Source organism: Patella vulgata, chromosome 1, assembly GCF_932274485.2.
Source record: "Patella vulgata chromosome 1, xgPatVulg1.2, whole genome shotgun sequence".
In the NCBI taxonomy this organism is placed as follows: Eukaryota; Metazoa; Mollusca; class Gastropoda; family Patellidae; genus Patella; species Patella vulgata.
The window spans coordinates 14,527,345-14,588,292 of record NC_065879.2 but is presented as its reverse complement, the minus strand read 5'-3'; the positions used below and the strand labels follow the sequence as shown (position 1 = coordinate 14,588,292).

Genomic DNA, 60,948 nt, shown 5'->3' with positions numbered 1-60,948 from the left:
ATCACAAGTAAATACAACTTACTGTATGACGTCATCATCTATACAATCTAATATTACCTCCACATTAATAGAAGCACCAACAACATCCATGTCTGATAGTACGTCAACATCATTAGAAAACACACTATCTTATGACTTGACACCAGCACCCTTAGATGACTTATCCACAACATCTCTTGACATATCAACAGATATATTTCATTCGTCGACAGAACTTCACGAATTGTCTTCAGCTTTAGATGTAACAACAATGGTTGTTTCTGAATATTTAACAGTCGTGTCGTGTTTGACATCATCTACCTCAGACTTTTCTTCTTCATCAAATCAGCCTGACGTTAATTCAACGCAGCTTCACGTCACAGCAACTCTATCTGACGCCACTTCAACCCAGTTTCACGTCACGACAATTCTACCTGATGTCACTGAAGCGCCACCTAACGCCACACTGCCGGATAATTGTAATTGTAGATGTGACAAGCAAGGTGATTGGAACATAAGTCAGGATGTACTGAAAGATCGTATGAAAAATGTAACAAAAGCCTTGGTTGTCAAAACTGCTACATTATCGTCTTATGTTCGTAAACATATTAGTATCGAAGATCCGCGACCATCGGCTACCTATGTTGGATCCACTGTCATGTTTGTACTTACTACGTCTTTTGTTGTCATTTTATTACCAGATATTATTAATGCTGTTTACTTTTTAAAGAAGTCAGCAGTCATGGCACCACTTTTTAAATAATAATTGATGTACAGTGTATTTGTGCCCGTTTACTACAGAAATACACATTTTAATGCGCTTTCTGATTTGCTTATGATCTTGGAAACGACTGGGTCAATGACGCAGCCATATTGACAACCAGAGTAGTAGCATTGATAAGCATAGTGTATCGCATCAATGTGTACGTTTGCATTTAGGGACTTAATTGTTCTTTACGGTTATTTCTTTCTTTTTTTTAAAAAAAGCAGAAACCTTGGCTCACATTCTGTGGATGTAAAATGGTTTATTTGTTTCAAAAGAGATAAATGCTACAATCCAATAATTACAAGTTCATAGACATGGTTATCCACAGAGTGCTGCAGCGCTCATTTTAGGTATATTATATATGACATGGTCAATATGAACATTGACTTAATAAAACGTTAATTTTTTCTAAATGTAAAATAAACGTCTTCGTTTCTGTTTCGTTTCTTTTCATTTTTATTCAAATTGCAAATGTATATATTTCACTAACAAAACATGTTCAACAAATATGATAATTAATCCTTTGTAGCCCAATGTTCATATTCAAATAACTACAGCAATATGTATATGACATTATTTATGAATAGTCCCAAGACGGAAGGTACCTTAAAATGTTATTAAACCCAATATTGAAATCAGTTTGTGTCGATATATATATATTTCCCTATAAACAATAGTATGAATTGAACAACTATATCATTAAAAATTAATCACTGTCTAATATTTTCAATCGCAGGGGCATCATCAGGACATAACATAACAATATTAACAATTACGATAACGTAATACTAAGCAACGTCGTCATAGCAACGTTATGTATAGTAATGCGGGAAGAAGTTAATAGTTGGACACGACTGGTCAATTACCTTTTGCATTGAGTTTTGCTCCGAACATTTTAATGAAACGAAGCTCTTTGGTTTCAAGCAAAATCGTGTCTTCAAACAAAATTTGCTCCGAACATTTTAATGAAACGAAGCTCTTTGGTTTCAAGCAAAATCGTGTCTTCAAACAAAATCATAATATATTTAAGGTTTTTCACTTTTATAAATAACTGTGGTAGATGTGATCTAATTATGTCCATACCCCGTTCTTGAGAAGGAGTATGTGTTGTAACTAAAGTCAAAATTTCATCTTGTTTGCCTAAAACTTTAGGTTTTCTTAAAACCTCCTGATCTATTTTTAAGGCTTGTTTAATGTCATTTATTATTAAACCACTAGATTAGTTTTCATTTCGAAGGAATTGTGTCAATTCTGGTTATCTTGGGGTTTTTTTTTCTTATCAGATTATACGATTGTATAAATTCTCCTAGCAAGATTTAACGGGATGTTTCGTTTTGTATGAGAAGGGTGACATGAATTGAAATCTAAATAATGGTGTGTGCCAGTAGTTTTATAATATAGATCCGTTGTAATGTTACCATTTTCAGATAATATTATTGCTACATCTAAAAAGTTAATTGATGTAACCCTTTTTTTTCTATTATAAAATTTAAACTTTCATTTAGTGAGTTTAGCATGAGATATAACTCATTAAAACATTACCCTTAACAAATATGAATAAACAATCATCTAAGAAACGTTTCCATGAATGTTCAATGTGTTTACAATAATTCTCTTTGCTAATCATCCGTTGGTTGGTGCTTGTGGCGTTGCGTTCGCTACCCCCTAAGGTGATATTGCGGACAAGATAATCACCCTGTTATCAAGGCAGCAACCTCACCTTTATTACTAATGTCGTTCTACCTGCAGGGTCAAGTCTTCATTGTTCTCGATAATAATTGTGAATTAATAAGTTTGACGCAGTATTTTATGAATGATTGCATATAGAAAAGGGTTAAGTCATTACGGTCAGCCACGACAGTCAGTGTCTGTATGTGAGACAATCTATATTGTTAAATAACATATTACCAAGCATAATTTACATGGACACATTTTTATTAAATAAATATTTAGGCAACGTGAAAAAATGACTTGCCTGTTAATATGGAACTCATGGTTAGAAAAAATGTAACACAATCTTCAATATTTACAACAGAGTAACCAATATACAGATCTTTATGTTACATAGAATAAAATTCTTAACTCTTTTGCATTGATGAAATACAAAACATAAATACAAAAACAAAAAAACAGTTTTATTAAAGATGGGTTCCCGCGTTCAAACTGTGTGATTTTATGGTATATATGGACTAAAAACATAATCAAACGAATTAATTTGTCATAACTTTGCTTCAAATCCTTCTCAAACATTGTAATTGCGAAGGAATGTCCTGCTATAATAATTCGATCCAACCAGGCCATGTTTACGTCACGTGACTACCTCTCTTGGAAGTCAAGTTGAGAATTCATTGCATACATAAGATGATGTTGTCTTTAATCGCTTACTCTTTATTACAAATATCGAATCCTAATTAAATTCTCGGATTATCCAATACCCGCGTCTTTCTCCGTCATTTTTTGTCTCAGAAAGTGTTGTAAGTCTAACTCTTCATAAAGTTTATCAACTTGTACATCAAGCGTTCAATGTTCGCGTGTGACCTTTGACATCCCGCGTGCAGAAAGTCCTAATCGTCGGGTTGTTGATTAGGGGAACCCTTAAATTTATGTCCTGTATACGCTCCATGAGTGTTTTTCGGGGAATCCAGTATTTTTCTAGTAAGATCTCTACTTTCCATATATACCAAAATTACCATACTTTTATTGAAAATAACCACCCGATAAATACTTTTCTGGTAACCCATATTTAAGGACCCGCTCAATTCGTTGTGAAACATGGGGCGTTAAATCAACTAATCAATGAAGGGAAGCACTCTTTTATTTCGCTCATGTTCTATGCTCCATCTTCATTATCCAATTGGTTTTTGAAAAGAAGGATGTTGAAGACCATTTCTGTGTATCTGGACAAAATGTCACCTTCTACGAAAAGGTTAATAAATATTGTCAATTTAATAATTAATGTAAGTTTAATAATTAATGTTGTAGGCTTAAATGGCGCAATAAATATATTGTTACATACAGCAATACATTTGACAACCAGCGGCTGCTAGGCAGGATACGCCCACATTTTGCAAGAGATGGATAGAGAACAAACTAAACAAAAAGCGATTTTTCGTACAATCAGGGGCCATAATTCAGGAAATTACGGTCAGATATGAGCGAATATGGAGAGGAACCAAGATCTTTGGGTTATAAACTTACATTGCAAGTTTCATCAAAATCAAAAGAAAACTGTGACCTCTAGAGAGTCCACAACATTGATATACCATATTTTTTTTACGCTATTTGAGTACGAGGGACGCCTATTTTATCTGTCAGTTTGGGTCTGATTTCTACGAAATTCGAACTCAGACGTCCTTAGGGTGTAACGGTGATATACTAAAACGATTTTTTAAATCGGATAAAAATTATGACCTCTATAGGGTCCTCAAGCCCGATACGCGCGAATATCGAAAGGAACCGAGATCTTTGGGTTATAAACTTACATATCAAGTTTCATCAAAATAGGATTAACATTGTGACCTCTATTATGGTCCACAAGCTAAAAACGTGATTTTTCGTACAAACAAGGGCCATAATCCATGAAGTTTCGATCCGATACATGCCAATATCGAAAGCAGCCGAGATCTTTTGGAGATAAACCTATATTTCAAGTTTCGTCAAAATCGGATATGAATTGTGACCTGTAGTGTCCACAAACAATTGTGGACGGACGGACTGGCGTCCACATGAAAATGTGGGCGTATAAAAATCTTGTATACATAACTACACTGTAGTTCTAACAAATAAAAAATATTGTTCCAAGTTACTTAGATATTTGCTGTTCTAAAACAAGAAAAACGTATTATATTTTGAGCATTAAGATGAGAGTTCAAACAGTAATAACATTGTTTTGTTGATTTATTTAAAGAATTTATTAATGATGTTGCTGATGAACCACTCGTGGGTGAATATCTCATGATCTGTGTCAGAACTTAAGAAATGGAGCCGTCCTGTATCATTTAATTTCTTTAATCCCAACCAATCCTGAAATACACAAAAAGAGGCTACTTTTGAATTAGGATTATTTCATTGATCAGGCGGGGATCACGTGACTAAGTGGGTAAGACGCTGGCTCGCTAGCCTGGAGGTCGGGTGTTCGATCCCTGCATTGGCCGAAAAAGTTCATCCAGATTTTCCGGCGTGGTTCCCCTTGTCAGTGATGCAGGATGAAGGGCCTGACAAGGACAGCTGTCTAGTCGTTCGGATGGGACGAAAAACCGAGGTCCCGTGTACACATTGGCGTCCACGTAAAAGATCCCTTGGCAGTTGGAATTCGATATAAGAGTAGGCGATAGTGCCGCTGCCCGGGCAAAATTTCCCTCATCGCACACTGTATGGCGTATGCCCGTCTTTATTAGCCCAGGTTAGGAGCAGAACAGTAGGACGTTAAACCCCATTTCATTTCATTGATCAGGCAAAGCTAGGTTGTCAGGCAATGAAAAGTATGTATTCCCACAGCAGCTAAATTGCCTGGACAGTCAACGAGGGTTGCCACAAAACAAGACACTAAAAACTGGTCAAGAGTAACAACCTTTTGAGTAATTATCATAAATAATTAAAATTTGGTGGCCTTTAGACCTTCCCAATACAGGCATTTATTATACAAAACATGTACCAATAATCAGATGGTAAATTTTAATAGCTATTCGGTTTTTTTTAAATTTGAAGTCAGTCTGATGTTAACTTAAGACTCCGCAACATTTTTCAAATAATCAACGGTCATATCTCTGGCAACAATATCGAAATTTGTTGAAAATCAGAAGGATTATGTGTCTCATAAGCATAAATACAGTGTATAAATTACAGGCAATCGGTGATAACTTTAACTTCCATATCGTCCACAAGATTTTATTTTTCAAAGTGAACAAGGGCTATAACTCTGGCAGTATTGATCGGAAATCATTTGAAATCAATTAGCCTATTCGACTTGTGAACTTTAATACTGTGATTAAATTGAAAGAAATTTGGATAATATATATAGCCTCGACATAAACCGACGGATGGGGTAACTATTTAGTTATGTATCCCTGAAACAGTTTGTTACTTTTAATGCCGAAATGTTGAATAAAATAATGTTTGTTTGGGGGGGGGGGGGTTGTATTCTGTAAATCTTACATTTTAATGTGGACGTATAAAACAGGTTTAATAGTTTTTAAAAAATTACGATGTGATCAAACAACCCACCTGTTTATATAAAGGTGTTTCAAATACAGTTAACATTTTCTTAGTTTGACCTGGTTCATAGAATCCAAACCACTGAAAATAAGTTGCATATAAAAACGTATGCTATTCAGAAAATCAAGACATAAGTATATCCTATTGTTCAAACACGTTAAATTTGCCATGGACAATAGCATGCTCACATAGCAAATTGATATAGAACCAGTGGACACAGGGTTGTTGGTGGGGTGGGGTCTCAGCATCGTCGTCACGTTCACACTTAGCCGAGAACTGGGCAGTAGATAAGAATCGAAACATTTTGTATGTTATAATGACTGCCCATTCGTTCATGCCTGGAATCTTACGTTCACTTCCACCAAGTGTGATATCGCAGACAAGTGTTTCCCGAGAAACTTGCCAGAGGAAGCCACAAAATAGGCTTGATTCAGCTTTTTATGACTGTCCATTGATTTGGGATGTTATATACTATTTGGTTATGTGACATATATGACCAGTTTCTTCCTGCTGTCGGCTGATATCAGCAGATTAAAATGTCCGACAATGGAGAAACCATGAGGTAATCATGTAGATTAAGTTTTTAACCACTGTTATTGGATTGATAAATAGTCCTACCAACAACTTTTTTCGGGATTGGATTGATGAATAGTCCAACAAAGCATTAAGCCAGTCAATCAAGGCAGATTAAGTAGTTAATCAAGGTAAGTGACTGTATAACACGATAAATAGGTTGATCACTTAATGACCTAATCAATCCAGCATATTATCTACGATAATCGAGATGGATAGTAGCTATACACTAAGTACAGTCAACATATTTCGGAATATTGAATAATATTCACCATATTATGATCTTCGATGGCATATTCCTGGTCGGACTTTTGGAAAATCACGTAGAACATGTCTGGAATATACGGGCAAAGTCGCATCCATGGTTCAGTACAATCCATTTCACGTTCATTATGATCTGAAGTCAATGGCACTCTAAGCAATGCTACTGATCAAACATTTACAGTTATTCAATTATGATGATAATTTACATTCAATACCAGATGTAAAATATTTTATTTCTCACCTCGCTCTCTCTAGGTTCAACAGTGGTATCTTGAAGAAATTTAACCAACACCAAATTTTTCAGTTTCAGTAAATTTTCTTTATACACAGGATTCTTGGTCTAAAATGAAAACAAATATAAAATATAACATTAAGTACATCTTAAAATTAGAAAGTTATACGCCCGAAGCACCGAATTAGTAAAATATACACCCATAGTACTGAACATTTTGCTATGGTAAATACTGATTTTATATGCTGGTGATCCTGGTGTAAATGTCCTCTGTCCTTAACCCTTGATCCACTCTGTTTCATCCCCCGAATATCAGACCGAGAGGGTGCTGATGGGCAGCGAGTATTGTACACCAACCAATATATGCCCAAACAAGATCTATAAATGGACATTGGAGCTTGTTTTTGAAACAGGAACTGAACCCAAACACTACTCATTATATTCTTCGTGGGAGCAAAGCTTTTAGAAAACAGCCGAAGCCCAAATTTCCACCAATTCAAGTACAATCGACATGAAACCCGAAGCCTAAAGTTCCGCCAATTCAAGCACGATCGACATGAAACTTGGCATGCTTGTTATTTGGACAATTGCAAATAGATAGACAGACTTCATTTTCATATGAAATCGATGACGTCATACTCGGTTTCTGGTCCTTAGAATCTGTGTACTTGTTTCCAGTTAAATAGCCTTAACATTTTTTAATAAAATGAAATTATCAATTAAAAAAGAAAAAAAAAGAGCATACTCTCTCCTGGTTGATGTCAGCCAGAAAAACACTTTTATTTCGATATTCATCTAGATTCAGTGGATCCTGCCAATATTCAGCTGGTACTAAACTATCAAAATAAGATATATACAAGACTTAATATTATATCATTGTTTCTTTTATTTACATTATTCAATTTGTTTATTTTTCATAGAAAATAGATTATTGTTTAAAGATTATTGATGTAACATAATAATGTATTAGGGAAAATATAGACTAAAGAAAAAGGGACCTGTACAACCATTTATTATTACTGACAGTCTTAAGTCTATATCGTATGTGTTTAATCGACTGAATGTTTAAATTGATCTGTCTTGCTGACTCTTCTTTCCCTTTTCAGGTATTTATCTGGGAAGAGTCATCTACAACAAGGAAAACTTTTAATGAACTACAGGCTATGATTTTAAATCGTTGAAGTGGTGAACTGTTTTTAAAGACTTGGAATGGTTAACGAACTGGAAATAATCGCACGGGCAGTTTTTAATATGTAAATAATCCACGGGTCCAGCTACGTATTTTTACCGCGAGAATTTCGCTTTTCCACATAAAGCAAGCGGATTCTTTTTCCCCACGTTTTTTTGTCTATCCGCACTGATTATACCAAACATCAGTCAGTCGGACCACCTGTTTTAACTTGTTTTTATTATGAAAAGGGAAACGATGACCCGCCTTCTCTTCTCGTGTGCGAACTTTCAACACCATGTTGTAAAGTGACATTTTGATATACAAGAGCTTATTTTTTTTCCTCTATGTTTTACCCATTTTCCTTTTTTAAATATTACGCCTTGATATGCAAATAACTTAATTAAATAAACCTGTCCATAATATTATATCATAATGTATTGGACGTTAGATTTGTAATAAACAACAACATGAACAGGCCCGCAAGGTCAGTATCTTGCAGTAAATTATTTTAAGCATAATAACTTTTCCAGAGCTTCGATGGCTGTAAGATCATTTCATCAGGTCGTCTTTGGATACATTTACACGAGAAAATGTAATAGTCGGGATTAAAAAGAAGGTTACTGTATTATAATAAATGTTTTATTAACTTACTGATCTTGTACAAAGCTGGAAATAAAAAGCAAAACCCATTATAACATAACGTTTTGTTGAAATAAAACAAAAAAAAACGGAAATCGTCACTCCTACAACTGTTTAGTTGCTATGATACCTTGATTGAATTTGGAATTTAGTAAATGAATCGGCCGAACCGTGAAAACCTCATTGTGTTCATAATATGTTAAATGGAATTAGATCTGATTTGATCAAACTATTGATTAAGACAACTGTTCTCTTTTAAGACTCTTTACCTACCTTACATACGCATCATAGCTGAGAAGTTTTCTAACAATATCACATAGCGTGTTATTGTCACCTGGACATTTGGGAAAACCATACACACCTGATAATAAAATAAATAGCATATCAAATAATACTATTTGTTGAAGAAATGTTTAAAGGGGAATTGCTTAATTTGGTGAACTTTAGGGATTTTGGGAGCCACGGTGGCTCAGTGGTGAAGACGTTGGCTCGCCAACCTGGAGGTCCCGTATTCGATCGGGATTTTCTGGCGTGGTTCCTCCTTGTCAGTAGTGCACGACCGATGGCCTGGCAAAGGAAACGCTTAGTCATTCGGATGGGACGAAAAAACGAGGTCCCGTGTTCACATTGGCTTACACGTTAAAGATCCATTGAGTCAACTGGCGTGGTTTCGATTACCCGGTTGTACGTGACAAGAAGTAGGGTCGCCTGTCCAACCTCGTGGGTTTTCTCCGGGTACTCCGGTTTCCTCCTACTGCTAAAGACCCCTACGCGCAAGCGAATTATTGAAATAAAGCTGAACCATATGTTAGTCCCGAAATGACCTAGTTCGTCTCTCATTAGCCAGTCGGAGCAGAACAGTAGGGCGTTAAACCTCATTTCATTTCATTTCCTTTCTTTGGAGATTTTAATTTTGAGTAGGCCTACAGGTACTAAAGTACAATAATCATAATAATAGATATCTGTACAGTTAGTTTCATAATATCCCCCCTTGCAAAGAGAGAGGGGAAGAGAAATGGGGTTTAACGTCCAATCGACACAAACTAGGTCATTTCGGGACTAACATATCGTTCAATTTTATTTCAATAATTCGCTTGCGCGTAGGGGTCTTTAGTCGTGGGAGGAAACCGGAGGACCCGGAGAAAACCCGCGAGGTTGGACAGGCGACCTAACTCTTTGTCACGTACAACCGCGGAATCGAAACCACGCCAGTTGACTCAATGACAGACCTTATGAAACAGCACGTGCTAACCGTTCGCCCCCCCCCCCCCACCACCCCGGTTGCAAAAGTTATGGGCAAAATATTAATCAGTATAAAGTCGACACCAAGGGCTTCTGAAATGAAATGACATGGGGTTTAACGTCCTACTGTTCTGCTCCGACTGGGATAATGACGGGTATAGGGAAATTTATTTCGCCCGGACAGCGGCGCTACGGCCTACTCTTATATCGAATTCCAACTGCCAGGGGATCTTTTACGTGCACGCCAATGTGTACATGGGGCCTCGGTATTTCGTCCCATCTGCACGACTAGACAGCTGTCCTTGTCAGGCCCTCCGTCCTTCACCACTGACAAGGGGAAACCACGCCGGTAAATCCCGATGAACTAATGGCTTCAATCAATCGCATAATGACGAAAAAACTATAAATGCAATGTATAGACTTTCTATATTTGGGGCAATGATAGCTAATAGTGTCAGATTTTTCTTCCAAGGTAAACTTCGTGTATAATTTGGCAATACATTCCTTTAAATACCTGTATTGTTACAGCTGATCAATTTCAATGCAGTTGATATTAGATCTTGTTCAATGACCATAAAATGGTGAAGGGGGATATGACTTCGCACTCTGATGATCCAGATCTATGAGGAGTGGAGGCCTGGGGGTATGCATAAAGGGCAAAACAAAATTTAGAACTTTATTTTTACCAGATTGTACACATTACACATATATTTGAAACCATGTCCTACTTGAAGTATTCTATTTATGAAGTACAATGTTAGAGTTCTTACCTTGATGCTGGCCGCCAACAGAAACGAAATTGAAGATGCGTGGTGTCGGACATCTCTGGACCACAGCTCGCCTAATCAAAGAAATGTAATTATTCATTTATATCATTTTTTTTAAAAAATGATTTTAACCCATTCTTTAAAAAAAAAAATAAAGATACAAAAATTTAAACACATTATGCAAGAGCTAAATCTGCTTATTGCAGGTCTTTCTTTAGACCTGAAATGTTATTTAAATTATTAATTAGACATTGATTAACTTATCAAGGCAATAATCAACCCTCGATGCCATCGCTAGCCTGCGATATTTACTGGATTTAAATACATTTTGTGATTGATGATTTAACGTCAAAGTGGATAATCGAAAATTTATTTTTTATCGTACTGACTTTAGTAATGATGATCGAGGTTTGGCCTAAATTGCAATCGTTAATATCTGACTGAAGGTTTCAGCATATTCTCTTCCCGTTATCTATTCTTAACTATTATAGCAAGAACTGTCAGCCAGCTCTTTATCTAATTTCCCTTAATGGCCCTTTAAGTAATTATAGTTTCATCAATCTTATATAATTGAAAAATGAAATGAAATGGGGTTTAACGTCCTACTGTTCTTCTCCTATGCTGGGCTAATGAAGACGGGCATACGCCATACAGTGTGCTATGAGGGAAATTTTGCCCGGGCAGCGGCACTATCGCCTACTCTTATATCGAATTCCAACTGCCAAGTGATCTTTTACGTGCACTCTAATGTATACACGGGACCTCGCTTTTTCGTGTCATCCGAAGGACTAGACAGCTGTCCTTGTCAGGCCCTCCGTCCTGCATCACTGACAAGGGGGAACCACGCCGGAAAATTTGGATGAACTTTCTCGGCCAATGCAGGGATCGAACACCCGACCTCCAGGCTAGCGAGCCAGCGTCTTACCCACTTAGCCACGAGATCCCCCTAATATAATTGAAGATTCTAAATGTCAACTTTTTCTTTGTTTCCATCATCAACCCATAAAACACCATCAACATACATAATGAAAAAGAACGGAAACAGATGAAGATTTGAATATGTATTTATAACACTGTCACTGATTAAAACTTACATAAACTGTCCGCCCTGAGAGAACCCAAGTGCGTTGTAACCATTTTGTAATTTAGAATCATTACTAATTAATTTACAAGCCATGGTAACCTGATCGTTGACGTTCATTAAATATCCATTATTCACATCCTAAAATACAATAATGATTATATTAAACAATCGGGGGTCACGGTGGCTAAGTAGGTAAGACGCTGGCTCGCTAGCCTGGGGTCGGGTGTTCGATCCCTGCATTGGCTGAGAAAGTTCATCCAGATTTTCCGACGTGGTTCCCCCTTGTCAGTGATGCATGACGGAGGGTCTGACAAGGACAGCTGTCCAGTCGTTCACATGGGATGAAAACTTGAAGTCCCGTGTACACATTGGCGTGCACGTAAAAGATCCCTTGACTGTTGGAATTCGATATAAAAGTATGCCGTAATGCTGCTGTCCGGGCAAAATTTCCCTCATAGCACACTGTATGGCGTATACCCGTCTTCATTAGCCCAGTTCGGAGTAGAACAGTAGGGCGTTAAACCCCATTTCATTTCACTATTAAGAAATCTGTGAACTCAAACATTCTCATCTAACATGTTGTTTCATGTCAGAAATTTCAAATTTTTCAGACTAATGGTATTAGCATAGTATAATTCAGTGTACGGACAAATGATACCCTTTTTCTTTCTCAGTAAATATACTTACTGAATATTCTACGTTTATTGAAAGATATAAACTAGGTCCTAAACTACAGAATTTCTTTTTCATATTTACAAAGGAATTTGTTTATATCTCATACAGAATATATCAACATCATTTGTAACAGAGTGCCTTTTGTTAAAGGAGCTTAGTCGCTAATATTTGGGACCCAGAAATTGACACAAATGGGTTGCAACGCATACAATAATGAAATATGAATGTATATAAATTGATTTACATTCAATCGTTTCTGTTTTTACTGTAACTTCTAATCAGTTAGGTTCGGCGAAATACGCCAGTATTCTCAATCGAATTTCAATCTTTAGCGACTGGTTATTCCAACATACGCCGATAGTATTTATTGGGCATGCTCTCCAGATAAGAATATAGCGTCACCGTTTGACATGACTTGTGGAATATGCCTCGCCTCGTTTTGCGAGTCCCTTATTACAAATAGCGCTAAAAAGTATTATGGTACACGATTCGTGTACCAATTGAAAATGTTTATTTTGTCTTAAATAGTGGATATCAGAAGGCCATCTTTTCCCGGTAAGATCACAACATCAATGTTGATTTAAACCAACAAATAAATCGTGTTTTTAATGTCGAGGATTTTGGATGATATTGAGTTAGAGACTTAGCTACTTTAACCAGGCAAATGATCTTAAAATTTCAAAAATATGCCTCGTTTTGCGAGTCCCTTATTACAAATAGCGCTAAAAAGTATTATGGTACACGATTCGTGTACCAATTGAAAATGTTTATTTTGTCTTAAATAGTGGATATCAGAAGGCCATCTTTTCCCGGTAAGATCACAACATCAATGTTGATTTAAACCAACAAATAAATCGTGTTTTTAATGTCGAGGATTTTGGATGATATTGAGTTAGAGACTTAGCTACTTTAACCAGGCAAATGATCTTAAAATTTCAAAAATATGTATTATTACCTCAGTAGTATTATTACCAATTTCAAGAGATTTAACATATATTCCTTGAACTTGTTCCTCTATTAAACTTTTGATTGGTCCAATACTTCGCCCACAGCAACTTTGTCCTGTAAATAAGTAAGCAAGGCGATTAGTCGACTGCAGAAACTGTCTCCTGTATACAAATAAAAGCATACCAAGTTACTAACCCTACCAAATCTACACAGGTACTAAACTTTCGTCACAACTTCAGTCTTCATTTGACCCTACCAAATCTACACAGGTACTAAACTTTCGTCACAATTTCAGTCTTCATTTGACATTAGTTGTAAAGAATTTTGCATTGGAAGGGAACTCAGCTCAGTAGGAGACAAAAGCTAACACGATTACAGCTAGAAATTACAAATACGTGTACAATACTTACACCCCTTTTAGTGAAATGGGTCCCAGAAATGTGTACTTAAACATGTATTATACAAGAACTAAAGCTGCCCATTCCAGGCCTTTCTTTAGGCCTGAAATGTTACCTAAATTATTAAATAGACATTAACTAACTTATCCAGACCATAATCAACTCTCGATGCCGCCATTAGCAGGCGACGTAGAAATGGACAATCGATACTTTGTTTATTATCGTACCAACCTTAGCAATGACGATCGAGGCTAGCCTAAAATATATATCTCGGTTCCGAGTTAAGCAATTTGACTGACAATTTCAGTATATTCTATTTTCATTATCGATTTTGTAACTATTACAGCGACAACTGTAAGCTCATTATCTAATCTTAACTAATTCCCATTTGATTTAATGAGAAAGAAATGGGGTTTAACATCCACTCGACGCAAAGCAGGTCATTTGTGGATTATAATATTTCATCAATTTTATTTCAATAATTAACTTGCGTATATGGGTCGTTAGCGGGCGGGGGGGGGGGGGAGGTCAAAGAAACCCACGAGGTTTATATGGTGTATTATTTTTAAACTGTTATGATTAATATGGTATTATATAACAAATAATTATTTTAATTCAGATTTTTTTTCGTTGATGTTTCATTATCAATTTCATTTCAACAATTAACTTGCGTGTATGGGTCGTTAGCGGGGGGGGGGGGGTCAAAGAAACTCACGGGGTTTAAATGGTGTATTGTTTTTAAAAGTGGACTTGATAACTGTTATGATTAATATGGTATTATATAACAAATAATTATTTTAATTCAGACTATTTTCGTTGATGTTTCATAATCTTCCAGATCTATGTGTCTTGAAATTGTACATTTTTTTTTTAATTTTGAATTTTATATTACATAATTACTTTTGAAACTTATCTGCGCGACACGAACAAGGTAAATATTTATATAAATTCGACAATCATGGTTGACCTAGATAAGCAACCTCATCTCCCAACCCTGCGTATTTTGAGATAAGAGATGGCACTATATAGATTCACCAGGAGAAATACGATGCGTATCAAATAGTACTTCAATAAGCAAAACAGTTATCTTCCAAATAACGATTCATTATTGTTATTTATTATTATATTTCTGTCACATCCAACTACAATTTAAGCATATAATCCTACCTGACACGAGTACAAACCATCTCTTTTAAATAGTCAACAAGGAAAATGGCGGTCGGTATGAAAAAGTATCTCTCGTCAGACCCTAAAAGGTCAGTTATTGGTCGATTCGGCTGAGATTTGGTCTGAGATCCTCGCTAGTCCCCCTTACCACCCCCAGCAAATGTCAAGTCTGTACGACCACGGGAAGTAGTACAAGGTGTACGAAAGTGCATTCGCGCCGCTAGGTTGGTTTCTTTACTTTTAACATGTTACATGCATTAATTTAATATAAAAAAAAATAATTTAGCCAGGTGAAACTAAAGGCATCTAATTGTCGTAAATTGATATATTATCTGTACCAAGGCCATGCCAGATGACAACAGGCACTGGATCTTGTGTTGTAATTTCTACCAAACATAACAAAACGAAGCAGATAGTTATTGTCATCGCTTTGGGCTGAAGTCAGCGGACGATACGCTGAGCGGACGTTTTATGACCTTGACCCTCATCGTCGAAAGCTGCGGTTAACAAAACACAATGTTTAGCCGTTGAAGTGAGCGTAAGGAATGAATAACAAATGTCAGCGCTACTATTTAAACCATTATATCGATACACCGATATGTATCGATACGTTCCAGCGATATTTATATCGATACGTAATATAGCCGTATTGCCGTATCGTTGAAAAAATTCCTCAGTTAAGAAAGACCACGAAAAACACGCGGCGAAAGAAGACGATCTCGGCATGGTTTGCCAATGGAGTGCTTCCGCGCTCCGTATGAATTCCAGGTACCGGTAGATATTAAAATAATAACTGGATCATACATTGATGGATTCACTGACCAGTTGTTAGGTAAATTTAAATCTTCATTGAATATAATTAATTGCCTGATAGAACACCGAATAACAGTCATTTATTAATATATTTTCCTGATAGAATTCCAATGACACGTGACGTATCGTTTCGAATTAGGTCAATAAACCAGTTCTAAATAGCGCTTACCGTTATGATTTTTTTTTATTTTATACACATTCTGACAAAGGCTTAATTTTAAAAATATTGTTTTTATTGAAGGCTATATCATAATCGTACGGAAGTTTTATTTTAAAGCAATTTCAAGTATGGTTGTCACGTGACAATTGTGCCGTACGTGTGTCTATCAATTGACGAATGAATAAAAACTTTTGCCAAGTTACGTGGCTAGTTACCTGATAGACAAAGACTACAAATTGTGTTATGAAGAAATGCCATGGTGCCGTATCAGCTTATTTTGTGTACGTACGGCATTTTTTGATACTGGCAATAGTTGAAAAATGCTAATATTTTAGATCATCGACGACAGTAAATAATTTATTCTGGAATATTACTCGAACTTCAAGATGGTACGTGAATTAAATATGGAAAATTTTCAAAGGGTGTACCTGTCGTTATTTTTGTGGTAATCACATACATTAAAATATGACATTCTCCACAACAAATTACCAAGAGCTATATTTCTTGAAGTCTAGTTATATTAAAGGAAATGGAACTTATAATTAACCCATATCTTACGGGACCTCAATTCTGGCCAGTTTGTTTCAAAATGGATTAAGAACCCTGATGCTTACCCATCTCAAACATATTGAAACAGAATGTAGTTTGAGATTATTTTGGGCATAATTCGTGATGTCATCATATCGCGATACGTATCGCGTATCGGGTTGTCGTATCGTCAATACGTATCGTATCGAAAATGAACTGTATCGACACAGCCCTAGAAGACACACAATAATTTGAATGAAATGAAACAATATTTATCCCCCATTTCTGTGGCACCAAAGATAATTTCTGAAAGTCACTGGAATACACCGCAAAACAGGTGGAATTAATTACCGGTTAAACCGCAAAACCCAATATACTGATCTCCTTTTTTTTCGATTTTCATTTACCAAACATAGTTCATTCAATGTCAGTTATTATGTAGCTCAATGAAATAGCAGAGGGCGTTTGATAAATAACAATTGACAAAAAAGCGTGTGGGTGGAAGGAGGGGGGGGGGCGTAAGTGCTCTTTCGGGACGGATTTCAAACTATTTCGAGGAATATTCTATGGTGCCATGAAATGTATTGGTTGGCTCAGGAAAAAAAAGAAACATTTATGTTTGGTAAATGAAAATCGATAGAAAAAGGAGATCAGTACATTCCGGTGTTTTGCGATTTAACCGGTTATTAATTCCACCTGTTTTGCGGTGTATTCCAGTGACTTTCAGAAATAATCTGTGGTTCCACAGAAATGGGGGATAAAGATTGTTTCATTTCATTCCAATTATTGTGTGTCTTCAATGGTTTAAATAGTAGAGCGGACATTTGTTATTCATTCCGTACGCTCACTTCAACGGCTAAACATTGTGTTTTGTTAACCGCTGCTTTCGACGATGAGGGTCAAGGTCATAAAACGTCTGCTCGGCGTAACGTCCGTTGACTTCAGCCCAACGCTTTGGACCACCGCCATTATTATTATTATTATGGATTTATAAAGCGCCACTTCCACAGTACTGTGCTCCAGTGCGCTTTACAATATAGATATACAAGCAAATATGAATATAGAAAAAAACATAAATACAAAAAGGATATACAGGTAAGTTACAACATACAATAGGAAAGGCACGTACATTTAAAATTCTTAAAACATCAGCATATAGACATGTGTATACAATATTAAAAATTTATTAAAATAAAAGTTAGATAATTAGTAAAACAAAGGAAAGACAAAAAACAAAAATAATTATCACAGCTATAATTTATATTTTAACATCGTTTGGTGTAAATACAATAAAATTATTCAAATGCTTCATTAAAAAGATGTAGCACCATGGGCCTTCTGTCTGACGTGGAGAGCGGGAGTTGCTAAACCGATCTCCACATCCTACGTACGACCGATGCATCTTTTCTTACTACATATCTTAGTAGCCTTGTGATCGTCTAGAATTTGTCTCTAGCCGTCTTTGCTTTAGCTCCACGTTGTATATTTACTTCTTACTATTTCCTAAGACCGATCTCCACATCCTACGTACGACCCATGCATCTTTTCTTACTACATATCTTAGTAGCCTTGTGATCGTCTAGAATTTGGCTCTAGCCGTCTTTGCTTTTGCTTCACGTTGTACATTTACTTCTTACTATTTCTTAAGACGTTTTTCTTTTCAGTAGTTATAACAATGCAATAGTTCATTTTTACGTTTTATATGTCATAGCTGCTTACACATTGATACAAGCATAGTATAGATTACAAACACTAGCCAAATTAGCTGACGAGCCTGCTGATAGAAACTGTTACATCTTTCCCCTTCTGGAATCAAGCTGCTATCTAGGAACTCAGATGATAAACTCTCCAGAATCAAATGAAAGTTTGTCTTAAAACTTTACCATGATTTCGTTTATAGGACTCATGGATATCACGCACAGAGTAAGCTAGTCGTGACACTGAACCTGTGCAATTACTGATTATGATTGGTTACTTTAGCCAAATGATGCAATTAGTAAATTTCCAAGCACGTGTAATCTCGTGGTATTTTATTGACATATACAACCAGCTATGTTTTGGTTCTGTAACTCTTTTTATGTGTTAACCTGTCACTTATTCACTAAGTTGATTTATGTAAATACTACATATATGTGAATCTAATAACTTGCCAAAGATATTAATTAATACAATATAATGCTATCATTAATTATCAGAACAAAAAGTCTAGCAATATTAATACAAAGATGCGTTTTGAGACGTGTTTTAAATGTTGAAAAGGACGGTGAATTACGGACACTCAGTGGTAAACTGTTCCACAAGTAAGGATCCTGGAAGGCAAACGATCGTTCAACATAGTTCACAAGTCGAACAGGTCTTTTAATTAAGAGATTACCAGAGGATGACCCTAAAATACGATTAGTAGTATGTAATTCTAATGGGTTGCTCAAATAAGAAGGTGCCATGGGATTAAGACATTTATAAGTTAAAACAAGCCCACAGTGAGGCTGCCATCTCCCGCCGAAATCCCGAAATAAATAAATGACACATATTAATTAATCGCATTTTTATTTTTTTCAAAAGTATCGAGCAATCAAACTATACACTAAGTTTCATCATTCCCTATCAGATAGAATCAAGATTATCGTGTCCCAAACCATCGACCAATGAAATTGATTAGCTCTGCTTAGCTTCAGCTCGAAATGTTAATCATTGAACACAGTCAAGACATTCACTTAATGAACATCTACATCAAGGTTAAACATTCTACCTCAATTAAAAGCAGAGATGTTATGTTCCAAAGTCTTGACCAATCAAATTGCTTATCGTTTCTGAACCTAAGCAGAAAATTCTCACCATCGACCTTAGTCAAGGTAATGGACGCCTACACCAAGTTTGAACATTCTACCTCAATTAGAAGGAAGGTTATTGCAGACTTGAAAATTTGAAGGGTCCGCGGAACTTAAATCTAAAAGCCTGAATCTGACCCAAAAATTGCGAATTTGCATACATTGAGTTGAGTCATTCTTCCATTGTGGGAAAAAACAAATAGTCACATACAGCTCTGGCAATTAGCCAAAAACGTCGACAGCATAAATTGCCATCCGGGCCGATTGACCCCACGGCAAATCGCCTATTGACGACGGCAACTTTTTTTAAATACCGTACTGTATGAAAATATAAGTTTATTGAAATTTAGAGTTTGATTAACGCCGTTCGCCTGTTGACGTTGAATATTGTTGTGTTTGCTTTTTAATTTTTATCGGCAGCGTTGATAAGAACGCCCGAGTGCCCTGGTGCTCATCAACGTTAACAGAAAGCTCCAGCTAAATGTCGAGAATATCGTTGGGCAGTTCATCAGAAAAAAGCCACGCAGACTTTTCTCTGCATTGCACAGTTAAAGTGAAGGTCCCACATAATTTTTGGAAGATAAATCTGTTTAATTTTGTGTGAAAATTCCCTGTAAACCTCTACATTTATGATTAAGCCTGTGCAACAATTGCAAGCTATATTATTTATTTTTATGCGCTGAAAGTAAAAACAGTAAACCAAGTGTATTGACATTCGTCTGTGAAAGTTTGTGCTCTGGAAAACCCCGACCAACTTTCCTATACTTAAATGGACTGGTAACAACCATAATATGGTGCATTAAAATAAATGTAAACAAGCCCGGTCCTGCCATAGACTTGAATGGAAATAATTGCTGCCAGAGTTACGGCTCACTTGATCACTTTGATATATCTTTTGGACGCTCTAGAAGCTAAAGTTAATATATGATTGACTCAATTTATAAATATTGGTTATGCTTATTGATTTTCAACAATTTCCGACAATTAATAAATACTGCCAGAATTATGACCCCTGATTACTTCGAAATATGATGCGGATGCTCTGTAAGCTAAAGAAATTATTAGATTGATACACAGTTGTTTAAGTCTTGATACAATAATAGTCCATGCAAGATAGCAAAAGTGCGGGCAGTTGCTGCAATAGAAATGCCAACAACGGTTTATGGTCGGTTTAGACGTATTTTATCACCAAAAAAAAAGTCCCAGTCCGAAATCCGTGCCCAAATGGGTCAAATTGGCCAAAATCCAAAATGGCCACCGGTTTTGGCTTGTAAATTCCAATTTCCACTCAATTATCACAATATGATCGAGTTTGGTATCAAAATATACGTTTTCGGGGTAACTGAATCCATTTCCATACACATTTTTGTGATAAGTGTTACCGCTGAGTCAATATTAGGGGTTATTCAAGATGGTGGTCAAGTTTGGCGGGAAAATTCGAATTTTACAAAAGGATCAAGTTTGGTGTAAAAATCTGTTTTTGAGGTAGCTAAATCTATTTTTGCACATAGTTTAGTGATTAAGTGATTCCCTGTGTCAATATAGGAGAAATTCCAATTTGGGATTTAGATTTAGATTTCCGATTAGGGATTGGAGATTAATGATACTCCTACCTTAGACCTAATACAATGACTTTCATCCAGTATCAACTAAATTTCATTTGGAGTGTCTCCCAGTTCACTGCGGTAGCGGCATAGGGGTATGTCGACTAGGGCCACTCTCGGGTCACTGCGGAAGCTGGTCGTGCCTTTTGAAACACGTGGCACAAAATGATTCAGATGTTGAGATACACATGGATACAGTATCGTCCGTTTGTCAGATATGCAGTGAACCATTTAATAATGAACAACCCACAGTTATTGGTCAATGTTTTAGGGTTAATGAAGAGGTGTCAAAATTCATTTTTGCGGACCGTTATCTTTTACATGGTTTGTAGGAAAGACTAGAAGACGGTCCATTACAACATATATAATCGGTGACCGCTGTTACAACAGTAAACAGTAGAACTCGCAATGCCTATTTTTTGGACAAGACAGGACAAATGACGACTGGACATTATTCTAATTTTATTTAGTAAATCAACATTGGGGCTTGTGTTCCTAAATAGATAACACTCATTAATTACTTGCACATCTAACTTATTTATAAAACATCTAGCACTGAAATTGATCTTCACTCTGTGCAATCTAAGCAAAAAATCTAATTGCAGAGGCATGCTGGCCAGGTAGTCAACCGCCCACCCTGCCCTCATAAATGCCAAAACAAAAGAAACTGGAAATAATTGATAACGCTCGAATCCGATGAGATTTCCTAACAAGGTTAAGGGGATAGAGCGGGGGTGGCTATGTGCCTTCGCTTCCGAAAATGTGCCATCGAATATTGCGCTCCCTTTTTCTGCTGCCCTTCCTTTGTTCCAACCAACTCCAGAGATACTACAAACCAATCGCACTCAGTGTCCGTTTTTCATTGATGTAAGGGCCCCATACAAGCTCAATCAGAACATGATTTCCACGCATGACTTCCAGAATAGATTTCACAGACGGATTAATATTTCCATAATATTCAGAATCAACTAATTTGTCTTAGTTTTATTTATTTATCTAAATGAATTTAGGAAAATTCCAACACGGGCGACGGGAACGTTTTTGCCGGTTAGCATACTCAGGGTCAATACGCTAACCGTCGCAACGAGCTCTAATGACATTTAATCTGTCACCAGTAACTTCCTTGGCCTGGCGTAAAGTGTATTTTGACCGTCTTCTCGTTCTTGGGGTTGTCAGTCTTGGGGTTCCTTTGTAAGGAATACCAGTCCCTTTTGATGCTTGTTTTTCTTTACTCACAGGTCGTTTAGTTCTTGACTGCAGCTAACTATGTTCATATCTTTGTTACTTTATCATAATCCCTTCACCAAGTGTCAATGTATAGTATTTCATGGCTTACATATACGTCAAATCGGTTCTACCGTGTGCCACAGAACTCAAATTTTCCTACCCCCCTCCTAAACTTTGGTCTGCCTACCCTCGGAGGCCCTTGCACGCCCCTGGCTCATTGTTGAACTTAGTCATGACTTTACACCAAGTTTTATTCTGTCCTAAATTCTCTGCCATTTAAATTGATATTTCCGCTCATTATTGAACGTAAGCCAGGATTCTTAATCGGCTCATTATTGTCGGCCTCCAATACCCGTTATCTTTCCGTCATTTTTGGAATGACGATAGGCAGTTCACTGAATATCTATATGACAAACAGGCGATACTGATCCATCTGTGTCTCAACATTTGAATCATTTTGTGAAATAAATTCGCCACGTGCTTCAATAGGTTAGGCCATCATATTGGCTCAATTTTCGAGGTTGGTGATCGAAATCAAACACGCCCACGATACTGCGTCCACAGTGGGCTAAGAGTGACCCCTTTAGTCATGCCTGCTACACTGCTTCCGTAGTGAGCAGTGGTCGATCAGAGCGTCTAAATGAAATTTAGTTGATGCTTGATGAATGCCATCTGAGGCTGACTCGACCACTCATAACCCCCAAATCTCCAATGGGATTTCCACATATTTTGACCCAGGGGAACCAGTTAATTACCACGATGCAAAAATGAGATCAGCTGCCTCCAAAACATATATTGTGACACCAAATGTGAAAATTTTGTAAAATTCGAATTTTCCCGCCAAACCTGACCGCCATCTGGAATTATTTCCCAATATTGACTCCGCGGTATAACTAATCACCAAAATGTGTATGGAAATGGATCCAGCTACCCTGAAAGGATATATTTTGATACCAAACTCGATCATATTATGATAAGTGGATAAAAACTGGCATTTCCCAGTCAAAACTGGCGGCCATTTTGGATTTTTGCCAATTTGACCCATTTGGGCAAGGATTTCGGACTGGGACTTTTTTTTTGTGATAATATACGGCTAGACCGACCATAAAACGTGGTCGGCATTTCTATTGCAGCAACTGCCCGGAATGGTGCGAAATTGAGTTAAAATGCCTGGACTATAAAGTATGTTACTTTTCAATGATTTTTATACGCTCACGTTAAAATATAGTTGTATATTGTTGTCACCCTTGTCTGTCGCCCACAAGCCATTTAATATACGGCTAAAGTGAATATCTGATTGACTTTATATACACAGTGTAGGTCATGTGACGAAGAAGCCTATTACGGTGGCTGATAAGGGACATGGAAAATAATATAATTTGTTTTTTATAATTTTCACCGAAGTCAATTTTTAATTTTCACCCAAGTCAATTTTAATATAATTTGTTTTTTTTTATAATTTTCACCCAAGTCAATTTTAATATAATTTGTTTTTTATAATTTTCACCCAAGTCAATTTTAATATAATTTGTTTTTTATAATTTTCACCCAAGTAAATATTAATATAATTTGATTCTTATAATTTTCACCCAAGAATTTCCACCCAGCCTCGTTTCCATTGTAATGTATTATGTTTTATCTTAAGCGGTGGACACACTAGCCGAATGATTCAGCCGAATATAGAATTCATTAGCCAATCCCCACTCATATCGAGAAGTCACGTGATAGATTGAAAACATAGACGCCGCCATGTTTAATCATGTGACGTGAAAGGTGATGCAATCGACAAGTTGAATCGGGCGAAACATTCGGCTGGTGTGTCCACCCATTCGGCCGAATAAAATTCGGCGCCGATTGATTCGGCCGAACGATTCGGCTGATGTGTCCACTGCTTTATATGGTTCTCATACTGTAATTAGCAGATTGCAATGTATTATGTTTTACCTTATATTATCGAATAGATATTTTTATACGCCCACATTTTCATATGGACGTATATTGTTGTCACCCCTGTCCGTCCGGACGTCCATCCATAATTTGTTTGTGGACACTATACAGGTCACAATTCTTATCCGATTTTGACGAGACTTGAAATATAGGTTTAACCCCAAAAGATCTAGGTTCCTTTCAATATTGGCATGTATCGGATTGAAACTTTATGAATTATGGCCCCTGATTGTACGAAAAGTCACTTTTTTTAGCGTGTGGACACTCTAGAGGTCACAATTATCATCTGGTTTCTTTCGATATTCGCGCTTATCGGATCTTAACTTTCTGAATTACGACCCTTGATTGTACGAAAAATCTCGTTTTTAGCTTGTGGTCCCTCTAGAGGTCACAATTTGTATCCGATTTAAAAAAAAACCGTTTGAATATATCACCGTTACGCCCTAATGATGATCGAGTTCGAATTGTCTGAAAATCTGATCGAAACTGTCGCAAACTTTGAGAGAGAGAGAGAGAGAGAGAGAGAGTTTAACGTCCACTCGATACCTAGGTCATTAGTGTTTTGGAAATTCTTGGGTGAAAATTATAAAAAATCAAATTATATTAAAATTGACTTGGGTGAAAATAATAAAAAAAACAAATTATATTAAAATTGACTTGGTTGAAAATTAAAATTGACTTGGGTGAAAATTAAAAAAACCAAATTATATTAAAATTGACTTGGGTGAAAATTAAAATTGACTTGGGTGAAAATTATAAAAAACAAATTATATTAAAATTGACTTCGGTGAATATTAAAAAAAAACAAATTATAATATTTTTCATGTCCCTTATCAGCCACCGTAGCCTATAGATTTTCAGCTATGGCCCTTGATCACATTGAAAAATCTTGTTGACGCGCTAGAGGCTAAATTTAATATCTGATTGACTTTATATTTATTCACAGTGTTTAAGGTCATGAGAGGAAGAAGCTTTTTGATTTTGAATGATCTCCAATAATTACCGTCAGGGTTATGTCCCTTGATAACTTTGAAATATCTTGCCAGCTGGATCGGTCGAATATGTCGCTAGCCGAATATAGGTGCAAATTTGTGTTCGGTGTTTTGTGTGACGTCAGCGCATGGAGTTGAGGACAAATTGGAAATGGACGAAAATAATGTAAACATTGGAAACAAGTGGGTATGATATCGTTTTGTGGGAGTATTTATGCAAATCAAAACGACTGGATTGTAGAAAAAACATGAGTGAATCGACAGAGGTTTGATTGCCTGACATTACGAATTGTTGAAAAAAACGAGACGAAGCGAGAGCGGGTAAAACCATGTCTTCAAAAGGCATTGCATTCCTGTTTTTTTTATATTATATATTGTCTGGTACGGTAGGGTATATGCATATATATACGGATAGGTCTGATTCCTGGGATTCAAGAAATAACCTACTCTGTATATAATATACTGGTTTCTAATTATACTGGTTTCTAAATATGCCTTGAGGGTAGCCACAACACGACAATTTTTGTTATGTATTTTTCCCCATCTTGTTCATAAGGTAAATGTAATTTTTCAGATATCTGATGATATTTATACTTATTGTTTCAATAGGTTCTAATTTATACTGGTTTCTAAATATGCCTTGAGGGTAGCCACAACACGACAATTTTTGTTATGTATTTTTCCCCATCTTGTTCATAAGGTAAATGTAATTTTTCAGATATCTGATGATATTTATACTTATTGTTTCAATAGGTTCTAATTTAATACCCCCTTTTGCAGTTAATTTCATGCCTCGTGGGTATTTATTTTTTAAAAAAAATAGTAGTTCTTACTTTTGCAATGTATCCACTAACGCTGACCCTTGATTTTTTGGGTGAGGATAGGGCATCAGGAACTGAGATTAGCTGCGGATCATAAAAATTGTTTACTTTATCCTGGTTAATGGGAAAGAGTTTGGTTTGAAATATCTGAAATAAAATAGTCTATCATTGAGGATTATACATGTGATTTTCTGGATTATTGGCCCTGATTTTACGTAAAATCACTTTTTATTTTAGTTTGTTTTGTTCCTCTCTTGCAAAATGAGGTCGTATCTTACATGGCCACTGCTTGCGAAAACTGGACGAAAATTGTGACCTCTAGACCATTCACAAGCTGTAAACATGATTTTTTGTACACAGGGGTCCTAATCCATAAAATTAGGCTCGAGTACAACGCTAATTTTCAAAGGAACCAAGGTCTTGGAGAGATAAATCTATACTTCAAGTTTCATCACATTCGGATAACAATTGTGATCTGTAGGATAGACAGGTCGATGACATTACATCTACATGGAAATGAGGCCACATATAATATTATAAATTGTTATCGTTGTAGCCTCCACAAGCAAAATCTGAATGGACACATGGATTGGTGTACAGGGCGATGGCACCACACCACGTGTTTATGAAAAGATGGGCATATAGATATCAAAAGAATTTGTAAGGAATTGTTCCCTAGTTGAGCAAGTAATGTCTTACCTCAGTGTGTGGACTGATTCTGTACATATCGACAGAAAAGGAACAGTTCTTGATGATCAGAAATTTATCTTTCATTATTTGCTATGGTATGGTTTGCTGTTTGGGTCATTTACAATAAGTTTATAAACGGAATCTGGGGTTGCAATATGTGTGTAAAGATGGCCCTTGGCTACTTGCAACTCATATAGAATTTTCCCCTTAATTGTTATTACATTCTGAAATGAAATATTTGATATAGAATATGATCATTCTGACCTCAAGTAATTTCAAGCTTTGTCATGTCTTGACACAGACCAATATACCTATCATTTTGAAAAATCATTACAACCTTGATATTTCCTTTAAGACCATTCAGTAGTTCAAAATAACATTTTAATTTACTCTGGGTTTATCTGGTATGCTGTATTGTTTACTTCAAGTTGTAATATGACAGGGAAGCCGTGGTGGCTTGCCAACCTGCAGGTCCAGTGTTCGATCCCTGCATTGGCTAAGATAGTTAATCCAGATTTTTCAGCGTGTTTCTTCCTGGTCAGTTGTGCCGATCAGAGGGCCTAGCAAGGGGCAATGTATAGTTGTTCAGATGGCACAAAAAAAACAAGGTCCCGTGTACACATTCGTGTGAAGGTAAGAGATCATCCCTTTGGAATTCGATATGAGTAGGCCGTAGTGTCAGGCAAAATTTACCTCTTAGAACACTGTATGGTATGGAATATGCCAGTCTTCATTAGCCAATTAAATGTAAAGGTAAAGCAAAATCTTTTTTATATACTCATATAAGTATATATGAATTTGTTTTATACATCCATATTAAAAACAAGATTTACCACTTGTGTAATGGTTTCCAAAAGGACAATTCCATAGTATACTATTACCATTAGAAGAAGGCCTGGTATCAATATAGAGGTGGTCATTATTAGTCTTCATTCTCAATCAAGGATGGTTGTGGGGTATTTATCTTAGTCAGAAACCAATAAAAAAAACTTGAATGCTTATTGAACAATGCTAGTTAAAGTCCTATCTCAAATTGAATTTTAATATCTTTAATTATTTTTTTCAGAAATGAAAGCCTTCTTTAATTAACAGTATATATTAATAAATCATAAAAGCACACAGTGAGCCGTCACAATGTTGAAGCCAAATGCATTTTATCTTCGAGGTTGGAAAACAATCAACCACTCAGATATGTTAAATGGAAAATATTAATAAACTAGCCTAATACTGTAAATACATACTGGTAACATGAGACTAGAGAGAGAGAAATAGGCTGTGATTTAGCCCCGAAAATCGTTTCATCTCGTCCCAGCAAATTCTGGGTGAAAATCTGACGCTTTGTTACATAATTTAACCAGTAGGCCGTCACTGTCGCATACTTTTCTGTTCCGATGCATTGCACAATACGTCTTGCACTTGAATTACGTCTCGAACTATATTTGTCAAGTGTAGCCATAATCGGGTGAAAAAATCAAATTCTAAGCCAATCAGAAACCATAAAAGCAAATATCGTCATAGGTCAATAGCCATAAATAGACCAGTGAATACCTTTTATGAGACGGAACACGTTGGATTGTTTACATTTGTCTGAGAGAATTTCTCTGCAAAAATGCCGGGATTACTGGATAATATCACCTGTTAAATGTTGCATTGACACGGTAAAGACGACTTACCCCTGATCTGTGGCATAAATATGGCCAATAATTAGGAAATAGCACCAATGATTGAATGAATCTTTTATTTTCTGGAAACAAGTATTTCTTCAAAACTATTTCAGTGAAACAATATCCAAAAGAAATATATACTTAATACAGATGAAAACGATTTTGGCATGCTTGACATACTGGTTCCGTCTTATAATTATATATAATGCTAAGAAAAAACAAAAATAATAATACCATGTGATCTGATCGATACAATTAATAATAATTCACCTTCATCAAATTTACTATTTTTTTAAAACGAGAAAACAATAGACTTATTATAAGAGTATAGAGAGAGAGAAATGGGGTTTAACTTCCACTCGACACAAACTAGGTAATTTTGGTTCAATTTTATTCCAATAATTCGCTTGCGTGTAGTGGTCTTTAGCAGTGGGAGGAAACCGGAGGACCCGGAGAAAACCCATGAGGTTGGACAGGCCACCCTTCTCCTTGTCAAGTACAACCGTGGAATCTAAACCACGCCAGTGGACTCAATGACAGACCTTATGATATGCTACCCATTCGGCTACCCAACCCCCTATAAGAGAGTATAAGATTACATTTATTTAAAGAAAGAAATTAAAAAAAATAAACAAATGCAATTATATAAATTTCCTCGTACACAACAATACCATACATCACTAGTCAATGAAATGAAATGAAATGGGGTTTAACGTCCTACTGTTCTGCTCCTATACTGGGCTAATGAAGACGGGCATACGCCATACAGTGTGCTATGAGGGAAATTTTGCCCGGGCAGCGGCACTATCGCCTACTCTTATATCGAATTCCAACTGCCAAGGGATCTTTTACGTGCATTCCAATGTTTACACGGGACCTCGGTTTTTCGTCTCATCCGAAGGACTAGACAGCTGTCCTTGTCAGGCCCTCCGTCCTGCATCACTGACAAGGGGAAACCACGTCGGAATACATCACTAGTATTAATGAACAATGTATATAATAATAATAAGAACATCATCATTTTTTAAAGTGTATTAATACTGGAGAACGGTTTCTGATGTGCTGTTCCGGTTCTTATATTCACAGAATACATGTATTTACACAGAGATCAGGTCTTGTGCCCATATACACTGTACAAAATTGAAAGATATATACCAACCAGTAAATAAAAGTACATATAAGAGAAAAACAAACAGTAATTACCTAAGTAAAATGGTTCTAGTGAAATGAAATGGTCTAATGAAGATGGGCATATACGCCATACAATGTGCTATAAAGCAAATTTTGCCTGGGCACAGCACTATGGCCTACGTTTATATCAAATTACAACTGCCAAGGGATCTTTTTACGTGCACACCAATGTATACACAGGACCTCGACTAGACTGCTGTCCTTGTGCCTTGTCAGCCCTCCGCCTGCACCACTGACAAGGGGAAACCGTCGGAAATGAATTAGAATAAAAAAGTAAAATAAAAACATATAGTAAGCATAAAGTGACAAAATATAATATGAAAATTTATTGATATGTACAGTACATTCAAGTAAAACATATTTAAAATATGTAATATTAAAAAACCGCTTACAAAAATACATGTATACAGGTGTAGGCCTACTCACATAATTTCATCAATATCATCATCACTATTAAATTCAATGTCACTGTCAGCATATGTTTGGCTGTCACTTTTATATTCGAACAATATACACTATGGTGGCCCATGGTCGCAATAGCGTTTTTTTGGTTATTTTTTTGTATTTCATTTAAAATAATAAAAATATTAGTAAAAAAAAAAAGAAACATTGTTTTTGTTTTGTTTTACAAAATAAAAAAAAATAATCTTTTAAAATTTAAAAAAAAAAATCTTTTTAAAAAATTAAAAAAAAAAAAAATCTTTTTAAAATTTAAAAAAATAAATCTTTTTAAAATGAAAAAAAAAAATCTATATATATATATAAAAAAAAATAATAAAATATATTTTAAAAAAATAAAAAAGAAATAATATTAAAAAAAAAATTAAATGAAAAAAAAAAATGAAAAAGAAAAGATAAAAAATAATTCCCGACGTGGCCCATCGTCGCAATAGTGTCTTGAGTATCCAGACCCAGTATACAGCTATCATTAGACTAGAGCGACCAGAAACATTTTGTGGCCCATTGTTGCAGTAGTATCTCGATTATTATGTGTGGGATCTATGAAGAACGTATAAACTCGAACGACAAGAAACGAGTCTGTAGTTATCTCACGTCAACATAATTGTAGATACTTCAATTTTGATTAGCTAAGCACTAAAATAAATCTAATATTATCTATTATCCAATCAAATACTAAAATTTGAATTTTATCTTAGTAAAACAGGCCCCAGACGAAGTCCACGTAGGCTATCATTCTCTATTTTGTCTTTGAAATTGATGTTGTCCGCCATCGCACTTTCGCACCTCTTACCCGTTCCTGTGGTCGTAGCGGGGGACTAGCGATGACCTCAGGGAGAGCAGGGGTTTCACAAAAACTGAAGCTAAAATCACTAACATAGATTTTAAAATCAAAGTGAAATTTTAAATTTATGCGTTTCACGAAGATCGATTGTAACTTAAAATTTAATTTTAATAGATTTTAGTTAAAATTACTTGTGCCTTGATGTGAGGTAACTATAGACTGGTTTCTTGTCGCTCGAGTCTATACCATACGATCTTCATAGATCCCACGTACAAGATAATCTGAACGACAGACCCACGATGTTTGACAGGTCACCCTACTCCTTGTCACGTACAACTGGGGATTCGAAATCACGCCAGTTGACTCAATGACGGGCTTTATGATATGACAGGCTTTATGATACAGTGCCCCCCCCCCGCCGGCTACTTAGTAGTAGTAGGCCTATACTTCGAGGATTAGTTTCAAAGTTGTTAACTACTTTTGAAATTCGACCTCAGGGAGACATAGTGTTTTAAAAACATTACATAAGCCTTGCGCACTAGTAGGCCGAATGGTGTCATTAAAGTCAATGACTTCAAACGTCATTATGATGATTATGTATGTAGGCCTAGTTCTAGTTAGACTGGATAAACTAGTCTAAATGACGCTAGGCTTCTATAGTCTATTAATTATACATTTCTATTGACTTGCATATGTATAAATACATATATCCAAGTCCATAGACGTCATTGGTGGAAAAATTGTGTTTCATGTGTTGATGTCTGTTTACCTTTTTCCTTTCGGAAGGGGAGATAACTACAAACTCGTTTCTTGTCGCTCGAGTTATGCCACATAGGATAATCGAGACACTATAGCAACAATGGGCCACGAGGTATTTCTGGTCACTCGAGTCGAATGATAGCTGTCGTAGGCTGATTTTATACTGAGTCTGGATAATCAAGACACTATTACGACGATGGGCCACGTGCAGAATTCTTTTTTTGATTTTTTCTATTTCACTTTTTTTTTTTTTTAAATTAAAATGTTATTTTTTTTATAGATTTTTTTAATCTTAAATATTTTATTAATTTTTTTTTATAGATTTTTTTTTATTTTAAAAAGAATTTTTTTTTTCTTAAATTTTAAAAAGATTTTTTTTTTCTTTTTAATTTAAAAAGATTTTTTTTTCTTTTTAATTTAAAAAGATTTTTTTTTCTTAAATTTTAAAAAGGTTTTTTTTTTATTTTGTAAAATAAAAATGTTTCTTTTTTTTTTACTTTTATTTTTTATGATTTTAAATGAAATACAAAAAATAACCCCAAAAACGCTATTGCGACCATGGGCCACCATAATACACAAAACCATACAAGAAAGTTTTCACTTGTAACAAGTACATCTATTACTGATCTATCTGTAAAAGAGTTATGCAGCTTGATTTACATTCACATTAAAAATTTTGTTTGGTGCTTGATCTCTAGTCACCCTAACCCTGTCATTTGTTCAATAGAGTTTAACAATAGGGGTTAAAATTTCCACAGCTACAGTCAGACAACCTGGGAGGAATGCGCCAGAATATGCCCCCTTTTTGACTGGTGATGCAAAGGCAGAAATAATTCTTCATACATATTTTTTTCAAAAAGAGTAAGTGCACTTGTACCAATTCATCTATTTCGGTTCTAATTTTCTCCATAACATTGGGGTTGGATGGCCGAATTGTTAGCACGTGCGCACTGTATCACAAAGTCTGTCATTGAGTCAACAGGCGTGGTTTCGAAACCCCGGTTGTACGTGACAAGGAGTAGGGTCGCCTGTCCAACCTCGTGGGTTTTCTCTGGGTCCTCCCCTTTCCTCCCACTGTTAAAGACCCCTACGCGCAAGCGAATTATTGAAATAAAAAAAATAAACCATATGTTAGTCCCAAAATGACCTAGTTTGTGTCGAGTGGACGTTAAACCCCATTTCTCTCTCTCCATAACAACTTGTTGGGTATGAGTACTGCACATTGTATTTAACCTCAATAATGATGACACAGTCTTAACCATAGTGGTCTTCTGTCTTTGACTGAGTGGACTTCTCTATTGGTCTGAGTGGTCTTGGGCAGAGTAGTCCTTGGTCTGGGTTGTCATGCATTTGGGAGAATATCTTCATCAGCTTGCATTTGCAAGAAAATGGGGAAAATGTTAAGATATGATCTGAGTTGTCATGTGCATTTGGGAGAATATCTTCATCAGCTTGCATTTGCAAGAAAATGGGGAAAATGTTAAGATATGATCCAATCCCCTTAAACAAATTAACTAGACCTATTATTTTATTCTCTTTCTCTTTTTTTTTTTTTTTTTTTTTTGCTGCTTGTTTCTAAACATCACTTTCTTCATCAATTTAGGAATCGTGATAATGTTTCATACACAGTTTGGTAACGCGGAATGTGATAAGTAGGCCTAGTAGCCTCTACCATACCCCAGTCCAGTGAGAGTTTTGTCTGCACATTCCTGACTGGAGTTCTGATTCAACTTTGTCCAGCAAATCGGCATTTGTCTCCGGCACATTTCCATCTAATTTGATCCACTGGTTAGCACATACCTTAAATTTTTCCCAGCTTGTCGCAGTGAACGGTTTTAGCTCAGTGTTTTAACCAAATGTACTCGAGCTATGCAGTTTTACTTTAGCTATCCGGGGGGTTGGATGGCTGAATGTTTAGCGTGCGCGCGCTGTATCATAAAGTCTGTCATTGAGTCGACTGGCGTGGTTTCGAATCCCCGGTTGTACGTGGCAAGGAGTAGGGTCGCCTGTCCAACCTCGTGGGTTTTCTCCGGGGCCTCCGGTTTCCTCCCACTGCTAAAGACCCCTACGCGCAAGCGAATTATGTAAATAAAATTAAACCATATGTTAGTCCCGAAATGACCTAGTTTGTGTCGAGTGGACGTTAAATCCCATTTCTCTCTCTCTTTAGCTATCCTTCCGCCATGTACCGTTAATATCAAAACGTAAACAAAGAGCAGGTGACCTTTCACCACATAACCTGTTGAACTTTTCGTCGTGTATGTTTGATTGGCCAATTATGTCACGTGATCTGTTTAAACCGAGTCACCGCGAAATTCAAATACCATTGCACATTGACAAGTAAGCCCATATTTAATTTACGTTTTCTATCAAACGTCAAAGAATTGATAAACGAAAAGTTGTGTGACACTACAAAGTAATACTAGAAGAATTAGTTTTTTTTCCACCCGAAAATGGTCGGAACGGAGAAACAGAAGCAAGCTAGCTAGGAATTTCAGACCACGGCCTAAAATTGGTTTAACATTTAAAGCTACAATTTCATATTTTTAAGTTATATTTTTAAAATTAATTCACTATTGCCAGCTGAGAAATTGGCAAAAAAATCATTTTCAACTTCAAATTCCAACGTTTGAAGGTAGCTAATGCATGGAGGCAATAGGAAAACAAGGGAGGTAATGGTGTTATTATTTCCTGTGTCAATGTTTTTTAAGGGTGGGAAATAATGCCCATGGTCGAATAATAGTGAGTTGATAACCTATTGAGAAAAAGACATAGAAATAATTTTGTTTTGACTTTCTTAGAAAATATGAAATTCTCGCTTTAACGTACACTCGACACAAACTAGGTCATTTCGGGACTAACAATCATATGGTTTAATTTTATTGCAAAAATTCGCTTGCGTGTAGGGGTCTTAAGCAGCTGCAGTGAGCAGTGGGAGGAAACAGGAGGACCGGGAGAAAACTTACGAGGTTGGACAGGCGACCCTTCAACTTGTCACGTACAACCGGGGATTCGTAACCACGCCAGTTGACTTAATGACAGGCTTTATATGATACAGCGCGCACGTGCTAACTATGCTAACCATTCGGTCTCCCAACAACCCCCCATAACAGTAACATAAGAGAAGCACACATCGAGAAGCTCTAGAACAACGACGAAAGTACTATGCCTGGGGAGAAAAAAAACCCAATGACAATAGTAATAGTCATTGGCTTTTCCTATGGGCCATGGCACTTGTGACTTAGTTTGAGTTTGACTTTTTAAAGTCAAATTCAAATGGCCCATTTTTAATTTATTTTAAGGCCAATTGAAATTACATTTCAAATGTAGGTATTGGAACAATGAGTACTTTTGGAATGAGTGTTTTTGGTATATCACTCAGTTTGATAATGAAAAACTTTTAAAAATGACAATAAGATCTAGGGACAGTGTCATGAGTGTGCCACGTTTGGGTTGGCACGTTGGTATGGCTCTCTATCATCTATATAAGCTATCCTGTACCCTCAACCTGCAGTGTAGCCGTAGGCTGAAGGCCAACAGTTTAGAAATTGTCTAGATTAATCCAAGATTGTGTTCCGAAGTCTCGACCAATCAAATTGTTTATCGCTCTGCTTACCCTCAGCAGAAAATGTTCATTATCGAAGTTAGTCAAGGTATTGATGTAATGAAACTATACACCAAGTCTCATCTCTCTCACTTAATTAGAACTAAAATTATCGTGTCCCAAAGCATCAACCAATCAAATTGCTTATCTCTAGCTCAATTAGGAGAGTTATTGTGTTACATAGTCTCGGCCAATCAAATTGCTTATCGCTCTGCTTAGCCTCAGCAGAAAATGCTCATTATCGAACTTAGTCAAGGTATTGGTGTAATGAAACTATACACCCAAGTTCCATCCCTCTCACTTAATTAGAACTAAAGTTATCGTGTTCAAATCATCACCCAATCAAATTGCTTATCTCTTCTTACCCTAAACAGAAAATGCTCATCTTCGAACTCCATCAAGGCATTGACTAATAAACACCTACACCAAGTTTGAAAATTCTAACTCAATTAGAAACTAAAGAGAGTTATTGTGTCCCAAAAAGTGTGACGGGCGGACAGACAGACAGACAGACGGGCGAACCCATTTTAATAGTCCCCTGCTTTCTTCGAAAGGCGGGGGACAAAAAGTATTTTAAAACGGATTCTAAAATGAACAGGGAGCCACCGGAGTTCATACATAGTGTCATTTGACTATTTTTGGAGCTGTCATTATAGTTAAACTGTTCGCTTCTTTTAATTTTTTAATAGTAATGCCTAAAGCATACGATTCTAAAACTGTATGCCTAAATCTCCAAATATCTCGAAATTTACACCACAATATTTATCTATATATACCAAGCCTTAAATCAGTTTCGCACATTTATAGTCACTAAATAAACGATCATGTTGTACTTAATAAGCTATGACCATTTAACCATCCATAAAAAAAATAGACTGAAAAATGGTTACGAGTGTCGGCCCATAACATCCGGGCACTTTTGAGTAAAAAATATGTTACGTGCTCTTGTTTTGAAAATAGTCTCGCTTAACCAGTTTACCGACCATTCTACGTCTGAGTGACAGGCCGGGATAATCAAGACTATTTTTTTTACGAAACATAACAGAAAGCTGGAACAAGAAATTGAATTTAGAAACACGCACGTTAGGCAAAGCAACAACAATTGTTTTAAGAACCTTGTAAAAGTAAAATGAAACTACTGCGAGTATCATGTTCTTGCCTAACCCGAGTGTTTCAGAGATATTATTTGTAAAAAACCAAAAGATGCCGTTCCTAATGGTATAGTTAATGATAAAGCAATTTAAAAAATAAAACGAACTTAATCTCTAAAGCTGCTGTAATAACCAAAAGGCTAATTGTTACTGCTATTCAGAATCGTCAACAATATCATTTTAACGGCTGTAATAGTTGATAAATGTGTAGAGAATTTCACGTGCGATGGCTATTTATAGATACATGGACTCTTGTGCTGGGTGTTATCGCACTGCGTGATTAGCTAGATATCACTTCAAGACAAGCCACTGAAGTGTGCACATTAGCCGTGCCGACTTCAACTTTCGGTAGGGACAATTTTCGCTGCACGGGGCACTCTAGCTTTATATGGATATTTTAGACATAAGCACAACTAAACACCACCTGAAAGGGGGTGGCACTATATAAAGACCATTCGCAGAAGCTTAAGATGTCTTTCTTGTATGTACGGTCCATGGAACGGGCTTAAGGATTCTGAAAATTATTGGAATCGAAAATTTTCCATTGATTTTCTGATACATAAAGCAAAACAGTTAAGAATTTTAAAAAATATATTTATAAGTAATATTGGAAAGGTTAGTACATACAGTGATACGAAATCACAGAAAATGACAAAATAGTGGTGTCATAATCACGTGTACGGACGGAATAATGTGCTCATAATCACAGAAAATGGCAAAATAGTGGTGTCCTAATCACATATAAGGACGGAATAATGTGTTCATAATCACACATAAGGACGAAGTAATGTTTACATAGTAAGAATGGAATAGTATTTTTTAAATAACAGATAATATTATCACAGGTAAGCATGGAATACTGTTTTCGTCATCCCAGATTATTGCGACGATTAGTACATGCAGTAATACATAATCACACAAAATGACGGAATAATGGTGCCATAATCACATATACGGGCGAAATAATGTGTTCATAATCCCATATAATGTTTTCATAATCAGAATGTAATAATGTTTATTTTAATAAAAATAACAGATAAGGAAGGAATAACATTTTCATTATCACAGACAATAACATTTTCGTAATCACAGATATTAATGAAATATGCTTTCACAATCACAATCACAGACAAGCTCGGAATAATATCACATATAAAGACGGAATAATGTTTCATGTTTAACATTAGTTAAAGATGCATTATGTATGATTTAGACATAGAGCTGGTCGTTCTCGCTATAATAGTGCAAAAATAGACAATGAAAAATTAAAATATTGAAAATTTCATTCAAATTACTTTCTTCTCATACTCCTCGCAGTGTTTCGTTTGATTAGAGATAATCCTACTTAGCATTGTTGTAAAGGAAGCAAATTTATGTTCCAAATTATGACTGGTCAATAACCAATACCTAACTACGCAATAGATTTGATTGAACGGGAAGAATAAACATACTCCCCCCAAAAGGTCAAGTATCAGAAGCCAATCCAGCATTTCCCAGAGAGGGATTTCTCTGGCCATTAATTAAGGAATAAGCTTTCTTCTGAGCGACGTTATCACTGTTCTAGATATTGACATAATATTTTTTATTATCGCAACACCGTTCCTTGTTAATCGAGACTCAGCCTAGCTTCTCCATTTTCAAATTAAATCATTAAATGGTGATCGCATTTTAATACGTGTTAAGCTGCGCGATCCAATGTCCGAGAGAGTTGATTATAGGCTTGCCATGTGAAAGAAGGTATAAATTATAATTTATATAAGATTTGAAGCCGATATAAAAACCTGCAATAGGCAGATTTCGTTCTTACGCAATGCATCTTTAATCTAAATGATAAATATTATTGATACTAACAATCTAATATAATGAATCGTATTATAATAGTTATAATTATATGTATTTTTCTTCTCTGTGAGCATTATATACAAAATTACTTCGAAACCATTGTAATGCTATACAATTCTATAACTCTCTCTAACTTTCATCCTCTGAAATCATGGGTGACCTCAGATCTGATTGCTAATATTGTTTGGTATTCGGATGTAATCTTACTCCGACTTCAAGCAGACAAATATAAATTACTGAACGTGTGGGTTGTTTTACAAATTTAAAGGAAATAAACATCCTTGATTCTGAATAAATTACTGTGTTAGCTTCTGAGATATATTAATTCTTTGTCGACAGTGTAAATCCATAAAGCCTATATCCCAAGTTTAACACCACCCATAAACGTAAAATGTTCAACAAAATTAACAAATAAAGTTGTGGTTTTTATTTCATTGTTCTCCTATTACTAAATGCCTTACAAACAATAAATAAAATTTAATTATATTCATTGTTTGGTCATTGCCCTAAGTCAACTAGGTCCATATAGTTTAATTTAAAAAAACAACAAAATGAAAGGGCCTTTATTGACGCCCATGACGACTCTTAATTAAAGGGGAACTACTCCATAATATAAGTCGAAGACACAACATGGCACCAAACTTATTAAACAATATTAAAATCGATTATTTTATATTGAGTTATTGTCCTGCTGAACATCCGAGGTTAGTTATGAATTACTGAATAATGATTACGTTATCTGATTCGAACAATCTTTTTTTTTTGTACTGTCATGTTTCTAATTAGATAATAATTACAGTCTTTCCAATTAATACATCTTAAAGAAAAATATTATTGAACCATCTGTTCGCAGCTGTCATGGTTAATCCGCTCTTGTACTGTAAGGTGGTGGTCCGGTTAAAACTGTCTTGGAACCATAAGGTGACGGTGCTATTTTTCTTTTACTACAATCGAAGAATTACTAATAGATAATTGTATTATGTATGATTCAAACAGAATAATCTTCGTACATATACTAATGAAAATTCGTGGACAAAATTTTCTATTGCTTTTTTGTTATTGTAGAGTTTTTGTTCATGAGGAAATGTCATAATCAGTTGACTCTTACCTCATAACGGTTGTGAACCACAGAGCAAATATGACAATAGATGTCGACGCTACACTACCCAACACCACACCAATAATCCATAATGGTTGTGCAGCATGTTCAGCCTGTTGGACTTCTTTTGGTTCTGTCGGACACCTAGGATCTGGAATTACATAAGGCATACGAGCATGCACCCAAGGAAAAATCGGATGTGTTGGTGAATTATTTCATTTTTCCACAAAGATATAAATCCTTCATTGGATATAAAGCTGTAACAAAATTTTGTAGCTAAGTGAACTTCTCAAACGAGAAAGAATAGGCACACTGTGTGTGCAAGAAACCACATTAACACACGGCTAATATTCATGACAATACATGTACAAACATACTGTAGAACAAATGACAGAATTAAAGACCACTTTTGCAACAAAATAAATTTAAAAACAAGATGTGTAAAAGGGTTATTTCCATAAGAAGAAAACTTTGGTAGTTACAGCATGGCTATCAATAATTCTGCCGTTAGATTAGAATATAACCAGTTTACCCTTTGAATAAACCCAGGATCTTGAACTGTTTGTAGCAGAACAAACATAACATTCATGGCTACCATGTGGTTCACCATTTTCATAACAAACACCACTAGACATACAGAAATCGCCCTGGAAATAAATCAAATATAAATTGGTAGATATCAGTTTGTATTTTGATCACTAGATAACTACATACTATGTTTTAACGAAAGGTTGTAAACAAGTGGTTATGCCACATGTATAGTGAATCTTAATTAGACTGAAGCCAATAATAACAGTATATGCGGAAGTAAATGATAGGTCAGCAATTGGTTAGTAATTTTGGCCGATAAAAATAAATCATTGTTATACGTCTTGCAGGATACCATCAGTAATTGGTCATTTTAGTATTTTCTATTTCACAACAGACTGATAGAGAGAGAGAGAGAGAGAGAGAGAGAAATAGGGTTAAACGTCCAATCGGCACAAACCATGTCATTTCGGGACTAACATATGGTTTTATGTCTATGATTCGCTTGCGCTTAGGGGTCTTTAGCAGTGGGAGGAAACCGGAGGACCCGGAGAAAACCCTCGAGGTTGGACAGGCAACCCTACTCCTTGTCACGTGCAACCGGGGAATCGAAACCACGCCAGTTGACTCAATGAAAGTCCTTATGCAACAGGCTGATAGGAATAAGATGAATAGCTATACATGTCAGAAAGATATATTACACTCTGCCTCCAACAAGATCTGCGTATTATGCTAAAGACTATTATTAAGCTCAAGATGATTGACTTGTACACAGGATATGAAATCAAACAGGGTTTAATGTCTACTTTGTATATTAATATCAACAGTATAAAAAGTATCCCCCCCCCGCCACACATCTCTCTCTCTCTCTCTCGTTTCGTTTAAAAGATTCGAGTGAGCTTGAAATTTTACCACTATGTGATGAGCTGTTACATAAACGTGCTGCTTTATATCTGAAGTGTCTATAACCGACAGCTTGTAATGTTAAGTTTGGCGTATCCACCAAGCACTGATCTTGCAATGGGAACGAAAGTTTCGTGATGTATAATTGTATAGATTCAGATAAGTAGGCTGGGCTGGATCTAAACACATGGCACATGATGTTAAATTTTATTCTAGAACGGAATGATTGGCAACCAGAGAAGTTCTTTCAGAACATGCCTTCAAAGTGAACCTCTGGAAGTCCTACTTATGATCCTGGCGGCAGTGTTATGAACCATTTGTAACTTTGAAAGTAACACTTGACAGTGTTGCAAAAATCTAGCCTGGAAAATATTGTGAGCGAATAAGATTATGTGATGTACTCATAGTCAGCAGGTGTCGGATATTTCTAACGACTCGTCGATGAAAATCCCACACATGTACGTGAACTACACCCACTCAATCAGTGGCATCATACCTCTAAAAAAATTAACATAAAGGAACACATCGCATCTAGCACATTTAATATACGGTTCTGACATTTAGTAGTGTAATGTTTTATATATTTAAAAAAAATAACCTACTGTGAAGGAACACTTTAAAACTAAGTAGTGGCATCAAGATTTCATATTGAGTTAAAAGAAAACTGACAACGAGTATACACTTGGCATCTAGACCATGTGTTGTGCAGTGCAGCCATCTACAGTAAACTAAAGCATCGCTAACGCTACAATATACGTCCACATTCCTGCTTTCATTGACATGGTAATTTTTAAAATGAAGAGAATAAAATATGAAATAACTGCAATGACTGTAATATGACAAGAGTCTAAGAAGGCTAGGCGTTGGGTGTGTTTTGCCAAATTTAGAGACTAAATATTAACAAAAAAAAAGGTGTTTGAGACCACCCCAGGGTGTGGGGGCATGCACCAAAATAGATAGTTGCTGTCTTTACGGTATTAGGAAAAAATATGCTAAGTTCCAAGAGGATCTATTCATAATTGCAGCCTGTAGATGATGAATACAAAAATTGGGCGTTGCTCTGCCTATAAGGGTTGGATTTGGAAAAATATAAATTATAGGTACCACCCTGTTATTGAACTGATTGATATGCTTAATTTGAACAAAATCTGTTAATTATAGGAACCCTGGGGGTTAAACATGAACCAAATTAAATAGTTGCATTCACCCAAAAACAATAGGGATCTTCCTTAGGGTATAAGGAACAGGTACGCAAAAGGGTCTGTTAAGATTTGCGACCTGTGGTGGGCATGCACCAAATATAATAGAGGTCATCCTTAGGGCATAAGGAATAAGTATGGTATGAAACGTTTTCAAGACAATCGATTAAGGATTGCGGCCTGTAGGCGACACATAGACACAGAAAAAGAAAATGTTCATGGCTCCGCCCCTGGGGGTTGGAAATCCACCGCAAACAATAGGGATGTTTCTTAAGGTATAAGGGTGTATGAATGCGGACGTATAAAAATAACTTACTGTTAACGAAACCTGACATTTAATGTACTGTGCTGACATTGCGAGTGACAACAACTGACTTACAATATAGGAAAACTTGATATATGGGCCATTTATTTGAATAATCCTAATATCTAGAGCTGCAAAAAACTTACTGTGAATGAACACTTGACGTCTAACCCATTTATGGTACAGTACTGGCATCTAGAGTTAAATATAACCATCACACTTTCATTACTGAAAGCTATACCATTATTAGCTACTGAGATTTTGTAAACTTTGACAAATTCCATTTCTGGCTTCGCTGCTGCTGTACGACGAGTTCTGGTTTTCGGAAGAGTACATATAGCTTCTCCAAAACTTTCAACCTCGGTCGGTTGAATCATTTCATCACCATTCTGGTTTGTACCATTGTCATTCATCTGAAACATTTGATGTTTCTATCTGACATTCACAACAATTTAGCTATTATATCAACAATTTGAATGAGTTATTACAATTTGGGGATGTCATAATTTTGTCTTATGGACGAAGGTAGCCACCGATTAGGGTTAGTACTTAAACCAGTTTTGGTTAAAGATAAACAGAAATATTCGGTATATATTCCTGCGGTATTCTAATTTAATTATTACATTATCCGGATATTGTTATCGACTATAGCAGAACAGTAGGACGTTAGATCCCATTTCATTTCATTTCGTAATCGACTATAACATCAATGTTAATTTATGATCGCGTACAATATGACTGCAATGATACACAAAGTTATACTTATTTTCAATAATATGTACTCGTCTTAAGCAATGATTATTTCTATCAAATAACTAATTTATTGTGCATAACTATTACACGAATAAGGTAATTGCATTACCTGAATTGAATTTATCTTACAGGATGAGTTTTCACTTTCTACAAAAACTCCACCAAATACAGAAACCTCCGAACATTCATCATCTGACAAATCACAATAACCATCTTCTGAGAGATGTTCCATTATAGGCGGATCTGTAATATCCACAGAACAATCTACGCCTCCATAATTCTCGTCACATATACATATTCCTAAAATACAGATGAACATTGGTTTAAATATATCGTTATGAACATAATCAACTAGACTATTCTTTATTAACAAATTATTGAATTGTTTATACTACAGTAATCAAAGGTTGCAAAATTGGCATATGTTGCATCTATTATCAGTGGGTTAACAATTTGTGACAAAAGCCAAAAATGAAATACTGGTTCCTTAAACCATAAAGCTTAGCAATGTTCAAACTAGATGGATTTTTTATCAACACTTCTCAGTTTTTTTAAAAGATAAAACCATATTGTGTTTAATTTGAAATTGGATTGTGGATCATGCTACAGGCCTATGTTGACTCCTCACATTTGTTGTTCGAGCAGTTTGTCGCAAACAGGGAATCCGTGCGAACTAGGTATATCACATTTTACCAAAGCAAGAACAAACATAACAGCAATATGCGGACAAAACCTTTACCTTTTACGCAATCGCCTTGGTGTGAACATTCAAGAGGGCAAGCTACTTCTTTAACTTGATCGAAGATTGATGGTTTTCCTGGTTCTGCTTCTTCTCTTAAAGTTGAATTAGCATCGACTTCTTGATAGCATTTGTTCTTTACGGTTTCTACTGCTACTAGAGAAAAGGCAGTATCACCCGTGTACTGAAAAAGAATTTAGGTAATGCACCACCGAAAACATGTGAACATAAATCGCAAGATTTAAATATGACGCGAGTGATAATAGGGATAGTAAATTTAGTATGAGATATCTAGAGTCTGTGATCGATATTTGGGACAGGAAAATGTCAATGTCGCAATTCGTGGATTCCCCTATCTGCAAAATATAACCACACGTCTTTCTAGATTGATAGTAGATGAGAGTACATGGAATCCATGACCAATTCAACCGGGCTTGTTGAAGACGTTAAACCTCATTTCATTGTTTCGAAGGTACACTCTACGAATACAACAGAAAGATGTGCTGAACAAAATCAATGTTGATTTAAATTGACCAGTAAATCGTGTTTGCAATGTCGAAGACTGTGTGGATGATATTAACTTAAAGACTCGGCACATTTAAGACAGACATTTTTAAAATTGTTCACCATTTTTAAAAAGCCCCTAGAGGCTTAAAGGCGCCGAGTCGTTAACTTAATATCATCCACACAGTCTTCGACATTGCAAACACGACTTACTGGTCAATTTAAATCAACATTAATGTTGTTATCTCACCCCGAGAAGTTGGGCTAAACATATCCCATGTAGGAGGATAATACCTGCGAAGACTGGAATAACTAGACGACAAAGACTGCCAAAGTATGGGTACACAACGAATAGCGATTTAGATTCTTTAAGCGAGATGTGCCCTGTACTTTGTAATGCCTGGCTTTCGTGTGAGCTACGAATATCACCATGGAATCGCCCTGAATAGGGCCGAATCCGAATTAATCGAAATTCGTGGCAATCCGGCAAAAACATGAAAATTCATGGAGAGTCGGCAGTAGCTACGAAGCAGTTAAGAATAATATACGAAAGAGTTACGATAATTCATGGGTAATCGGATGAAAAAAATGTCAAATGACAAGATAGGGTTACGATAAAGGTACGACATGAAAGAATCATCTACGAATTGTATCTGTTCAGTTAAGAATAAACCGAATTGTTTTACGAATATTCCGAATTTAGTTACGAATACACTTCGATCTCCACGAATGATGCCGATAAAGCTACGACTAGTTTCCGATATTCGGCACTATTCGTGGCAATCGGGCATATTCTTGTGTCCCTAAATGCTATATCGATCACTGCCGAAACATAAATTCGCCAGCGTCATTGTAAATATTGTCAATTGGGCACTGGAAACCGTTATGCCGGGAACGAATCGATGCCGCTTATTTTGACCTGCTTTCACATGGTCTACGAATTCCACGAATCGTCCCGAAACCAATCGTAGACGGTTCTTGAAGACCATAAATGATTATTAAAGTTCGACAATGATGCTTATCTGGTTCTGACACATTCGTATTTTTCGGAGCTCGACCAAGAAACTTTTTGTTCATCAAAAACTTTCGTGGACTTGTGGAATTCTTAGATGTATCGTAAACCCAGCCTAACACTTGGTTATCATCCGGGGAAGCTTACAATTCGATTCCGTAAAATTTGTGGTTTTTCGAGGCCCCCTAAAATCGTGGAACGTCGTAGAAGCTGCCACGTATGTCCAGAATATGTGCCAATGATGGGTTCGGTAGCGATCAGTGGCTTTCTATAGTATTCGTAGTTGATTCCAGGCGGGTTCGGGACATTCGTGTCTGTTCGGGTCGATTTCACGAATTTTAGGGAGCCACGAATAACCACCAATGTCAAAGAACCGAATAGAAAGTCATTACGATACATCTACACATTTTTGACATACAAAAACGTTCGTGGTCGAGCTACGAACTCCTACGAGCAATGCGAATGTGTAAGAACAGGGACGTAACTAGCTCAGAGCAACGAGGGGGGCGGCAAGTGTTCTCAGGGGGTGCTGTAAAATTGATGGACAATGTATATCTATTGTTTTTTGGTCGACAATATTTTCACAGGAGGGGAGGGGGGCGAAGAGCCCCCACCCCCTCCGGCGCCCCCTTGGTACCTACCTGTGCAAGAATCAAAAGAGAATCATTTGCGAACTTCAAGAACAGTATACGATTTATCTACGAGTCGGACAAGGTTTGGATTCTGGACAATTCGTGACATTCGTAGCCCATGTGAAAGCCAGGCATAACGTGCATGTGGTTGACTCCACAGAATTCCCATAGGAAACAGACAATCACCTGACATGAACGCTATACGAAAATATTTCAGAATGAGACATAACCAATAAAAAAGTAAAACTAAATGCCGAATGAACTCAGACAAGATTGGTCTGAACACAGAGTCAACAAATACATGTAACATGTCCCTAATACAGGTAATAAAATTACAAAACTTTGGCAAACTGATGCACACATCAGTGTTGACTGCACACGTCTGGGCCCCGTTTCTCGAAATTTTAACTAAAGAAAAAATCCAAATTTTAGTAGATACTTCAATTTTGATTGGCAAAGCACTAAAATCAATCTAATATTATCCAATCAAATTACTAAAATTTGGATTGTTATCTTAGTTAAAATTTCGTGAAACAGGCCCCTGTCCAACAAGTCACTAAATTACTTTTATCAGTTGTACATGCAGTGCTGGATTAATGACAAATGAGGCCATGTGCTTAGTTATGTTACGAGGCCCCTTACTTGAGCCATGAAAACGGTGCACCCCACACCTCCAGGCAGACAGTCCGGCATACATGCTCAGAACATTTAGGGGTAGTTAAAGCATTACATGTGGCCTGTATGCGATGGAATGAAGTTGGCTCTGTGTTAAAAACACATCACAATAAGTCAGTAATTACGTGTATAATAAGGCCACGGTGTCTCTGGTTGTCCTTGTGGTCAGTCAATATAATTATTTTGTTTAGTTTTTAAAAACTGATATTTAAATGATGGGAGTTTTTACATGGGTATACTGGCTAACCGTTCATTGTATAGTCGAATAATCGATAATCGACGTTAGCGTACTGTTAATATAGAAAATAATTACTTCAATGTCCAGTACGCAATCGTCTAATGGACCATCTACGTCAACTGTTGGTATGCCTTTACAAATCTGCACAGCTGAAGAGTTCTTAAATAGACTTGTACAATATGCTCTAGCTTTTTCTTCTGTCCAACCATTTATCCACGTGTCATCAGCGCTCTAGACAAAGGAATTTAATTTATGCTTAATATATCTATTACACAAAACAAAAATGCGGACAATATAATAGATTACTCTTGTGTAGATACTAACGTTTTTTAGATTAAGTATGTGGCCACCAAAACAAACCTTGATGAATCACATTACTGTGAGAAAAGAGGGGGTAGGAGGAGGGGTATATATTGATGAAATTCCCAAAGACCACGTAGCTTAGCTAGGGTAGGGCAGAGCGGGCACGTTGGTCTTTTGCATTGGGAAAGAGTTGTTTACTGGCTGGACAGTGGAAGATAGTAAAACATCTGACAATTTTATTTTTCCACGTAAACTCCACGTAAACACTTTTTAACAACTGAAGTATGTCAGTATAGAGCAACATTAGATTCGAAATGCTATATGTTTTAGCATCGTGCTATGGTCTAAATTCTATTTAAGTTATTTCGACGATGTATAATCTAATTTCCTGTTTTACTTGTCACGTTACAATTTAGAACTGTGACACTTTTGTTGTCACAACTGCGTGCTTAATTTAATGGGTGAAAGTTAGTTCGGAAATATTAAAGATGCATTATTCACGAGCTAAATCTTCCTAATGAAAATCTTTCGTTATATAAATCATATAATCGACTCTGCAGAACTTCGGGTGGTTTTGATTTTCAACAGATTTAAATACGATTGGAAGTTATAGATTTAATTTAAAAATGGAAAATTATCCTAACAGCGGTAGCAATGACAATCGAGACCACACTGTTCTGCAAACGACGACAATTCCGCCCAGAATCAATAAATTTGGCTGAAATGTTCAACATATTCCCTTTTCATTACCTATGGTTTAACTAGTATAGCAAGAACCGTTAGCTCTTTATCTAAATCTTACATAATGCATCTTTAACTTTGATTAAGCGATCGTCGCCTGGGTAAGTAAATCGAAGGGGTGTTAAAATTGCTGAGTGAAAACAAACTTACCCTTTCAACACGACGAATTTCGTTCAGTGGATATTGATGAACATCTAATAAATATTTAGAAACAGAACGTTTCTTCGTGGAATTTCTAATAGTACATCCTCGGGAAGGTTTGTACTGTATAACGGTTGTACATATTGTATTGTCACAAGTAAGCTCGTTGTTTTCATCTGGAGCTTTACAGTTGCAGTAATATCGTGTGTAGTTGCTAGGATCCAATTTGTCTAAATCTTCCGTTTTAAATAAGTTTAGAATGTCGCCATCCACACTACGGAGAAAAGAATTGGAATTACCAATATTAAGTAGATTCCTGCCGATTCTATTGAAGATTCGTTCACATTTTGTAATAATAGGCAAATAGTTATATCAAATTAAGCTGTGGTTATATGGAAAAAATAGTACACGAAAATTATCCGAAAGGAAAATGTGTATGCTTACAAACATAATATATCTCTGGAACATCAAGTCCTAGAATCCTAAACAATATCCGTTGATGTAGTTTCTATCGCGTAAACAAGGTTTTCGGAATCCAGTCGATAATCATCGTTCCGCAATCTTTCGTTCCAGAGATGCCCCCCCCCCCCGCACTTAGCTGAACAATTTGTGAATGTGACTGAGGCATCGTTTTTAACACATAGTATTCAACATTGGTGTGAAGCATTGGATTCATGGGAGGAGAATCCCTATCAACATTTAACATTCTCGATTCCGAAAACTTCGTGAACGCAACAGAGGCCAAGGATTTTAACGGATTTATGTTGGAAACAGTGACAGGATGGACCCCATCTCTTGCAAACAGTGGCTGTATCTTGTATGGCAACCGCATATTGTTATAAACAATATAATATATAAAGACGCGAAGAACAAATGTGGATTTGTTTATATGTATGGAAAACCAAACAGCTCTTTATCCGGTGTTCTTAATTCATAGTCCTTAATAATTATTACTTAACCATCCATTATGCAAGAGCAAAATCTGCTTATTACAAGTCTTTCTTTAGGCCTGAACAGGGCTGCCGACAACCAGTATCGCAGCGCAATTTGCGTTACATATTTTGTCCGTTGCTAATCAAAAATTAAAATCTAACGTTTTTGATTCGCAGTAACTGCGAATCATTAATATGCCTGTCATTTTGGATATTGACACAAAGATTTATCCACATTTGTCAACACTTTCAACGTGTATAAAATATCAAATAAATTTTTATAAACAAAACGGAATTCTCCGTGTGACATTTTCTTCCCGAACTACCCAGATTCAATTCATTATACTATATAATACAGGGACATAACTCTATGAATCGGAACTATTAAACCGGAAATAGGGAATCAAGTACTACCAGTCACGTTGCGAGATATGTCAATTTCGAGTACTTATATCAGTATTCAATTTGAGAAAAAAATAAATTCAGTGTATCCCCCACGTATTGTAAATAAAATATAAAAAATAAATACGTGTAAACGTATTGTAAAATGAGAAATCAAAGTAAGAATTCCCGTAAACCATTATTGTTTATATCGCGTGCGTCAAGTTAATCGAGATTATTCGTAAAATACCGCGTGCTTCCGATTGAACAAAAATAATAACACACGATAAAAAGCAGACGAAATTGTTTTCTAACGAAGAAATAAGAAGCCAGATGCCAAGAACTGGCTTCAGACATCAGGCCTAACAAAAGTCTACATTCATTCAGAAATGTTCACAGCTACCTGTAGAAGTGCTAAAATTCTAAAAAATCTTAAGAATGAAATCTAATCATTTGCTATCAATTAAAATTATCTTGTTATTTAGGTGTTTTATGTTGAAACTGAAAAACTGCTAATCAATTTTTAAATTTGCTAATCAAATTTGGCAAAATTGGACTTTTTGATTAGCAGTGGTGCTAATCATCTGTGAAAAATTACCGACAGCCCTGGGCCTGAAATGTTATCTAAATTATCAATTAGACATTAACTAACTTATCCAGACCATAATAAACTCTCGATGTCAAGGCTAGCCTTCGATGTAGGCTGGATTAGATTCCTATATGCCGCTAACGGCCAAAGATAATTAAATCAGAAAAAGTGGATAATCGAGACTATGCTGTTTATATTAATGATTTTAGTAATGATAACCGAGACTATGCAAAAATTTCACCGGCTTCTTTCTCGGCTCATAGTGGATCAATTTGACTGAAATTGTCAGCAAATTACCTTTACACTATCTAGTGTTTAACTATTATAGCGAGAACTGCCATCTCTTTATGTTATCTCCCATAATGTATCTTTAATTGATCAAATTAACATCGTTATCTTAAAATCAATATTTGTAAATTGTATCTTTCTTTAATTTAATTGTATTTTAATACAACGATACAGTTTATTTTAGAAAATCAAAAAATAACATTAACATACAACGACAAACAAATCGCGAACAACACCTGCCCAAATACAAATACCAAACTTGCAATGCCCTTGTCAACAAACATTGTAACACTATCTTTGTGAAAACAGAGATCAGTTTAGTAAATATAGGATTTATTTACATCAGGTATATAACACATCCACATACAAAACTACAGAAACTAGACTATACTGGAACTAAACTAACTATAACTATATTAATGCCACCATTCTGCCCCTTTGCCAAGGCAGCGGCTGAACTCGGGTTAGTCCATACGCCGGTCTCTCCTCTCCAACTGTCTGTCTAGTCTCCTGTTTAACTGTCAGTGAATTCCTCATTATATAGCGTACGATAATTAGGGAAAATGGACAAGAGTGAATCATCATAATATATGGTATTGTTTATTTATCAGATTATGGTATCTGTAACTGCACTGCGTATTTCTTTTGAAGTCATAAAGTTCTGCCGAGTGTTATACACAGATCATGTGTAACTTGTAAAGGACATATTGAATTAATTAGATGTTTAATAAGTCCGTGCCATAACAGAAGTTTATACAGAGGTGAAATGTCAATATCATATATATTATCAAAACTAGCAGAGATCATAAAGTTCTATGTACCTAAATGATCGTTCAATTTGATGAAAGGTATATATCACTTTGTCACAACATTTCTCTAATCTAAGTATTATGACGACAGGGAGCGCTAGTAGTAGGCTGTCAAATATAACATAGACTATAGACATATGACCTTGACCCAATCGATTTATGTATAGATCATAAGCCATGCGAAAGTAAAACATTCGCTTTAGTGTTTAAGGCCCATTCACACGGTGAGACTTGTAGTAACTACTTGTAGTATCGACCCGAGATGCAGCGTGAGAACACCCTAGTCGTACCAACTTTTACAAGCTCCCAACCAGTTGAAAGCGAGTTGAGCGAAAAAGAAACTTCCCTATTTCAGTCAACAGATCGTATGAAATTGACCAATCAGAGACGTCGAGTATTAGTACAAACACGAGTTCTCTCCCTTTGTTGTTGGTAAACATGGACGCGAAGCGCACCCATCAAGAGCCGCTCAGCAAAGCTGAGACAGAGAATTTTGTCAATTATTACCTCTCACAACCTTGCTTATGGGATGTGAGTAATAAGACTTATTCCAAGAGAGACGTGCGGCGATGATCGCCATGCAGATGCAGGAGAGCTGCGGCCGAGCGATGACAGGTGAGTGGGCCTATTCAATTTCTAGCAGACAACAGACTAGACTAAATTTAGTTTATGAACTTATGACTACTGTACCTTCATTCATGCGATTTTATTTCCTGAATCCCCATTTCATATGTCTATGCAAGTGTATACACTTATTGAATCAGTTTCTAGACTGTATTAGATTAGATGTTCTTATTTTATTCCCACTTCCCATCCCAGTGTATGGGACAGATGTTGTTTACGGTTTATGATCACTGCGAAATAAAAAAGTGAAATTAATTCCATAGTTGCTCATATGCAAAGATTTCTGTATAATAAACTTTCACTTTTGACAAACACCTAGGTTTTTAGTGTAAATTAACAATTCTTATGTTAACGATACGTATCACGATACAGACAATGTATCATGATACCTGTATCGTCAGATTAAGTATCGCGATAATTGATACTGCGATATATCGTCACACCTCTAAATATTAGGTTATTCAATCAGCAAATCACAACACACAATATACATTAAACCAACATTTATTTCATATCCATGCAAAGTTTGAGAACATGCTAAAACGATGATGTTTTAATGTACAATGCATGTATATATTATGTAGTTAATGATATCATATCACACCATCCATCATCAACATGTTTTCACATTGCAAAATGCTATGTACAGATACTAGTAAATTTGTGTGTGTGTGTGTGTGTGTGTGAAATTTAACAATATAAAACAATTGTTATCATTTTACAGTTGATCAGGTGTCTACAAAGATAGCCAGTCTGAGGACATACTATGGGAGGGAGCTCAAAAAGGTTGCCAACTCACAGAAGAGTGGAGCTGCCAGCTCTGACCTATATGTGTCCCAGTGGGACTTATTCCAAATGTTGGATCCCTTGCTCAGGAGTCAGGTGCAAAACAGGCCATCAGTGAGCAATATGGTATATATAGTTAATTGTGTTTTACATAAAACTTTCAGATTTGAAAATTCAAATTATTAATATTTAATATTTTGAGTATAAAATTTGAGAATATCATGCTAATATTGTCACGGTTAAAGGTAAAAAATAAATTTGATATGTGTCATCCACAATAATTACTTATCATGAGGAACCAAGTGGTAATGTCATGTTGTTTTTAAGTAATGTATTGTTAAATCTGATACAAATTAGTCTTTCAGAGCAATGTTTACATTTTGAGCCCTTTGAAAGGATTTTTTTTTTCATTTCTGACTTTCATTTGTTTCAATTAATATGAACATTTTTTCCAACAGATTCCAGTTGAAAAGGACCTTCCAGAATCAGAAACTGAGAGCACATCAACACCGTGCACCGATGCTGATCTACCAACCAAGATAAATTGAAAACTTGCTGGCATGTTTCAAGTCATTTCACATCTCAAAAGTACTTTTTAAATTCTTTAGTGCATTAACTATGTCAGAAGTTTACAGTTTTTACACCATGTTCCATTGCCTGTGCACCTGGCCATTTGTAATGAAATAGTCAACAAGTTCATGCTGCATTTCGGTTGCCCCCTTGCTGTTGAAACATGGCCAGTTCCCCCCCCCCCCAGTTTGCATCTCACCCTGGCAGTGGTACACTGCGTCACTCCTTTTCTTAAGAAAGTTGTGAATGGCAATGCTTGCTAACACAACTGAAACCGCGGTATCTGGTGAAACCATAAGGGGTCTCTGGAAAATAGCGAACCTGTTTGTCTGAATGCCAAAGGCATTCTCAGATACTTGACGGGCTCTTGATAGGCGATAATTGAAGATTCTTTTTTCGAAAGATAAATCTTTCATTGGATATGGTTTCATCATGTAAGGTTTCAGCATGAACGCGTCGTCACCGACCACAACACTTGGAACAAGTTCCTGTCTGCCAGGGAGACATTTCGGTTCTGGAACGTTGAGACTGTTATTCTCCAATGCCTGAGCCAGGATCACCTGCTCGTTCATTAGCCCCTACGTCTACATATATAAATCTGCAGTTTGCATCAACAAGTGCCAAAAGGATTATGCTGAAATAATTTTTGTAATTGAAATAGACAGAGCCACTGTTGTTGGGTGCCTTAATTGCCACATGTTTGCCATCCAAGGCACCAATACAATTGGGAAATTGCCACTTTGACATGAAGTCGTCTTGAATTTGTCTCCATTCTTCCTCTGTGTTTGGTACCTGAAATATGTATTGAAAACAATAAGGAAAGAATGTTAAATGTAACATTAATAAGGATATTGACACACTAAATTTATGGAAATCATTTTTTTTTTTTTTTTGCAGTCTGCCACTGAGGAGATTGACAACTTCAATTAACCTGTGCCTCTAGCTAAGAAGGGGGAGCAAGGCAGTGAGAAAGGGGTTGACAAGAAAACACTAATGATACTGACACAGATCAGTGAAAGGAAGAAGGACAACACCGATTGTGTTTGTGACATTCCTTTTGGGAAACAAGTTGGGTTAGAAATTCTAAAGATCAACATTGAGAGAAAGCGTCAAGAACTGAAGTTAAAGATTCAGTCCTGGATTTTCAACTATCAATTTGAAAGTGAACCCTGAAATTTCACCAAATTTGATATCTGATTCAGAATGGAAATAGTATTGCAGCATTCAATATTGAAATATAAACTTTTATGATGTGGTTATCATCATCAACATTTCTTAAATTGTTTTAGATTCAAGGGCATGCATTAGATGGATAAGTTGTTCATCTATGACTTCATTTGTATATTTAATGAACCTCTGACTGCAATGCATACCTCCTGGGTTTTTTCAGCATGGAAAGTATTCTGTAGGAAGTATAATAATGTTTCATTGAAAAAAGCAAAGCATCTCACCTTTAACTAGTTGTTTTATTCACACTTTTTCAACATTTTTATCAAACAATGAAATAAACTGGGTGCTGCAATACTTATTTCCCCGCAGGGCTCACTTTCAAATTGATAGTTGAATATAATAAAAATAACACACTTCTACGGTGATATTTGAATTAATATTCAAACAAATTTCTGTCCATGTTGACATATTAACAAGTAAATAAGTTGCTTATTTGCTGAATATCCATTCATCATAATGAAATTGGATCCAAGTCAGTGTAAACCTTAAATTCTTTATTAATAATTTCATATGTAAAAATTGTCATGTTTCAGAAATTAAAGTTGTCATAGTTAGCATTGTTCACAGTCACATAAATTTGCACATGCAAATATCTTCAGAACATTTGTAGATAAATTATTTTTGTCAATACATTAAAATCATATCAATATATAAAATGAATATACTACTTCCTGAAAACTATGCTGAAATAATTTGCCCCTATAATAATTTGCAGAAATAATATCTTTGTTCGTTTAAATGACTGTCTGGTAAAACATAACTGTAACATGAATATAGTACTTACTGTTTTAAAAGCATGATCGACTCATGTCTGTTAATCACTACAATATATCTATTTGTTGATGACCATGCTTTCTGATTGTGTTTAGAGAATGAGGTTATATAAGCATCATATTTCTGATTGAGAGTTATAAAGACATCACTACTTTAAAGGGGCTGTAGCACGGGGGGTTTTTTTGCTTAAATAAGTCAATGTCATGAATTTTAAAAATAATGTCGCCAGAAGTAAAACGACCGTTTCTTCGGACAATTAAAGTTATAAAACCTGTGCATATGCTTTTTTAAAGCTATGGGAATACATTTTGTACTTGGCGGCCATTTTAAGGTGTTCACATTAAAATGGCCACGAGTAGTTTTCACTTAAACTTGAATGATTATCTGCGGCTACGAATAATCGGCTTGTCTAATGAGATGTTTTACCCTCTAAAGTAATTCTAAAGTACATAAACTTTTATTATAAATGACACATTGGAAAAAATAAAATTAGCAAAAAACGTGCTACATCCCCTTTAAACAAAGTATACTGATGCAGCCCGCAGTGTATAAATTAACTGTTCAATATTTATCCTAATGAATTATCAAATATTTCTTCACTATGAAATTTTGGTGGATTTAACAATTGTAAAATAATGATGGTTTACAGGAGAACTTGTCGACAAATAAACCAAAAATCAGATTAAAAGGAATGTTGGCTCAATTTTGTCATCTGATGCAATGTTAAAATAAAAATTTATGTGAATGATCAAATCTGATGAGTTGTTTTTGCATAACAATGAGCTATCTTGTAAACAGACAAATACACAACATTAAATATTTCAATATAGATATCAGTGTTACCTTTACATAGTCTTCATGGAGTGCATCATAAATAGCCTGGCATACTTCGGGAATAAACTGGCATATCGTGTTTCGTGGCATGCGGTAGAGGAATTCCAGTGACTTATAGCTATCACCTGATGACAGAAATATTGCATAATGTTAGAATCAACAATAACATCATAGTAAAAGTGACAGTAATGCCTCAATGAAAAATGGAAGCTCTTGATAAATATATTATAGCGCTTCCATTCTTGACAGCATACTGTCTGAAATGGTATGCATTGAGGCCCTTGTTTGATATTTTATGGCGCTACAATTCTTGACAATACTAATTAATGACGATCGTGAATGTGCATTGTCTCCCTTTACATATAGATTTACGATTTATTTAAGATTGTAAAATATGCTTAATTTCAAAGTTGTTTTTTTTTTTTGCAGTTTTATCAAAATACAAATAAACAATAACATACCACTTGCGAGGAAACGTAAAGTAATTGCCAACTTCTCCCATGCTGAAGTGGCGTTTCTCATTGAAGTTGATTTCTTTTCTATTTTGTCTTGAATTAATCCCAACAAAAAATGGAAACTTTCCGCATCCATTCTCAGAAAGTTTTTCAAACTGAGAGGTTCTTCTTCTTCTTCAAGTTCACGTAATATGGAACTGTACGCGCCGGCAGTGGGTCTACGCAGTATCCACTGTCTAACCCAGACGGATTTGGGTTTTCTCTTTTTCTTTTTGTTCTTATTTATCAAATGTAGGGCAATAATAGCCAGCGTCTCTTCGTCGCTTGATGACGCCATTATGCTAAGACAAGACGAGATTATCGCGAGATTTCAAGTCGTATCAACTCATTTATATACGATTTTGTAATCTACATGTAGATACTACAAGTAGTTACTACAAGTCGCACCGTGAGAACGGGCCTTTAGAAAAACACTCGTACAGCTTTCTTAGTTTTAGATCATTATGGACAGTGAATTGACATTTCAAATGGAACATCTGTTAAATGAAAAACTGATAAAGTTAAGCATTTTTTATCACGTAATGAATTAAATTATGACATTATCGCCGATATAGCCTCTTCAATGCACATGTGACTAAATTAGTTGTAGACCTACGACTCCTCTAATAACAAACCCTACCCTTTGCCAACAATTGTGTAGTGGAAATTTATACATGCCTAAGGTCATATGTTTATTTTTGCAATTCTTTATATTTTTATTTCTTACACACGTTACATATATTTTCCTGAAATAAAGTATGTTCGTGAAATAAGAGGTGTGTGTGTGGTGGGGGGGGGGGGGGTAAACAGCCTCCTTTTAGTTGACCCGATTGACAGTTGGCAAATGTCAAACAATGAAATATTTAGTAACAATTTTGCGTTTTTAATCGTTGAAATCTTGAAAGAAAGTAAAATTATTAATATAACAAATGAATTGAGCCGAACATGGCCGTTTTCAAGATGAACATGGGAGAGGGGCCTTCAATCACTTCACAATCTCGCTTCGTGGGCCATTGTGATTGGCACACACTTGTCGTGGTTCTTATTATATGAACACAATATTTGTCCCATTCAATTGTTTAAAATATATTGATGACAAACAGTGTAATTCGATAAAAGTCACAGAAACTTATTAAACTTACACACAGTGTTTGGATACTAAGGTTTGAATTTAGCTTGTTGGTTCAAGTTCATGAATCTATAGGTTACTTCAGTTTTGACAGCCCACCATTAGCGTCCTCTGTGGTCATAATATCACTGTTGTTTGACTATGGTTTTGCAAGATTTGTATTTAGAAATTTGTTTTTTGAGATTTGTTTTCGTTGTTTGTTTCTGATGAACTGTAAATGTATTTTTTTTTCATTTTCTATAATAAACTAAGATACAATATTGATTTTTAGATACAATTTTAATTTTAGTTTACAATTATCAAAATACGACGACAAATGAAGAAACAAGAATGAAAGACTATGACGTAAGAGCTAAGAATTAAGAACATTGAATAAAGAGCTGTTTGGTCTACCATATAAACAAGGGCTCTTTCATAATGTTTACTCATGAGATACACGGGTAAGTGCATGTTCCTGAAGCAACGACTGCGAGTTTTACAACATCTAGACTTTGCTAGACTGGTCTGCAAATTCCGGACGTATAGCTACTTTATCTCTTTTTACCGCAGAAACGTGAACAGTAGCGCCCGATTATAGGTTGTGACACAAAAAGACTCAAATCAAACATGGCGACTTCAACAGAAACCTTGACATTGCACGAACCTTGAACTTTGCAACTGGAGTGTCGCAGGTAGACATTTTAGCTGGAAAGCGCGAGACTTGGTATTCGCATACTTACCTCCATGACTTCGAAAAACCGGGTACATCACCATTAAGAGTTTCATCTCGATGAAATAATTCATTTGCATTTCGATCGGTATAATGATTAACATTTCCACACAATCCTCTAGCATTGTTTACATCAGCTTGAGAGGGTGTCATAAATACATTTATAAATCCCGCCCATGACATAATGTCAATCTTTCATTTAGTTCCACTAGGTAATGTTATCTGTAAAACAAATATTACTCCAAATATTATTCTTAAGATCACGACGGGACTGAAATGTTTCAATAAATCATGTTATAATGATGATTGCAAATCCGTTCTACAAGGAGGCTTAAGACCCATCCTTCCATGGAGAATATTGCGGTTATGTTTCAAGGATTCAGTGCCGGATAACTGCGAAGTCGATATGGGATAGGAGTCCTAGGATTAAAAGTTAAAAAAGTGTTCTTTCAGTTAATCATCTAAATGTTTATAATACAACCTTTACAGTATTGCCTGATATTGCTAATTCTCTGGCCAGTACTTTGTCATTCAATTCATCATCCAATTTCTCCTACGATGCCTTTCGTGGCATGAATTATCAACATAAAAAAGGGCGACTTAATGTCGAGTCCCACAATGATGAATGCTACAATGATCCCATTGCTTCATAGCGGGGCATACACTCAATATTATTGGATCTCTTTTACCGGATGTTGGTTGATGTGAATTTTCCTCCTTCGTGGCATGAAACCTCAATAATATTCGTAGTATACTACAGGGGCAGTTTATCACGTCTGTTGTGCAATGAGAGCTGGTGCGCCTCGACGGATAAACTGGCCAGTGGAGATGATTCGGTAAATAAACCGGATTGTTCGTAATTGGTTTTATTTTATTATACAGACATCAAATTTATACAGAAGCAACATTTAGTTACAACATTTTCGATCTAGAGAAAGCTTATAATACAACATGAAAATATGGTATCATGCGCGACCTTCATAAACTCGGCCTAAGAGGTCGCTAACCTGTCTTCATTAAAATTAGCTGGAAGATAGGTCATTTAAGATACGACCGTGATCAATATTTTCCGACTCGTCACCAGTGGACAGTTTATACGTCGAGGAGCATGAGCCTTGTAGTATGCTACGAAAATTATTGTATCTTTATCTGTATGCCAATGGTACAGGCAGGACCTTTTCGCTTGTCTCGTGATTATTTGTCCGAAAGGGACACATTTTGACGTTCAAACCCATTATTCTGATTTGCCCAATTAATCAATTTGTCCAGGGTTATAGGGGACTGTGTGGTTGTACTTCCCACTGACTTCATACGTTTACAAAATCTACATGCTCAACTTTATAAACATTGTCCATAACAATTTAGCATACTCATTCGGTTGTATAAACAGGATACACAAAGATTTATTGGTTTAATTTAGTAATATGGAGGGAAAGAATTTGTGCGTTGAAACATCTATGTAAAATAATATTAGAGTTTTGATTAATTATTCTCCATTGTCAAAATATTAGCTATGGTATAAGTTAATTCTGAAACGCAAATTAAAATTGTTTATGAATATTGTGAAAATAACAAGACATGGGGTCTAAAGACAAGAAAGGAGAAATATGATGGCTAGAACAATAGCGTTATCTTTCATGTTATTGATTCTAGCTTCATAACCACAAATATAGAAAGTATGTGCTGGCTATGGTGATACGTTAACTGAGCTATAGATTAATGAACATGGTGGTCATATATATTTTTCTTTGTTATAAAACATATATCATATTTTTTGACCAATTAAGGTAACAATCCCTGGCGATTTTCAGTTTGGGGTGCATGTCATTTCCATATTTAGAACTTTGTTGTTAGCAGTCTTTAGATTAACACCTCAGACAAAGGAATAGGCACCTATAAAATAGGGTGGGGAAATAGCATTCGGGAGAACTCACTCCGCCGGTCACACCAGCCATTTCGTTATTTGCGACTAGGACGAATTGTAACACTTCCAGTTTGTAGAAATAACGTATTTAAGAAAAGAACCTGAACTGTAGTTGTAACTTCGTCACGGAAAAAAAACACAGCGTGAAGATTGAATATTGAAGATTGAACATCTGATAGTACTACACTAATTACTATTCTTCCACATTTTAATTAGTAAACTACAGTATTCATATAACCAGAAAGTGCATCTTTTTATCTTACGCAAACATGTTTGGGGGTAAATAATGTTCTGCTCTTTTGCAACAACTGGTAAAATGAAGTGCGGGAAATTCTGCTCCGACAGCGACGCTACTATTTCGATTTGCAACTGTCAGTGGTTCTATTGCGTGCAGCAACGCTACTAATTCAATTTGCATCTGTCAGTGGTTCTATTGCGTGCACAGTTTTGTGTCCACATGGGGCCAGGCATCGATATTTCCGCGCACATGCGCACGTAGGCACATTTGCTTCAAAAAATTTTTTTGCAGGCACATTTTTAAAAATTATTACTGTCACGTAAATCATGTAAAATAAAGAATACTATCTATTTTTATTGTAGTTGTTTTTTTGTTTACTTTGATTACCGTATAATAATTTACAAGAATAAGCTAGTCGTCAGTCGATGATAAAAACATCAGCACGCGACGTTAGCGATTCCACCTGTGACTGATGACCTATCACCTCTGCTTAATTTAGTGACAATTCTAGTAGAATGCCAGTCGATGATTAAAAGAATAGCACGCGACGTATGAACTATCACCTGTGACCTCGGCGACCCCTAAACACCAGTACCGTGTGACAGGGCTCTATAAAAGTTGAGTGTGCCTGCGCACACACGTGAAAATGTGCCTGCAGGGTCATACTCAAAAGGAGAGTATTC

General features: G+C 36.0%; 1 protein-coding gene across 1 annotated transcript; it reads right to left on the bottom strand.

Annotated features, from left to right (window-relative positions):
• Positions 1–984: 984 nt before the first annotated feature.
• LOC126822587 (palmitoyl-protein thioesterase 1) lies at positions 985–15,578 on the bottom strand. The gene is made up of 10 exons (XM_050551583.2): positions 15,458–15,578; positions 13,562–13,668; positions 11,942–12,069; positions 10,851–10,921; positions 9,112–9,199; positions 8,851–8,865; positions 7,774–7,864; positions 7,038–7,136; positions 5,969–6,040; positions 985–4,768 (listed from the first exon to the last, which is right to left on the bottom strand). Exons 1-10 carry the CDS (start codon positions 15,543–15,545, stop codon positions 4,643–4,645), a joined length of 885 nt encoding a protein of 294 aa, XP_050407540.1. The 5' UTR covers positions 15,546–15,578; the 3' UTR covers positions 985–4,642.
• Between the last annotated feature and the right edge of the window lie 45,370 nt (positions 15,579–60,948).

Coding starts and splice junctions, on each gene's coding strand:
- LOC126822587 (XM_050551583.2), bottom strand. CDS start 15,545: ATGACAATAACTATCTGCTTCGTTTTGTTATGTTTGGTAGAAATTACA. Junction 13,669..15,457: donor TGTCATCTGGCATGGCCTTG/GTACAGATAATA, acceptor ACTTATTTACAG/GACAAAGTTGCTGTGGGCGA. Junction 12,070..13,561: donor TTGGTAATAATACTACTGAG/GTAATAATACAT, acceptor ATTGTATTTTAG/GATGTGAATAATGGATATTT.